Below are 72,089 nucleotides of genomic sequence, written 5' to 3'. Positions count from 1 at the left end.
AAGAAGCATTATTTGCACATGTCACCTTCTTTCCTGCTGGAGCTGCATCCAATGAACAAAACAAATCCTTCCTTGAAGTAATATGCCTGGATGCACCACTATCAAAGTACCAAATCATTTGTGTCTTTTCAACACTGTAAGCAGAAAAATTTGAACATACTACAAAAGCATAAGAATCCTGCACAAAGTTTGCAGACTCTTCTTTAGCTGTAGAAGAATCACCAGAAGCTGAAACAACCAAACTTGACTCTTTCTTCTTTTCTTTAGCAATTCGCTTTTTACACTCACTAATGTAGTGACCAGGTTTCTTGCAGTAGTGACATTTACCTTTCTTCTTGGACTTGTCGGAATCACCTTTAGACTTCTCTGAAGATTGTCCTGCACTAGACTTGGAGTGATGAGCACTCTCTTTACCCCTGTTTTTGTTCTGTACAACAAGAGCATGATCCATACCATCCACCTGTAAAGACTTGTTCTTACGTGATTGATCCTCCTGCAATAGCAAAGCCACTAACTCTTCAAAATGAAGAGGGTCAGGATTAGCTCGCAAAGACAGAGTCAAAGAAGTCTGAAAAGTCAAATAAGATGGTGGTAGTGAATTGAGTGTTTTGGAAACCAAGTCCTTCTCTGGAATCACTTCATCAATGCTAAGCAATTGCTCTTTAAGATCCCTGATTTTTGTAAGATGCTCGACAATATCGTCACCTTCGTCCATCTGTATTTTGTCAAGTTGTTTCTTCAAAAACTCTATTCTGGCAGCGTTTCTTCCTCCAAACATAGCTTGCAGAGTGTTCCAAGCATCCTCAGAAGTTCTGCAAGATCTGATATGTGGTGTGATTGTCCTCTTTATGGTTAAGGCAATCACAGCCATAGCCTGTGCATCTTTAGTATCCCATCTCTTTTGCTCTGGAGTGACTTGTGAGGGTCCTGCACCAACAGCTGCACCACGACCAGGCGTGGCAGGTGCAATGCTACCTGGACGAACTTCATCTCCAGATACATAATCCCACAATCCTTTACCAACCAAAACATTTTTGGCCATAAAAGACCAAAGAGAATAGTTGGTACCATCCAATTTGTCTTCGGATGTAAACGCACCAAAAATCTCTTTCTCCGTAGATTGAGCCATACTGTAGATGCACACAAGAGAGCAAAAGAACCTCCAAGAGATTCACAAATCTCCTCTCCAATCCAAGCAAAACTCTACACAAAATCTCAGCACAAAGCTAAGACAAGCTGCTTCCCAAAAGAACTGTTTACCTGAAGAAAATCTGTCAGAAAGCACACCCTCTTGATCTAAACGCCTCGGAAAAGTAACTTCTGCTACGCTGCTCAGAACGAAATTCTGAGGGCTCGAACGGCTTCGAAAGGGGGGTAAAACCCCAGGTCGCCTGCTCAGAATACTCCCGGAACGTCGAGGATGCTCCCACGAACAAATTTTCCGAAAACTGCCTGAAAACTGCGATTGCGCGCGCGGACGCGAAAACGCAAGTAGAGGCTCTGGAAATCACCTTGCTCTGATACCAATTGTTGAAGATGATGAAACAGGAAACAGAAGGAAGACAGCAACTCAGAGTAGGAAGAAGATGGAGAAGGAGAAGACACAGAGCTTGTGTACGAGATCTCTGTAGTCTCTCTCTTTGTATTGGAATAATAATCGTGTATACAAACTTAGAGCTACAAAGCTTATATGAAACCCTAAGAGATAAGGTGTCCTTTCACACCAGATGTCCAGGGGGAAAAACCCAGTGGGAGAAAAGTGCCCCTGGTGAAGCGCGTATACACACTAACACTACTACATGTCTACACTGTCCATAGCATCTCGGCCACTGCACTCTTATCCAGAACCCTGCTAGGAGACCTGTTGATCAAATGGACTGCTGTAGCCACTGCTTCCGCCCAAAATCCATCAGGCAACTCAGCATTTGACAACATGCTTCTGACCTTCTCTTGTATGGTCCTATTCATACGTTCTGCAACCCCATTCTATGAAGGATTATATGGTGCAGTAAGTTCCCGCTTAATCCCTTTTTCTTGACAAAAGTCTTGAAAAGCTTTGGAAACGTACTCTCCACCATTGTCAGTTCTCAAGCACTTCAGTTTCTGACCACTCTGATTCTCCACCAGCTGCAAGAATGTCTTAAAGACCTTGAGCACCTCATCCTTGTGCTTCAAGAAGTAAACCCATACTTTGCGAGAATAGTCATCTATGAATGTACAAAAGTACGCTGCTCCCCCTAGTGACAAACTAGGCATTGGTCCGCATAGATCACTGTGTACAAGAGCTAACCGTTCGTCCCTACGATTCCTCTTTGATCTGTGCGGTTCCTGTGTTTGCTTACCATAAACACAATGCTCACAAAACTCGAAATCTTGAAATGAAAAGCCAGGCAAATAACCATAATGAGAAAGTATTTCCATTCCTCTTTTTGACATATGTCCCAACCTACGATGCCACAGTGACACACTTGGCTGCTCAATCACATTAATTACATGGTTTTTAACCTCTGAAACATGTAAAGTGTACAGAGTTCCTGACTTGCTGCCATGTGCTACAGTCATCGAACCTTTGGAGATCTTCCAAGCGCTGTTCCCAAAAACTGTCACATAACCCGCATCATCCAACTTCCCTGTACTAATCAAGCTCTTTCGGATTGCTGGAACATGTCTGACATTCTTGAGCCATAAAGAAGAGCCATTCTGAAACTTCAACTGCACATCTCCCACTCCAAGTATGTCACAAACCTGCTCATTGCCAAGTCTGACATAGTCTTTAGTAGCCACATATGATGTAAACCACTCTTTGTGCGGAGAAACATGTAAAGATGCCCCTGAGTCGATAATCCAATCACTCATAGCATGTCCATCCTCTGCAGTCAAGAAAACAGAATCAAGATTGCTTGTAAGGAAGATGTCACCAGCTGCTATACCAGAATCACTGTCTGAACCAGATCCTGTGACATTCACCTCTTCAATCTTCACTGAACTCTTCTTTTCATCTTGCTCAGAACTCTTTGTTTTGCCTTTTTCTTGTTTCCACTTCGTACAGTCTCGCTTCATGTGACCCTTCTTGCCACAATGGTAGCATTCTATGTCATCCTTTGACTTCGAATCACGAGACTTACTTCGGTTTTGTGCCTTCTTACCCTTCTTCTCTTTAAACTGTTGTCTCCCTCGAACGACCAAAGCACTATTGCCTTTGCCTTTGTCAATGTTCTTCCTGTTCACTTCCTCTGTGAGCAAGCTGCCTTCTACATTGGCACTTGTAAGACCTTCTGGCGCGACAGAATTACTTAACGCTGTACGAAAAGTATCCCAACTGTCTGGCAAAGTGATTAAGAGAAACATAGCCTTCACTGAATCTGGAAAGACTATCTCTTGTGCTGTTAACTGGCTGAAAATTGAGTGAAATTCATTCAGATGATTTGACATGGCTGTCCCTTCCTTCATCTTCAAATCCACCAATTTCTTGAGCCAGTAAATCTGAGAAGCAGCACTTTGTTTCTCGTACATATCACATAGCTTTTGCCATACGCCATACGCTGTAGTCTCTTCTGCTACGTTGAAGTAAACATTTTCTGCCAGTGTCAGCATGATTGTGGAACAAGCTAACTCGTCAAGCTCTTCCCACTCATCTTGAGCCATAAATTCTGGTCTCTCCCCTTTGAGCTTCAGTGGCTTCACTTGTTTTTTCTGCACCAAAACCTGCCAAATCTGCTTCTTCCAGAATGGAAAGTTTGTGCCATCCAGCTTCTTTATGTTGTAAAGAGTCTCACTGTGAGAAGATGCCATATCTGCCAAACTGTTTACTCCTGAGAAAAATCCGGCAGAGTTTCCCCTGTAAACTGGCCTCTGTACACAGTAAACAAGCTATAATCAACAAGCTGAACACCTCTCCTCAGGAACTGTCAGTATTTTTGAAAATTTTTGACAGAGTCTCCCCTGTAAACTGAGCTCTGGGAACCAAAAGATAGCTCAAGAAACAATCATAAATAGCTGACCAATGACAAATCTAAAAAATCCCTGTAATATGCTGTCCTGTAAGCATACACTGTCTCCTCTCTGGGCGATGACAGAACCTGTATCTGTCTCAAGACTGAACCCTGAACAATGCCTCAACGGCCTGACGCATAAGATGCAATCCAGTGTCTACACAAAGTCATACATCCTAAGGGATAAAAGTCGCCAAAGAGGATGCGTGTAGAGGGAAACTCCAGCAACCTAATCCACCTCACACTGGGTAACCGAGCCCCCAGTGCTTGGCTTCAAAAAACCTCACACACGACCCTCTCAGATGGCTCAGCAAACTGCCCAGAACTAGCATACATCCTATAATAGACCAATCACTGTCCTATGACCGCTGCGGCGGTCTGTCTGCTAGCGTGACTCACAACTAGCAGACCCACAATCACAGTACATCAATCTGCAATACATGCCAGTGGTGTCAAGCCGTCGTATGGCCACACCTCCCCTGGAACCTGGCAAGCACAAGAAGTAGCAATGCAGACTGCAATATATATATCTGATGATATATATGTGTACCTGGTCTATAGATGATGCTCTGAAGACGAATAAGTGATGTATGTCGATGTCGATATTGATGTCGACCACCTCCTGCTTGCCAATCTACACACGACGGATTTCTTTGCGGCTGAAATCTATCTTCTGCTGTAGTGCTCGACCTGGTGGAAACGCTCCCGGAACGCCGAGTGTGAATCTTCGAACTCCGGATCCAGAATCTGCCGGAAAAGTGCGCGCGCGCGCGATTGCGCAAATCCGCACTGAACCAAGGCTCTGATACCAATTGAAGTCGCGGAGCGGAGCGTGGGTCGACTCTCTCTCTCACACACACACACAGTGAGCTTACACAGTACAGTACGCAGAGAGATGTTAGAAGGGTTATCTCCCAAATCCTTAGTATTCACAAAGAATATGTTAGTATATACAAAGAGTTAGAGGTAAGTGAGTTAGGCGGGCGGCCGGCCATATCCGCATAAGAGGCCACTTGGGCTTTAATCCCAACAGATTGGTCATGTCAATTTTAGAAGACTAACATATGCAATCAAATCAAATTGTACGTGGATTACCAAAGTTTGGCAGATTGAATTTTGATCATGTTTGTGAAGCTTGTCAATTTGGAAAGCAATCTCGTTTACCATTTCCAAAGAGGGGGTGAATTAGCCAAAGTCCTTTGGAAATTGTTCATTCAGATATTTGGGGACCTTGTGATCATGCTACGCCAAATGGCTGTTGATATTTTATCACATTTACGGATGATTACAGCAGAATGACATGGTTTTACTTTCTAAAGGCAAAGTCAGAGGCATTCTTGGAGTTCAAAGTTATGGTTGAGAAAGAGAATGGTTGTCAAATTAAATGCCCACAGATGGAGGGGGAGAGTACATGTCACACAGTTTTGATGATTACTTACGTGAACAAGGCATAAGAAGACAGATTACTTGCAGATACACACCACAACAAAATGGATTTGCTGAGAGAAAGAATAGAGTCATAGCAGAGATTGCAAGAGTCATGATGAATGAGATGAATATGCCATTAACATATTGGGCTAAAGCAGTTCATATAGCAGTACACATTATGAATCGAACACCAACTGCTACCATTCATGAAATTTCACCTTATGAGAGACTTTATGGGATCAAGCCAACAGTTTCCTACATGAAAGTTTTTGGATGTGTACTTTAGCATATGAGTGATCTTGTGCACACTTGCCACGTAATGACTCCAAAAATCCACTCTTTAGTTCCGTGAAAGCAAGGAATTAATATGAGGCATCCGACTTAGTGCATCCGCTACTACATTATATCGCCCCTTGCGATATCGTAGCTTACAATTATAATTTGGAAGGATTTCTGACCATCTAGCTTTACGGCCCTTCAAGTCGGTTTGAGTAGTAAACCATTTGATACTCTCATGGTCAAAAACTACTTCAAACTCGGCACCATATAAATAATGTCGCCAATTTCGTAAAGCGTGAATTATGGCATAGAGCTCTCTTTCATAGACATAATAATACTGTTGAGCTCTATCTAACTTTTTACTTTCAACGGCTATAGGTCTTCCCTCCTCGAGAAGTGCCGCACCAATGGCTTTATCACTAGCATAAGTCTCTATCACAAACGGCTTAAGTGGGTCGACGATTGCTAGGATGGGAGCAGTGGCTATAGCTATCTTCAGTTGTTTGAAACTGCGTTTCTGGGCTTCTTCCCAAGAAAAGGTCTTACCTTTTGCTTTAAGTTGATCCGTCAAAGGAGCAGTGATTTTTGCATAGTCACGGATATACTGTCGATAAAATCCAGCCATGCCTAAAAATATTTGAAGCTCCTCAACCGTGTTGGGATGTGGTCATCGAAGAATGGAAATGACCTTGTCAGTGTCCATCTTGATGCCAGAATAAGAGATCACATGACCGAGGTAATGTATCTCTATTTTAAAGAAATCACACTTGCTTTGCTTAGTATACAACATGTGAGCTCATAGCTGTTCAAACACTAATCGTAAGTGTTCTATGTGTTCATCTTCAGTCTTACTGTAAATGAGAATATCATCAAGGAGAAAAACAACAAATTTTCCAAGATAGGGACGTAAGACACTATCCATGAGTGTCATAAATGTAGCTAGAGCATTGGTTAGACCAAAAGGCATAATCAAAAATTCAAAATGCCCGAACCATGTTCTAAAGGCAGTTTTGGAGATATCTTGCAGTAGGATACGTACCTGGTGGTATCCTGAACGAAGATCTATCTTTGTATAGTATCTTGCCCCGTGGATTTGATCAAACAACTCATCCACTGGAGGTAGAGGATAATTGTTCTTGATGTTTATCGCATTTAATCCGCGATAATCTACACACATGTGCATAGTACCATCTTTCTTTTTAACCAATAGAATTGGTGATGCCCAAGGCAAAGTGCTAGGTCTAATGAAACCACGAGCAAGGTAGTCAGTCAACTGACTCTCAACCTCCTTGGCTTCTTTAGCACTCATACGATAAGGTGGTTAACTCACCGGTTTAGTGCCTAGCAAGACATCTATGCCATGTTGCACATCATATGTAGGGGGTAAACCCGGTGGTAAATCACTTGAGAACACATCACTATACTCCATGAGTAAGTGAGTCATCTTTTGGCGTGCAAAAGGAGAAAGTAAACTAGAGTTATGCTGGGATGGAGAATCTTGTAATTCCTGTAATGTTTGTTTTACAACAGCTGCATGTTGCTCTATAGAATTAAAATTGAGAGCACTTTGCTCATTAGATTTGTTAACACTTTGTTTATCAGTAAAATTCATTGCACTTTGCATACCATTACTAGAATTCATTGCACTTTGCATACCATTACTAGAATTCATTGCATTTTGCATACCCTTACTAGAATTCACCGCACTTTGCTCTTGAGAATTCACAAGACTTAGAGACAAGTAGTAACACAAAAAGACTTCATCTATTAAATTTGCTTTCTGCAAAATAGAAAGCTTGGCTGTACATATAAGAGGTGCAGATGGTATATTTTTCTCACCAAGCAAAAGCACATGTTTACCATAGGCCATAAAGGATAAGGAGTTGTGTTCATAAGTAGTGTGCAATGTGTTTCCTAGACCATGCAGCCACTCCCATCCTAAAACTACATTAGCACGGTCCATGTTCATAACTTGGAAGTGAAGGGTCATCGTATGATCTTGAACAATAATCTCAACCCCTTGAACTACCGTGTCCCATACTTCTTTATCATTCCCAGACATCTGCTCCACCACAGACTTGTGAGAGCAGGGAGTCTATGTAAGCTTCAATTTCTTGACTAGCTTATAGTTCAAGAAGTTATGAGTTGCACCATCATCCACTAAAATACAAACATGTTGTCCGTTAATAGTGCCATGCATGCGAATCAAATCATGGGGGCCAAAGGTGGGCTCCAAATTAAAGTAGGCACACAACACTTGTGATTTCTTCCATATGAAGAACCTCTATAGCACAATATGTAGGAGATGAATCTAATGTGAGGTGTTGCACCGTGTGCATGGCCTTTTCTTTGCCTTGTAAAAGAGGACAATCTTTCTTGTTATGTTGGTCCAAAAGACATCTAAAACAAAAATTGTGTTTCTTTGCACGCTCAAAATCAGCAGTGCTTAGAGACCCACGTGGAGTATCTCGTGATTTCTTAGGCTTCTTAGCCTCTTGTGGGCATGGAGAGGTAGATTATCTCTTGTTCCTCTTGGAACGTGTGGGAGATCTACCTTGCCATTGACTCTTAGCCACATTGCTCTTACAAAAAGTATTCTTAGAGTAGGGAACATTTCCTTTCCTCTCTTGGTCATCATCATATCTTTGTGCATGACTAATGGCTTCTTCCAAAGTTTTTGGATGTTGGGTCTTAACATGAAGACGATAGTCTTTGTCAAGACCCCTATTAAAACCCCGTATCCCAATACTTTGAAAGGTACTGTGTGAGAGAGAGGCCAGACATGCGGCATGCATCCCACGCTAACCAATTCTTATCTTCTTCATTGGAGTCCAAAAACTCTTTGGAGAAAGAAGCTTGAAACGCAGCCCAAGACGGAGGACGAGCATCTATTGGAAATGTCATCCACCACTTATAGGCCTTGCCTTTAAGAGATAGACTTGTTTCCACAATCATCTTTATATCCGGGGTGTGTCTCAATCTATGAATATCACTCCATTTGTGTAAGAACGTATTGACTGCATCCTTGTTGCAATCACGCTCTTCCCCGTGAAACTCAGGAATGGTGATATTCTTAAGTAATGCATTTCTACCTTGTGCATCTTTTGCAGCACTTGTCTCTTGGACTCCTTGAGTGGTGCGAGCTTGGTTCCCTTGAACTGTGCCACTTGTGGCTCCTTGAATTGTCTGTGAATTCATAAATTTCACAAGTAACTCTGTAAGATTGGTAACATTTGCATTGAGTGCAGAGAGTTTTCTTTCAAGTACGCTTTGGCGATGTTCCAAAGTCTTGAAAGAAGCCATATCTACAAGTCCATGATCTCCTAGATCATCATCATCATGCATATTAGTGTCAGCAGCACCCGTGGTGCCCTGATTTTGATCTACGTGCTCAAACTCAAACGTGTGTGTAGGTGGGATATCCTCACTGGCCATGGTAAACACACACTAATGCCAAGAGAGAAAAAGAAACAACAACTTGTACCTTGAGAAATTGAAGTCTTTGTGTTTTGTATGCTCCGCGATTTGCGTTGCATGCGAACCTCGCCTTGCGGAAAGTTGAGCGCTTCACTTGTTGTTCCTTGTAAGAACACTGTTGATGATTCTTCACAAAAACTCGTCGTTTTTGTGAAGGCTTTTCTTCACTTTGAAGCTACCTCCTTGAGGAAAAAAGAATTTTTGGAGGAAAACTTGCCTTCCTCCGAGAAGTGAAAAGGAAAGGTAAAGCTACTTCCTTGAAGTTTGAAGCTTTCCCTTTCCTTCTAGTTTTCCTTTCAACACAAGTAGACTATCTTTCCTTGTTATACACAACAAGGGCCAATAGCTTGATGGTAAAGTGTTAGCCTCTTACCCTCATGGGGTGAATTCAACCCTCCTTCATGCAAGGGCTAAGCGGGCCTTCCTACGCGCACAGCCAACGGAAGTCTTCGGAGCCTCGGTGCCATCGAGTTGTCGATCGCATTTGCCTTGGTCGCCCACCTTAGTCGTGCGCTCTGGAGAGCGTGGATGGGGCAGCCGCGCTTGGTTGTCTTTGTCTGTCCACTCGCTGTCCGCACAGGAAATTGTGTCTGCCTCTTTTTGCTGCACAACGGAGACGTCGCTGTCTGCGGAACACGCACATGCAAGCCGCTTTTAGCCTCCTCCCAAAATAGCTCGGATACCAATGATAGGGTGGTGGTAATGCGTGTGCTAGTCTCCACCCAACCGTGCTATCTTAAAGCCTCCCCCTATTGTACACACTGTCCGGACGTGCCGGTGGCCTTGCCCATAGGACCCATGTCCTTACAGTTTGCTTGTAAATCTCCTTCTCGCCTTGGCTTGCTCAAGCCTCGATAAGCTTCTTGCTCACCAAGAACTAGCTCGAGAGAGAGAGCGAACACCGTTCTCTTTGAGTTTCTTCCAAGATCTTCTTCCGGCTTCACTACTCCTTGCTTGCCGAGAACGAGAGAAAGCTTCCGAGAGAGAGAGAGAGATAGAGAGACCTCGTCCTTGCTTCTTCGCTTAGCTCCCCTCGATGCCGAGAGCAAGAGAGATGGCCAACCCCTCCTTGAGGTCGAGAGCGGCAATCCCTCCCTGAAATCTTCCTTACTTACCTCCTCCCTCCCTTGCTTTCAATCCTCTGCTCTTCTCATTTGCCTCCCCAAACACTTCACTTCCTTTTCTCCAAAAAAAATTACCTAAAAAATATGCCCCCCCCACGCAGTCACAGCGCCGTGACTGACATGGCGTGGGAAGCTATACTTAATGACATGGCAGGTGACTAGATGGAGCAGCGTGAAAACCACTTGGGTTGGGGCCGAAAGGCTACACCATGGTGTACTGAGCAAAGTTCGCTTCTTTCACGTGCTCAAAAGAGTTTTCCCCTGGCCGCCATGAGCACTTCTTCTCCTACTTGCGCTCAGCTCACTGTCTCTCGCCACACGCCATGCTTTTTCTTCCCCTCTTTCACATTCAAAATACCCTTTTAATTACGTGGACACCCCTCTCTAGGTCATGGGGGGGTGTCTTTAGGTTATGGGCTTATGGGCGCCATGCCACATGGCTGCTTTTGGGCGGCCTAGCAATCTTCAAGGGCATCGCATTTCACATTCATAGCGACCAAAGCATTGCCAAGCACAACTTATTTCTCCCAGCAATCCTTGGCTAACAATATCTTCATGAATTTAAAGTCGTAAAAGTCTTGAATAGTGACCAAGCGGATCATACTAGTATGGAACCGGCCCTCGGGAAAACTTAAACGGCCAGTATCTTGGCAACCGGAACTCCGATCGCTTATCTGAAAAGACCGACATGCTCCACAAAGTGGGCACTTCAGGCACGTGCATTCATTTCATTTTTGTCACCTCACCTATAGTTGCCCAATCTAGTACAGACCTGCAATCGACTTAAACTTCAAACTGTCATAACTTCTTCATCGTAGCTCAAATCGACGAGCCGTAAAGAGAAGCCGGTAGAGCACTTCAAGCACTGCACTTCTAGATCATAATCTCTCATTTGTGGTCACTACAAGCATACTCATTTTTGGCATCATTGAGGTATATGTTGGCCCTTTTAAGCCGCATCTGGCATACATTAATGATTAAGCTTGGCCTGTTATCAAGCCCTGATCACTGCTCACTAAATGTGTAGGCTTCAAAGAAGCTTAGCTTGTATTTATCTGATCTTTTCTCTTCATGGCAGTGGATCTGCACGACACTGTGAGGATGAGTATTTATACATATTGCAAGAAGCCCACATGGGTATAGCCGGAGGACGTTTCTTAGGGAAACTAACAGCTAGAAAGGTGTTGCAATCAGGCTATTGGTGGCCTATCTTATTTAAGGATGCGCCACTTTTTGCAAAAGAATGTGATGAATGCCAATGTTACAAAATCACACAACGAAAGGATAAGATGACGTTACATCCTGTTAAAGTGACTCAACCATTTGAAAAATGGGGTTTGGACTTTGTAGGCCCAATTAGTCCGGAAGCTCGTAGCACTCAATCTCAATCTATTATCATTGTCACTGACTATGTAACAAAGTGGTGAAAGCTAGGGTGACACGCAAGGCTTATGCAAGGTCAACTGCCAAGTTTCTCTTTGAGAATATTATTACAAGATTTGGTTGTCCCTTTGAGATTATGAGTGACAATGGCACTCATTTTATAATAGAGTGATAAAAGAACTCACTACCAACTTCATGATAGCTCACCATAAGTCCACACCTTATTATCTGCAAGCAAATGGCCAGTGAAACCACCACAAGAGCAATCTTAATGGCAGGTATATGGTGGCAACACTTTTTGCGAATGCCAAAGAATATGTTCAAAGGTGTGATGCATGTCAATGAGCAAAAATGCCAACTCGTGTAGATAGCATGCCTTTAAAACCAATGATGGACGCTAGAGATTTTGCAAAATGGGGTATATACTTTGTTGTGCCAATACAACCATCTGCTTATACAACCCAAGCTCAATATATTATTGTAGCTAGGGACTATTTGACAAGATGGGCAGAGGCTAAAGCAACCCAAAACAATGATGCGAGAACCACAACCGCATTCTTGTATGAGAATGTGTTCACAAGATATGGACTACCAATAGAAATTTTCAGTGATAGGGGAACTCATTTCCTCAATGAGGTAATTGAGTATCTGCTTAATGAATTTATGGTCATCCATAACAAATCGGCTCCCTCTCACCCACAAGCAAATGGACAAGCTGATCATACAAATAAAATTCTTAGCTCGGTATTGACTAAAGTGGTTAGTTCAGGATGGACAAATTGGGAAATGAATCTCCATGCCGCTCTATGGGCTTATAGAGTTCTATTCGAGACAACTTTAAATGCTACACCCTTTAACCTTGTTTATGGTCTCAATGCCATACTGCCGATATAATTTCTATTGCCAACGCTAAGGGTAGCTAAGGATCTTGAGTGGACTGGACATGAATTTTCAAAGAGGCTTGAAGATTTTAAAAAGCTTGATGAGCAAAGGCTAACAGCTATAGCTTACATCTATGCACAAAAGTGAAAACAAAAACAGTTTTTTGATTCCCATCTAGTCACAAAAATCTTCAAAAAAAGGGGACTTAGTTTTAATCTATTCCCTTAAGCAGCACATTTCCAAGTTTAAGAAAAAGGGAAACGGACTGTTTATCACTGAAGACGTATCTCCAAGTGGAGCAGTTAAGTTGTCTACCCTAAATGGTGAACCAATGGCTAATTGGATTAGTGGATGCCGTTTAAAGAAGTACAATTTTCCACTAACCAATGAATTGGTAGAAAAGATGCATGCAACAAAGCAAAAAAAGATAAAATGACAGTAGGTCATTGATGAATCCCAAGAGGAAGCTCAGCTTTGAGTACTCAAGACGAAAGTTGCTCTCAAAAATCAAGAAATACCTATTTCCATCAACACTTTGGAACTAGATGACCGACTATGGAAATTACAAAAAGATTCAGTATCAACAGATGATGAATGTTTAGATGGAATGGACCTTCGCATCAAATTACAACTGAACAATCATAGCACAAATGCATTGGTCAATACAGGAGCTCGAGTAAATGCAATCAATTATTCCACGTACAAGAAAGCAACGAATTAGTCTTTGACTTCAGGAATATCGACTATTAAAGGATGCAACAAGAACCCAACACCGACATTGGGAGTAGTCAACTTAAATGTGATAATACATGGATGTTCATGCTCTCATCAGTTTGTATGCTTAGCAGATGAGCACATGAATGAAACAATGATTCCTGGAATCTTATGGATATGGATGTACAAGGCAGTATCAGATTAGGATACCAATCATCTCAAGCTATCACCTAAAGGCGGACAACTCATTGTACCAATTTCACCAAGCAAAGAGGAATGGAAAGGAGATTATCAACAGAACAAACCAACAGATTTGCTCTCTGGGAGACAGGAAAAGAAAACCTTGACTTCAGAAACCCTTGAGTTAATTACTGAAGACTCAACTCTTGCACAACATGAAGGTTTGAATTGCATTGATCTTCAAAGCATGGTAGAGCCAACTAAGGCTATGGATAGACACGAGTGTTCAACCCATGCACACAGTGATCCCGAAGTACGCCATCTAGGAGGGTGGAAGGGAACTAAGTAATTAAGGACAATGTTTGAAGAGGGAGGAAAAACTTTAATGTTAACATGGATTTTTTGCAAAATTACCTAATAGTGCCCTTATAACTCATCAACAGGGAAAATTTAATTAAGAACATTCCCTGATGAGTGTAAATAGTGTATATATAATAAGAAAATCAAGAAAAATGATCCTTTTTTGTTATTTTCATCATTTTTTCTTGATATTGGGACTTAAAAATGGAAAAATGCACCAAAAAATAATAAAGCAATGTTTCTAAATGGATTTTATTAATTATTGAATTTTCACTTTGCTTTTTTATTGCATTTTATTATTTTCTTTGATTTTTTTAATAAACAGGTCAAAAATTATTAGTAAATAGCAAATGAGCTCAAACGGAGAAATTGAAGATACGCTGATGATCAAAAGGACAAAACGAACAAGAACAAAAAATTTCAATCGAATTGACAGATGGAAGCAGGAAGCCTAAATTAGGCTGTCGAGGCCTACTTTCGCAAATTCTTGCAGACTGAGCTACCGAAATCCGATTGAAGAAATTTTTGATTCTAACATATATTTCGCGGCTTAGTAGGACTAACGTGGGAATTTGGGGCAAAATAGTTTGGGAATTCCGAGTATAGATATCCAAGGTAGCCCAAAATCACCTCATTTCCACTAGTCACTCTTGGAGGAGAGAGCTCTCGACCTTCTTCGCACGCGATTTCTGAAGTTCACAGTCGGCCTTTTACAGCACCGTCACACACGAGACATGAGGGGTAAGTTCTAAGCTTAAAGTTCTAAGATTATCAATGAACAATTCTATATGGCTGGGTAGCAAGTCTAGGCTCAAGAAAAAATCCTAGAAACCAAACAATGCACGAAGTCCTACGACCCAAAATTGACCATAGCGGCCTGTCAGCTCAACCAAATTCAATGAGACTTGAACTGTAGCATACCCTTATATAATAGAACATTCTATATCACCACATGACCATTTGAGAGGGGTAGAGGGGGGTCCCAAGTAGAAAATCTAGATTTTTGTCAAATGCCAAAATTGGATCGTGACTCCATAGACATCTTATAGACTGGGTCTACACAATGTACATGGATGGTTTCATGAAAAAAGTCAAGGCAAGCTCTTGAAAAGCTGAAAACAAGTTGAAGGCTACAAAGCGTCAAATTTGACATATGAAGTCAAACTGACTCCAAATGGACCAAAACTGGATAGGTAGCATCAAGACTATGTAGCGAACAAGCCCATAGCTTCAAAAGTGACTAACCAACTCCACAGCCATCTAGTCACAAAAATCGGTGATTTCAGAGTCGACAGAAGCACGAAGTGATGCTGACACGACATAACTTAACCAAATAAAATTTAGGACTTGTTTTAGATGTATTGAATATGTATAGACCATCAAATTGTCAAGTCTTGCAAAAAAAATTGATTACTGTAAATAATTATGATTATTTACTTTTGTGCTTGTTTGGCTTGAAAAATGATCACTTCACCTCACCTATCACTTGTACACATCTATTACATGTCACATTTAAAGTATGAACAAAAATGATCAAGAAAAACTTGGAAATTGTCAAAAAACGCACCAAAGTCTTTTCAATCCAATTTTTGAGTTATCTGTCACATTTTTTGATCCAAATCACCCCATATCTCATACACAGAGTCTACATCATGCCTAGAACCAAGTTTCAACAAAAAATGTACATTTTGATGAAAAAGTTAATAATCACGATTATTTACTTTCTTGCCAAAATGGATGAAATTTGTAACTTTGACCTTATGGGACCAAAGAATATAATGTTCCAAGTCCACTGACCAAGTTTAAGCAAGTTGGATCTCAAAAACTCAAAATCTCAGTAAATACTGTTTTAGAGTCTCCTAAATCTGAGATCATTTCCACCCAGTGCACTCAAATGAGCCCACACTTCACTCATAGCACCGAAATGCTATATGTTTCAAGCCATTGATGTCAAAAATTTAAATCTGAGATCATTTCCACCCAATGCACTCAAATGAGCCCACACTTCACTCATAGCACCTAAATGCTATATGTTTCAAGCCATTGATGTCAAAAATTTAAAAAGTTGGAAAAAATCCCCAGCTGTAAATAATCGTGATTATTTACTTTTGTTGCAATTTTTGCCCTGAATTGCATGATTTTGATCTCTACATGTTTTTATGCATCTATGCATGCTCCAAAATTGATTTGAAGCAAAATGGACATCATTTGTTACAGCAATTCAGACTCAAGGAATTTTGGAGCGGAATTAGCAGAATTTTCTAACTTTGGCACTGTATTCACTTAACAGGAGTAATGCAAAGTGCCGAGAAGGCAAAGAAAAGGGTATCCCAGAAAGAAAAGTTGCAAGAGTTACCAACTAGATCCAAGTTCAATGAAGATGGCCAAGGCAACGTACTTATCTAAGGAACAGCTTGAAGAAAACAACACCATGGTTTTCACGGGCAGATTCAAGAGTGAAGAAGGACATTAAGTAGAACTAAAAATGCTACCAAAAGAGATATATGATGTAGCTGCAAATCCAGACACCATAGAAGACAACAGAAGGCTGGGCCTCAGGGACTTCTACGACCAAGAACCATGCGGCATGGATTTCTAGAAGGCATATGAACTACTATCCATGATCAAAGAGGATGGATCAGCCCAAATCACTGATCAACAAGGATAGAAGGTAGAAGTAGTAATCACAAAGGAGATAGTGGCCGAGGCACCGAAGCTGCCGACTGAAGCTATGACGATGCGGGCCAGAGATAGAAAAATAGCAAGCACATTTATCAAAGAGACTACTACTGCCACCTTTTCAGATCTCATCCAAAGGCAAGTGGAAAAACCAACTCACCTGTACCATCAACACTTCCACTTATTATCAAAGAGACCGCCACAGTACACCACCCCAAACCATGTGGTTGCAACCATCTTCACCCAAGTGTTGAAGTCAACAACCAGGCAGGCAATTGATCATGCGTAGTATGTGCTGACAACACTGAAATGCACAAAGAAAGAAGGAAAAATCACATATCTCAGCACCCTTGAAGTGCTAACAAGAATAGCATATCATGCTATTGGAATGGCCGATAATTTTCCGCCAGCCCCAGATCAGAACACCTGGATTGTATCCGTGGAACCTAGTTCAAGAAACACACGTTCATCAAAGAGAGTATATAAGTCAGACAAAGAATTTGTATAAAGCTCCCATGAAGCTCATTACAGTGGGAGCTCGGACAACAAAGAAAGACGGGCAAGAATTGAAGAAATGAAGAAGAAAGCAGTAGCCACACACCAAGAAGAACCTTAGGAAAATAAGGCGAGATCTAAAAGAGAAAAGCAGACTAATGAAAGGAGCCTCCAAGCTGCAGGTAAGGACCCTGAAAGGTGGGTTCCAAGAGATATAAGGGGACCCAAAACCAAGAACCCTGCAAGAAAAGGAGTAGAGAATCCCAAGGATTTTCTTGAACGCATGCATGCAGAGGCAGAAGCCTTAAAGTTGAAAGAAGCTCAAGAAGCTGAAAGGAAAGCAAAAGAGGAAGCTGTTGAACAACAGAGACAAGCAAAGGCTACTGAACAAGATGAGTCACATCACGACCAGGGGGGCATGTCTCCAAAACCCACTTCACCCACTATGGAGCAGGTAGACCATCCCATGCAAATCCCAAACCCCTCACCAACAGCTAAACCCAATAAGGGTGAGGAAGCCAAGGAAAAAGAGCTTGAGCAACAGGTAGCAGCAAGTTTTGAACAGCCAAAAGAAATAGAACAAACTAAAGATGAATCTTCTATGATAACCCAACTAGAAAAAATAGAGGCATCCGCAAAGCCTCAGGCAACAAAAGCAGCCGAGGCAACTGCAACCCCTCAAGGAGGAGAGGACGTAGAACCCCCGCCACAACCACAAGTAGCAACCACAGCACCACCTAAAGAGCCACAAACCAAAAGGGAAAAAACCTCTAGATAGGAGCCTGAAGAATGGCAAACAAATGATGAAGTCATCATGCAGGTCAATCAATGTGCCAAGAAAATGCAGCTGATGATAGAAAAAATGTGAACAGTAGCACTTAGCCATAGTGCTAAGGCCAGGGAGCTTGAGCTAGCCATTGATTCTCTACAAGGACAGCTAGATGACATGATGCACATAATTTCAAATCTCCAAAGACAGATCAAAGATCTAAAAGATGAAGCAGAACAACACCTAGTTGCAAAAGAGAAGCAGTAGAAAGAAAGGGAAGAGCTGGGAGAGCTTCTAACCAAGTTATCCGATTCCTGTAAAATCAAAGATCAACAACTGGCAGAATTAACCAATGAACTTCTAACCACTACTCTCTCAGTCCAAAAGATCCAAGAGTAGCTTGATGTAGCAAATGATTCTCTCTAGTACTCAGAGCAAAGGATCAATGATCAAGCAGCCTTTTTGAGATAGATAAGAGAGAACCCTGTTGTCGCTTCAATCAAAGGAACAGATGAATTCTATAAGACTTTGGAAAAGAGAACCAAGGATTTCGAGCTAGAGCTGAAGCAAGAACAATCACAAAGAGAAGACCTTGCATTGATGCGGGTCCAAAGAGAAGAGCAACTGCTCAAAGAGATAGCCAAAATAAAGAGAGTCAATCAGCTGCTGATAAAGGGACAACCAGAACATCAGGAAGAAGCAGGTACCTCTGAACAACCAGTTGTTGACATACCCTTAGTATCTTTTGATGAGATGGAAACACAGCCGTCAGAAGGACTGGCAAGAGAATTAGACTTTCAAGTACCACTCAATGAAGCTGAGCAAGTACTTATGGTCCAGCTTTCTAAAGCTGAGGAAGATGGACTAAAGGAGCAGAAAAACATATGCTGAATGGAAAGCAACAATGGATTGGTAGTTGAGGGTTCTCCACTTGATAAATGTAACTCAACTCACTCCCAACCAAATCAGTGCTCAATGGCATCAACAATCACTGCCATACCCCTTAATCAAAGTGGAGTTACTACAGGTAAACCAAAGACTATACAAAGATATGCAAGCAGAAGGCTTCGAGGATATCCACCCCAAGTGGAGAAAGAGCTGGTTGAACAAGAATTTGATAATCTAATTTTTTTCACAAGATCACCTACAACGCTACAAAAAGACCCAACATTCTGTCCTGTACCAAGGGTGAGGACTTGGCAGGCATATGAAACACTAAAAAAGAAGAGGCCGCATGGATGAACTATCCATGACTACCAGCTCCAGAGCAGGGACCGGCAATAGAGAAATACATGGTGAAAACCCTAACGGGCACCATGACTTTCTTCAAGAGCCTTCATGACCTCTCATGTGCCATGCTGTACAAGATTTGCAGAATGCTGCTCACCTGCATCCAAGATTTTCATGAGCCATAGCAAGCCGGAGCACCATGGATGTCTTTCCTTGAAGGTAATAAGGGTCTCTGTTATGACTTAAGTGGCCAGCCCTCAGAAGAAGTCCTCTATGGATTCTACGCCCAATGCATGTTTTTGCCCTCTAGCAATATGTTGGCGTTGACACGTTTCTTCACTTGGTGAACAAAGATATTTGGGCCAGTGATAAGTAACCTTACATCGAGATTTGTTGGTTGTTCCGCCAATGAACTTTAAAACAGATTCATCATGCAGTTCTTGCAAGTTCCTGACAAACAACGAAGAATCAAATATGAGAAATCACTACATGCGCTTAAAGACCGCCTCGCCAGCTGTCAACCCAAAGACTACTTTACTCCATGAAGCTGTGTCAAGGGACGACACAGTCAAGGAGGGGGGAAATGTTAGCAGCAAGCTAACTCAGATACTTGGATAAATTATTTTGGAGCTTTTATTGTAAAAACACTTATTATTTTGATGAATTGGGAATATTGTAACTCCTACTTTTCAGATAAATAGTGTAATTGATGATCCGGGGTTACAAGCTTCCAGATTGTATCAACCTGTCTTTAATTAGAGCCCCCAGATTATTAGTTTTGACCACAAAAACCTTGGCTAAGATATAAAAGCCAATGTTTGTAAGTATTTTATAAGTTTTTGGATAATAGAAACACAACGTGAGCTAACGATTCTCACTTCTCTCCTTCTCGTGCTTCCTACTCCCTTCCCGGTTGTCACATTACAGTGTCGTCTGTTGCGTTGCAACCACCGGTAAGAGCTCTATGCATTAACGTAAGCATTTCATGGTAATCAGTATCTTTTGACGTCGCTGACCCACAACTTAATTTCATCATAAGTAGGATCTCAAGCTTCAAAATCGTAAAATAAGTATAGGCAGGGTATTGGGCATCATTGCTAAGCATTTAGATGCATTCTGGTTCAAAAACGGCTAGCACAAAAACTCACTACTGTTAATAATCGCGATTTTTGCACTTGACCTAAAGTGAGATTTGAGACCATAAGCATGTGTGCTTAGATCTTATAAATATGTCCTAGAAGCTCCTTAATGTTTGGATGTTGTTTGATGTTGTAACCACTGTGATTCGTTTGTCGATGAGCGACTAGCTTTTGGTGATTTCTGTCATTTGAGTGTAGCTTGAGTTAGATGCAAGTTGTTTGTTGTTTTCCAAGATATTGACAACATCTTGTAGCCTCTATGTACTAGTCGTGTCAACTTCGTCCTATGGATTGACAATTATATTCGTGGTTCTCGCTATATCTGCAACAATAAGATAGGAGTGAGGTTAGACACCCATCCCACATGGACCCAACACATTGTTTTGGCCGGAATACTAGAACCCAACACATTGTTTTGGTCAAAATCTTCTTAACGCATTTCCACCACTCTAGATGTATGTGAACATTCCATGTGATTGAGTCAACGCACACGCCAAGCACTTACTGGTTGTTTTCTTTCACCTGCAATAACAAATATGCTAGATTAGATAACAATTTGATTTTAATTTTTATATTTTTTGATAAATCTAAGGTGAGTCCTACCCATAAGCTTAAGTAGGCCTTTTGTAGCTTCAATATGTATTCTTTAGTTGCAACTCTGCTAATGACATGACCACGACCATACCCCAAGCTAGTAGCATAAGCAATAGCATGTTGATCACTCAAATTTTTTGTTTTGTGAGACAATTTTAACAAGTTTAGTTGGTTTGAAGATAATAGTGGCACACCAAACTTGGGTGCCAACATAGTTGGATCCTTGCTTAAGGAGTTTACTACTTTCTTGAACATAACTTAACTTGTTATTGCACAATGGTAGGTGTGAAGATGCACAAGATGAGCTTTCCACTTCGACTGAATTGTTGTCAAGTTCTTCCCTTAGAACTTGGGCATTGACATGCCCCATTATTCCATTATGTCTTGAAACTTTGTAAATGGTTCATGAGCCTCTGTGATTGGAGACTATCCTAGCTGATTGAGTGAAATAACAGATCGAATGTCATCTATATTATTTAAATTTAAAAGGTAGTGTAGAAGCTCATTGCAAAGAAGATAGTCAGGCCTCCCTTGAAACCTTTCAGGATATAGCAGTTATCTTTTGGGTTAATACATCCCTTGAAGGGCTATCATCAATGAGAAATGTATTCTTTGTACTGCATAAATTCCTGCACTAATACCAAGCCCTCAACAAAGGCTTAAACATAGCCTCAACATTAGGCTTATTTGGTCTATACACTTTTTGGAGATTATGGATGTAGCAATCTTCTTGTCCCCATAACCATAAAGAAATGATATTCTTTATGTGCATGATTTTCAAGAGTGTTCACATAAGTGCAAACATTATTTTGTAGCATGGTGGACCAAATACCAACATGAAAGTACTGACATATCTCATCCAAAAATTCAAAACAACCCGAGCAAACAACAACTGTGGTGTGACCAAGGTCAATTTTGACACAATCTGTACATGGATGCCTCTTGTCTAAAATCCATTAAGATCAAGAATGAGTGCACTTTTCTTCATGCTGATTGCATGAGCAATATTTGCTGACTACGATACAAAAGAATGATAACAATTCAAGGTTTTGCACTTATAAATCTCAGAACAAGGGACCATATATTTGCAGCACACAATTGAAAATTGCACACATTTATTTATGTCTCATACTCCCACACTTATCTATAATGATGACTCCTAAAAGTGATTGCATTTCTCTATTGATGTGGGAATATTGAAAGACTAATTTATCTCCATCTCTCCCAAAAGAATATAAGCTTCCAAGTGGCCTACGTTTTCATGCATCAGAACGTAACTCCTCAACGTTGATGTCTACTTGTGGCACAGTGGATCCTTGATTTTGAATGTCAATTTCACTTGCAAAGACAAAATAATAGAATTTTGTATTATCTTCCAAAAAGGGCCATATCTATACTAATCACATTGGAAAAATAAGTATCTTTTTTTTTCTCACCACCTTCAATCCCTTGCTTCCTTTCTTGAATGCTTTGAACTTTGTTTGTATTTTGTGTAGATTTTCCTATCCCTTTGTCAACTTTTTCTTGTACGTCCTTGGTTGCAAGAGTATCTTGGAGCTCTTCATTGGCTTCACCCTTCTTCTCACTACCCTCTACATACTCATCTTTGAGGCATGTTGTTAGTGTCGTGTGAAGGTTTTTGAGAATTTTGCACAACAAAATCACTTTGATGCTCTACCACCACCATTTCCTCTTCACTATTCCTAAAGTTGCTTTCATGAATTTGGGTCTCTCTAGTGGTAGGTAGCATGTTCTCGCTCCCTTTAGTCATGTCATTTGTCATAAATACACATTTTTGAGGATTTAAACAAATCCTATATAGGCGGCATTTCTCAAAGACACACCGTAAATGTCCAAAATGACTCTCTCTCTTTGTAGAATACACACAAAGATCATGCATGTATAAGTTCTAGGAAATTCTACAGATATTTCTTTAAAGCATGGCTCATTAGTTGTTGGAATGTTTCTGGTGCATTGGTCTGTTCAAATGGCATAACCCTGTAAGAAAAAATTTCCCATTTAGTGACAAAAGCCTTTTTATGTTGGGATCTATATCCAATTGGTTGTAACCAAAGAATATGTCCAACAAACTATAAGTCTCTTTTCTAGCTACCCATTCTAGAACATGATCCGTGATTGAATGAGGATAATTATCTTGCATGGTGTGACTGCATTTAGCTTCTTGAGGTTTACATACAATTTGAGTTTGCCATTCTTTTTTGGCACCACCATAAAATGTGATACCCAATCAATGTGTTCTATTTTGTAGATGCACTTAGGTTCCTTAATCTTCTCCATCTCTTCCTTGATCTTCTTAGCGAATTTCTCATTGTAGTGATATAACTTTTTTTGCTATCCATATTTGCCATAGTGAGCCACCTCACCCAAGAAAAATTACCTTAACATTATCGCTATCCTCACTTTTTAGTATATATAGGCGTGTGTGAGCTAGAGGCCTTTCCTATATTTTCTTGAGCTAGCTAGTCACTAGGCTAGTTGAGCCAAAAAAATAAACAAAAATAATGAAAAAATCTTATGGACCACCCTTTGCGTGTAGATATTTCCTCATACCTTGGGCCTAGCTATATTGTGAATTTGATTACTCCACTATCTGGGAGTTATATACATACTATATTTAGGTGTCCATTTTTACTAGGCCTAAGTAAGCCACTTCACATTTTTACCATCCATAATATTTTGTAATGTGATCCATGTATACATATCATGCATTCAATATCCTCACTCAAGATTCCACTAAGCTAGATCTTCTTCATAGATGAAATAATTGCAGATTTCTACATGTGGATCTTGTGTAGGTCCTTAAAGAAATATATTCTCTTCCAGGGTGATAGAAGCAATAGAAACCTTGGTCTATTGTCTAGTTTTGTGATAAACTTTTGGAAACACATTCTGATAGTAGTTTGAGTCATGGCTGTGAGATCAACTTGGATAAAACCCCTATATATGAATCATATAGGGAATATGACCCCCCTTTCTACACTTATACGACAATCAAGGAAGAAAATTGTCTTACCCCTATCTTACATGTAAAATTTAGGTCTCACATTATCTAACTGAGTAAAACTAGTCAAAGAGTGTGCAACATAGTGACTGGCAATGTACTAAGGAACCCATTAGGAAGAGAATGGGGTGTAGGAGGGCCTCTTTATTTTCCATGAGCTTATGGAGGTGATTAACATTTTGACGAATAGATGTATGCCATGTGTGCAAGAATGGTGGGTGTGTAAGAGATGTGTAAGAGTGGTCAAAGGATGCACTTTTTCCCCCAAAAAGGAGGTGGACAATTATACAATTTTTGGCCTTCCATAACTCCTACATTAATCTCCAATTTGAGTGGAGATCATAGATCTGGAATCTATGCGTCGAGCTCTTTCCATAGATATGCTACATGATATGGTTTTAGCTGCTAGATTGTAAATTCCATTTTGTGGGGAGACTTTGAATTCAAATAAACTAGCCGTTTGGCCTGTTTGAATTCAAAATATTTCCTTTGATTACTTTCTTAATACTAAAGGTTTGACTTCCTTAAACTGCCAAATAAAGAGGCCCTCCTAGACGCCATTCTCTTCCTAATGCACTTCTGTTAATAACTAGATGTATGGTACTACCCTCAATGTGTCTTAGTTTGACTTTCAAACTATGTGCCCAATCAGCCTGCACTCTGGCTAGTCGTCCAATTCTGACCCATCTAAAGCTGTCTAAATCAACCCTTGACGTCCTCCAAATCAGCCCATATTCATGACCGGCAAGATACAAAATTAATCTGTGACCTAAAAAAAAATTCCTCTAAATTCATCTAAGTTCTAGTGCACACCGGTGACCAATCATTACAAGTAATCAACCCGGGTCAGGTCGCCCCCCCATAAATATGATACCCTCCTCCCATATTTTTAATCTCGGGAGATAAATTTATTTGGGGCCTACCCCTAACTTATATGCTTATGTAACTTGTAGAAAAACCCCCCTCCCTTGCACTTATGTGGTGTGGTAAGTTTTCCATGGTGAGCCCTTTGCCTAGCACTTGTACTACATAACCATTGCACTACTCACCGCTTCTAGCTTTGACAACCTTTGCACGTACCAACGTTGTGAGATGCTTTCATGTCCTTTAAAGCAATAACATTTTTCTGCAAAGAGTACACTTTTGAATATATGCTTAGGATCAAGAAGATGAGTGATCTTCAAATCCTTCCAATACTCCAAACAAAACCATAAAAAGATAGAGGGTGTAAGAGCGGGTTGTCCTTGACAATCGTCTCTCTTACTTGCAAGCTCTAATTCTATATCAATGATGGGTCCTTTTGTCCACTTCTTGTACATATATCCATGGGAATTCGGGAATATGGATGATAGTAGACAGGTTCAGTAAACAAGCTCATTTTATACCTATCAAGAAGACAATCAAAGCCCATCAAATGGCAACCCTTTTCATTTCACAAATCTTCAAGTACCATGGCTTGCCAATGTCCATAGTGTCGGATAGAGATCCTAGAATGACCACAAATTTCTAGAAGGGTCTCTTTGAAAATTTAGGGACAATGCTAAATTTCTCTTTAGCCTATCACCCACAGACAGATGGCCAAAGTGAAATAGCTAACCTAATAATTCTTTTCTACTAAAATCCTATGTAATGAAAGTAGATCAAAGGTCCCAATGGGAAAAGTACTTACCCTTAGTGGAGTATGCCTAGAATAACACTGGACATACTTCCACGGAAAAAGAACCTTTTGAGATAATTGAGGGAAGATAAAAAAGTCCCCTGCTACTTAAGGTACAAGGGAAGATCTTCATTTTTCAGATGAGTATAGCCAAGACCTACAATAATCTTTCCAAAAGATTAAGGATGCTATCTCTATCTCACAGCAAAGGCAAAAGGCTGTTGGTGATAAGCACAGAAGAGACCAATCCTTTAAAGAAAATGATTGGGTCTTCCTTAAATTTCCCAAGGCTCGATTAAGGCACACGACGGGCAAGAACCCTACGGGGCACCAAAAGTACTATGCTAGGTTAGCAAAAAGGTACTATGGTCCCTTCCATATTATTAGGCCAATCTATGAGATGGCCTATCAACTCAAGTTTCCCAGCCATTGGCTCATACACAATGCTTTTAGTGAGCTTACTAAAGCCTTACAAACGGGAGCCACCTCAAGAACCAACTATTGAAGACCCACTAGAGATCGAGGACCAAGAAGAGGCGTTGCAGCCCGAGTCTATTCTCCGACATGAAGACAAGGTATTAAGAGGCGGTAAGACTATCAGACGATATCTTATTAAGTTCAAGAATTATCCTTTTGAAGATGCTAGATGGATGCAAGGAATACAATTAAAGGATAACCTAAACCTTGTCAATGCTTACAATGTTTCCCTAGAGTAAGCAAATGTACAAATGTTTAAAATGAGAAAAGTTTTTGTCTTATAAGACTCTCTTTTTCTTTATTGTGCACAAATGTAAAGTACTATGCATGCTTAGAAGAATCAAGTTTGTGGAGACGACGTCTCCCAAACACCAAGTAGAGCTTGTCACTCTACTATGGATAATTGATAGGACTAATGTGCAAGACATGCTTGCGGTAGCTTAGGCTCTCAAGCGCCCAATGGACTAGTCATCCATTCTGCAAAGATGTTGTAGGGTAAAATAGGGATCCTCTACCCCCTAGAAAAGGACTTATGAAAATAGGTTTTATCTTCTCTATCCCATAGTCGAGGACGACTATGATTTCAAGAGAGAGGTAATGTCATAATAACTAAGATCTAATTCTCCTAAATGATTTTCTCATGTTAAACTGGTCATTTAATATGGGGAAGTGCCAGAGGAGAAAAAGCTAAAATATTGGTTAAGCTGGCAGACCGGCCACATTAGGGATCCAAAGGAGGGAAAATAGGGATATGAAAGGGGGGCCATCTGTAAAAGAGCAAGGTGCAACAATGGGCTTTAAAGACCCTAAAGTTCAGCCCATTAAGACTTCCAAAATGCTAAGGCTCCAAAAATTCAACGGTTGAGTCCAAAGGCCAAAGCTTAGGAAAATTGGATGCTTTGTCTGTGTACAAAAAGTCTTCATGAGTCCTACATAGCAGAGGAAGAGCCCTAGAAGTAGGGGATGAGAGAGAAACACAAACACACATTGCAAGCTTCCTTTACACAAAGGGAATGAGAGACACATGTCAGCTCCCTAGCCCAGATGCCCACAAGGTGTACTCAAATCCTCTTGGATGGCCATGGAGGTGGACCAATGAGAATTAGGCTAGAGTAAATCTAGTTTAATAAATTTAAAAAACTTAATAAAAAACCCAATAAGAACTAAGCTCTCCAAAAGACTATTGGACAGTCTCCCAAGGTGTCCAATGAGCATTCAGCAGCCCAATTGCTTACCTGATTCCTGTTGGCCAGGAGACAAAGGGGTCCAATGAGAATTTACTTGCATATAAATAATTACCTAAAGCTCTTACATCAGGGGAAAGGGGGACACATGTCATAAGGCTATCACTTATGCTCCTGAAATCCTATTGGCTACTAAGCATGGAGAGGTTTAATGGGGTGTGAGCAAGAGGAAATAGCATGAGGGGTCGACCAAGAGAGAGGGGGGGCTGAATTTCTCAAGGCATTATTCCACACACACTTACACTAGCTCATGGGTGAATCAAGAAGACTCTCTCTCTTCTTCTCAATCTTTAATGGAAAGCTTATTACCTACTCCAAGCTTGTGAGAAGGGACGCCTACACCAACAACTCTTGGCTTTGTGATGCAAATCCAACCAAGATCCAAGCTTCAATGCATGCTCATCTCCTCTACCATGCTAATTACTAAGCTATCCTATGATAATATGAGTGATTATGTGAGGAGATGTACATCTTTCTCGTAAGACTACTCCTTCCTCTCTATCTACTCTCATACCCTGCTAGCTCTCACCATCTTCGAAGGTGTGTGAGGTCTTGAATCTAAGACCGTGAGGGAATTGATGTTGTGTTTTATAAGTGTTTGCTAAGTGCTTGAAGCTTCCATATTCATTGCACTAGCTAGTGTTTGGAGGAACACAAAGAATTGTATTGTGAAATGTCTCCCTTGATGGGGGAAACCTATAATACAAAGCCTTTTGGAGGGGGGACCAGCTCTAAATCCGGTCCTAAATTGTTGTCAATAGCTTAATTTCTCTCTCTTTGAAGTAGTGTTCATGCTATCTAGCTAGGTGTTATGGTTTGTGTTCCTCTCTCCACCCAAGCACTCTTCTTAGCTCATTAGGAATCTATCCTAATGAAATGCTCACTATGTTCATGCTCTTTTCCGCTACACACAAGTTACTAGGCCATTAAATGTTACATCTTTGTCTCTCCTCTTAAAGCACAAGGATGTAATCCTAGGGGCACCATGATTTGAGTGCATGATTGACAATGTTAAATTCCTTGAAAGGAAATTTACTTTGGGTTCAGGAGAAAAGATATGTACATAGATGCTAAGGAGTTGGGTAGCACCATGCCCATTGTACATACGCAAGATTTCAATAAGTCAATAAAGAGCTGTATTTCCGTGTACATAATTTTTGTTAAAGATTCTCAAAATGAATCTAATGCTTTAGCAAAATAAAATCTAAACAATTACAAAGAATTAGAGTTATCCTATTTTATCAATGGATTTCAAGATGCTTTTATTGACGACATCCCTCGTGAACTACCTCCTAAACGAGGCAATGATGACCATGCAATTGGACTTCTTTCGGGAATTTCACCGCCTAATAAACCTCCTTATAGAGTTTGTCAAGCTCAACAAGAGGAGATTATGCGGCAAGTGCATGAGTTAGTTGAGAAGGGCATGGTTAGGCCAAGCTCATCTCCATTTTGTTCATGTGTGCTATTAGTGCAAAAAGATGGCACATATCGTATGTGTGTCGAATATAGAGCACTAAATAGGATAACTATCAAAAATAGGTGTCCCGTTCCACGGGTAGAAGACCTATTTAATAAGCTGCAAGGGTCGACCTACTTCAGTAGAATTGACCTAAAAAGTGGCTACCATCAAATAAGGATAGTTAATCAAGACATTGTAAAGACCACATTTTGCACTACATTTGGTCTTTACAAATACATTGTTATGCCTTTTGGCTTGACCAATGCACCAACCACATTCAACCGCTTGATGAAGAAGCTATTCAGGCCTCACCCAACCTTTACCAGAGTGTTCTTTGATGATATAATCATCTACTCTAATTCACTAGACAAACACAAGCAACACCTCCAGGTACTATATTTCAAGTCTTATGAGAGAATAAAATTTATATTAATTGAAAGAAAAGTGAGTTTTTCTTACAAGAGATTTAGTATTTAGGTCAAATTATCTCTCAAGGTGGAATCCAAATGTACCCATCAAAGCTAGAGGTGATAAAAGGATGGCCTAATCCAAGGAATCTTCATGAACTAAGAAGCTTTATAGGTATGTGTGCATACTATAGATGCTATATAGAAAAGTTCTCACTAATAGTAGGACCATTACATGACCTAACAAAGAAAAACGTTAGGTATACATGGTCTGCCAAGGAGAAAAATTCTTTCAAAAAGCTTAAATAAAAGCTTATCTCTCAATCTATGCTTACACTGCCAGATCTCTCAAAGCCATTTGAGGTCCAATGTGACGCTTGTGGTGATTGCCTTGGAGCTGTTTTGCTCCAAGAAGGTCACACCATAGCCTATGAAAGTCAAAGGCTTGACCCTATTGAGCAAGCTCTACTCATATATAAAAAGGAGCTCCTTGCAGTTCTACATGCCTTAGACTCGTCAAAGCAACTTGTTGGGGACTCCTTATATTTAGCGGACGCATCACCAAAGCCTTAAGTACTTCATGACACAGACCAAGCTCTTTGATAAACAAATGAGGTGGGAAAATTTCCTTTTGCAATTTCATTTTCATATTGCTCACATTGTTGGCAAGCATAATCAAGTAGCAAATGCACTCTCAAGACGGCATGGACATATATGTAGAAAGAAAGGGGAGCACCTAGGGGTGTAGAAATGGAGGATGAAGGCTATGCAGGTGTGAGAGAAGTGGCAATGGTGAAGAGGGTGAATTAGGACATGGGAGTTGCAGGTTTGGGAGTGGGAAGGAGAGGGAGGAGTGTGTAAGAGTGAGTAGGTGTGTGGAACGGTGAGAGAAATAGGAAGATTTTTTGGGTGTATGAGGTGGCAGTTTTGAAGTCGGCCATAAATTTTATTTTAAATTGCCCTTGACTTAAAAATTTTTGAAAAAATTATGGAAAATACTTCAGCTCACTAGCAACGTTTTGTCTTTTGGAAGTATCCTCAAATTCGGATCATAAGAAGGTGTCAAAATTCGAGCAAAAAGTTGTCCCTGCAGCACCTAATAAAGCTTGAAGTGGGCCACTATTTGATTCTTTTTCCTTTGTAGTCTTCCAAGTGAGCCCCCCATACATCAACCATGACCTAATATTGCCAAGGAGCTTGCACACATGTATGGTATAGGATAAGTATCAAATATAATATATACTTGTGGGGTAAGAAGATAGGCTAGCTAGTCATGAAAAATGGACAAATGGGATGCATGGTGGCAAAAAATATATAAAATAAAAGGAGAAAAATCATGAGGGAAGGGACCCTCAGTTATTCTCTACTTTGAGTACTTCATGGAATTTATTTGAAGATAAAATCTATGTACTTGTGAATATTTAACTGGGAGGGATGGAAAATAAATAAATATGACGGAGCCGATAAGGTTATTGGTGAATTTTTACAATGAAGTCACATAAGGGTTTTTTAAGGCTTGTGTGAGTAGAGCTTAAGGGATAGAATGATAGTAAAATATGTATAAGGAATGACACGAAATGGAAGCTAGCATACTTAGGCCTCATAACGCACACCTAGGAATATGTATTTATAAATACAAAATTTTTGAAAAAAACCCTTTATACTTAGGTCCTTTATTTGATAGAAAATATTTACATATAAAGAGGACCGTAATATTATAAATTTATTTTTTGGTCTCCTAGCCCAATGAATCGCTCAATGATTTGAAATATAAAAAAATATGATAAAAACCTAAACGCATGCACACTATTTATAATGAAAAAGCGAGCCTAGTCATTGTGCTAGGGTTTTTTTGTGGGGTGAAGTGGCTTCTTAAAATTATTTTATGAGAGCCGAAAAACGGCTATCACTGTTACGAACCTACTTGTAGGGTTCAATTTGGCACATGTTGTCACATGGGATACAACATGGTCTAGGAACTCAAGGAGTTCGGTTTAGCCAGTGTGGAGCAAGATAATGAGGGTCTCTCTCACTCTTGTCGCGGAGTGTTTTGTAGTTCCTCCACACACAAGTACATCTTGTACTTGATGGATGTCGCTTTTTCGGCCATCCTTCTTTGAGACATATTCCACATGTGGTGAATATGAGTCTCTGGGACTGACACTGGTGCCTAATTCTTAATGATGTGTCGCAACGAAGTCCCTACGTGCTGATCGCATCCGTTTATTAGACCATTTGGAGCACACCGTATCAGGAACAATTTCAGTGGCCAGAAATTGTCGGGTACTCAGTACAAATTTGTGGCAATGATAAGTGCTATGAAACCACCTTAACGGAGGGTCGTTTCTACATATAGCCAAGTATGCTAAGTTACTAAGAATGTCTCGTGGTTGGTACCTAGGTGTGACTGATCTTTCACATTCTGTTATGGTCCAACTCTTGTTGAAAGGCTTTCACTTACGTACCGTGGAAAGTCTCGTCATGGAATTGCGGTTTGGATAAATTTGTGATAAATGAATGCACACTAGGTGTTATGGGCCCTAGTGTTTAACACTGATTTATTTGGAGCGACATGTCAATTCATGGACTTTTATTCTCTCATCACCTTTTTGCATTGTATGTGCAATCTCTCCTGCACATTTATTATGAGTTTACACCCTGCCATACAAGGCACTGGCTCAGGATGGGTGTTTATGGGTTGGATGGTCTAAACTCTAGGAGCTTACTCCAATCCACCCGCTTTCAACCTAGTTGGTTTTCTTCACTCCATATAAATTATATGGCTGCATACTCAATGATTGAGTCCTAGTTTATCCACAGTCAGGGAAGAACTGTCTGTAAGTGGTTGGGGAACAACACCTCACTCTTACTGCTACTATTCATCTCGTGTTGGATGGTCAACTTACAAATATTTCTTTTGCTAAAGGATCTGCTAAGAGCATACGTTAGCACAACGCATTTTTGAATAGATGATTTTCTCCCTATTCTAGAATTTTCTTAAGTACGGTTTTCAACTTTGAACACCTGTTGTGGTGGGGTTGGAGATTTTTTCAATAGTTTCATACGTGAAGGACTTACCAGGTGTGCTGACAAAGTATGTTGGCAAGTAACCTTCATTAGGGATGAACATGTAGTTCTTTGTGTTCCAAACTATTCATAATTCTAACAAGAGGACACTCCCTATCTATGAACTTTTCAAGATACTCACACAAGTAGGAAATCTGGCTCACAACTGCATGGAAAGTTACACCAAGGTTTCCTTGCATTATTCCAGTACCTTCACAAGATCTGAAAACTGGTTATAGCAACACTTTCCCTCAAGCTCACTACCGTCTCAAGCTAAGGCAGTGAGCTTGAGGGAGAGTGTTGCTATATCAAGCTCAACATGTACTACTCCTAAATAACTATCATCGACAGTAATCATCATTGGTGTACCTTGGTGAATATGCATATTTTCCCCAATGATACTACAACTGAACTACACCGACTTGGTCTACCTACTGAAGTGATGGCACAGTTATCCATCTAGCTCACTAACTAGCGGTTCACACTAGACCAATGTACTAGTTTCCCCTTCTATTGTATTTTCTCTTTTATGGATGGTAGGCTTCCTATATTGAGTTAGTGAAGAAGAAGTTTCATGCCTCCATCTGTGTGTGTGTGTGTGTGTGTGTGTGTGTGTGTGTGTGTGTGTGTGTGTGTGTGTGTGTGTGTGTGTGTGTGTGTGTGTGTGTGTGTGTGTGTGTGTGTGTGTGTGTGTGTGTGTGTGTGTGTGTGTGTGTGTTTCCCATCATGAGAGAACCATATAATAGACTGTACATCTTACATTATATAAGTCACTACAAAAACCACAAAATGATAAGCTGTAATTACTCAATACTAGAACAGTTACAAAATACAATTTGAATTAGGAGATGTAGGCAAATTCCCTGCTAGATGAAGGAGAGGTTGATACATGGCACCATCAAAACATTAGAGCATAATAGAATAGGATACAATGATTTGAACAGATAGATACCCTAGCCACTTATTATCCTTGTCACTCCCACACCTGAAGAAATCCCCACTATCCTGAATATTAATAGGATACAATATTGAGTGCTTTACAAGATTTTGGTTTTCTAGGTAAGACAGCCCTACATCTATATAGATTCCCCCTGGAATATTTGAGTTTAGCGTTTATAGTTCTAAGTTTCATGGGATCACTTATGACCCCAATCCTTGCTGACTTCTTTACCTTGATAGTTTCTTGTTGCAAACAAGAAACTATCAAGGTATTGGGTGAGTATTTGCAATTATTATTTAAAAATTTAAATGGCAGAGTTTTGTTTATTTTTTTGTTTAAATTTCAAAAGTTCAACAATATATCCATCTCTACAAGATCCCACATGAGACCAACAGGCTGAGATACATAACAACCAACCTTTCATTGTTCCCATGAGTATGTCTAGCATATGTTATTAACAACAAATAGCAGCACTTTACTGGTTAAACTTTCATGAATAAAAAGAGTAGCACATCATCTTGCACTTACCAGAATTTCACTTTCTTGTTAGTTCAATTTACATATTATGGAACAGAATAAAACTCAATTACTAGGTCAAATTGTCCCATTAATGATTCTCAATAAGTGTTTCATGTACTTCTGTCCATACAATAGATCCACCCATTTTAATGTATATATAAATTTTATAAGATGATTAGGTCACTATGGGACATCATTACCAATACTATCACCCAGTATTCCAAGGTTGCCAGGCTAGTTCCCCAATTTCAACATTTTCCTAGGATTTTTCATAATCAGCCAGAAGGCCCAACACTGGTGACGTGATTCATTATGCATTTCAACAGATAATTATCTTATGGAGAGAAGACCAGTAACCCAATATTCCCCAACCCAGTCAGGAAAAGCCAAACGATCACAAATAAGTGATAGCATACCATATCCAACCAAGTATTCATTGTTGGAAATACCCATATTTCGCCCCTAGGGCTCGAACAATTAAGAACCCTTTGAAATGCTTAAGATCCCAGCCAGATTTCTAGTACTGTAACTACCAAGACCACACCTTCTTGTGTAGGTGGAAAACCAAACCAATATATTGAGACAATTCCCCCAATTTATAGACAGTTTAGCAGTAGCATTAAGCCCATGACCCAATTGAACTATAACTATTAAATAACCAAAAGCATCCAAGAAGAATAAAATGTAGTCCATGCAATCAAAGCCAAAATACTCAACAGATAAAACACGTTGATCGACCTGGTTCAAAGATGCCATGTCGAAGTCGAATGGATGCCAATCTAAGTAGCATTATTTGTTATCTGGGAGACAAATAATACGCTAAAAATGGGCGTATTATTTGTAGACCTAACTTATTCGGCCGTTTTATATGGTGCCACGTCAACGAATTCGGCCTCCCATAAAATTTCTTATTTTTTTGATCGAAGAAGACTTTGCTCGAAGACATCATCGATCGAAGAGATGTTTGATCGAGAAAAAAACTATATAAAGCGGCAATGCGCCCTTACAACCTCATTTGCCATCACAAAAGGTAATCCATGCGAGAAATACGTAAAGCAAAGTAAAAATTTAAAAAAATATATGATTTGAAATTTATTATCTTTAAAATAGTTTGAAAATAAATTGTTTAAAAATAATTTAAGTTGTTGATCAAAATTTGAGTGAAATCGATTTTTAGGTCAAATAGTATAAGCATTCTATTGTGTGTAGAGTCAGACTCTCACTCATTGTACGGTATTTATTTTATAGGAGTCACTTGCTATGTGCTGAGTTTATTGACACATGGAAGTGAATTAGTGTAATAATTTAGAGGTTACTGTTGTGTGCAGAGTCTACTCTCACATGAGGTAATCAATTTGCAAAATATAATATAAGAGGTCGGTTTTATTTAGTTCAGTGTTTGATTTTGACATGCAGAGATTTTCTCACCTCAAAGTGAACATAGGTAGAATTTCTTTTGTCCTGTGTAGAGCTATCACATTATGCTCTCACTAGAATTAAAATTTAGGAATATCATGTCCAAATATAATGAAATTTAATTATCTTTATTTGGATTGCTAGATCTATCATAGTGGGTGATCGTACATGTGCGGCAACTACAAATAGATAAGCACTCAAAGATCTATCGTGGAGTGTGAACATGCTATATTTGCACTTCAGATAGATATGGCAATTGTCAAGGTCTGAAATTTATTATCATGCTGTAATGAGAATCAATTCCAAGGCTTGTTTAATATTTTCGATTATCGTAATGTGTGAAAGCCATAAGCTTGCACTTTAGATATGCTGGTGAGTGCCATCTGCACTGTACTCTTTTATCCACTACTTTACATGGCCACCATTCCAAAAACGTGAATTGAGCATTGGACGCTCCACGTGACGAACCATGGCTAGTGGATAAATAATTCCACGATGAGCGATGTCCAAAACTATGGCTTTGTCTTTAACCTGTTGATCCACTGTTGGTCCATGCAAGTGGACTTTGAAGATCTTCACAACATACAATGGATCTTTAAATGCAGGATGGGTGACACCTACACGCTTCACGTTGATGGAGAAAAAGACACTGTGTGCACACTCAAACACCCAGAAAACTCAACACAACATGATTAATTTACTTAAATTCCACCTTACACACCACCACTCAAATGCTCAATGAAAATTCTCTTCACAATCCCTATTCAAACTTCACACACCTCGACCTACAAGCCCTTGTCTGTTGCTCGCAAAGGTGAGTCGAGTTGATCAACACTTGAAATCACACTTAATGGTGACCAAAATATGCAAGAAAAACCATCAAAAACTCAAAAACTCGAGCCACAAAAGGCCTCTCTCAAACCATTGCAAAACTTTCACCAAACTCCACTCTGTTGGACTCTTTGGAGTAGCTCCAACCCTAATGGCATTGATACAGGGTCACATAGTCTTGCAGAAAGGCGCACCTTCTTCCCTCAATTCCTCGCACACACACATCGATGCAAACCTCAAGTCTTCCATAGACTCTCCCAATTTCAAAAGTGAAAGTAAAAGGCATACACCCTCAACAGGGAAAAACATAGAGAACAACTCTCAAAACAGCATGCGTAAAGATTGAGTGAGAGCAAGAAGAGAGAGAGAGAGAGAGAGAGAGAGAGAGAGAGAGAGAGAGAGAATGCATAAAATTGATTTTTATATAGAGTCGTTCATCAAACTTCTCAACAATATTACAATTTATAGTTTTAACCTACGGTCTAACAGAATCTGACTAAGCAAGATCTGATTGAACAACATCTATTTAACCAACATCCGACCTAGCAAAAATCCGACTCAGTAACATCCGACTCGACATAATTCTGACTGAGCAACATCTGAATGACTAAGCATAATCCCGACTATAGGGTTAACAAATATCTAACTCAGCAGTATATCCAGTCAACAACACATGGCATGTCCCGGTGGTGGATTTCATAGAAATTCAACACGGATTCACACATCCTTGATCACAGGCAAATGCCTTATCACATAGCTTACAAATATTTGAGAATGAAACTCTGTATACATAGCAATCTAGGACCCCTTCTAGCTAGAACTTAAATTCTCCCCTTAAAGGGCATCCGCTTAATCCCCTTCAATAGAAGAGCTTAAACTCTAAATCCCTATATGATGGGGCCCTTCACGAGGCGCTTGGCCTCCCCTGGTAAAATATAGGGGTAGAAATGTTTCCCCAAATGGGGAGCCTAGCTCATTTATGTGACACATCATTACTGGCGTGTGTGCACTCTTCACGTCCCACTCCCTGCCTTGCTCTTAAGAAGCTCTCTCTCTGTTATACATGCACATCGACTGAGTGTAGTCCTCCTCCTCTCTCCCATTGAGGTTACCATGGCGATTGTCGCTTATATCATAATACCTCGAGATTCTTGCATGTTGATGAACAAGCATGGAAGGGATTCTCCTTGCTAGCTCTATTGAGTGAATCCATAGAAGGTGCTCCACTATTTAAACAAGGTGAGGGATTCTCTATGCCCCTCACTTAGCCTTGTCCTTTGCGTACCGTGTGTGTATGTGAGAGGGAGTTTTTTTTAGGGCTTCCTTTGCTAGACTGACTGTTGTATGGCTATGGAATTGGTGGAACATTGGGACACTTCTCAGGTCAGTGGCTTACTAGAAACTTCTCGTTTTTTATTTCAAGAATAGGACCTACTCTCGCTTGGGTGGTGATGTGATTGAGTTGGGCTCTCTTTTTTACACTGCATTTTCTGGTTTTATATGGTGGATGTCAATATACCTTGGTTTGCATGAACCCATATTTTACCTATGCAATTATGGTTGGGATTGTTTGGCATGGGGTTTTATTGGCTACGAACAGTAGACCAGCCTGTTCAACTCACATTATTTTCATTCTCTCTGGCTTTTTATTGTATTAAAAGACTTTGTTATATTGAGTTGTACGCTAGACAATGGGCTTTAATATTTAGGTGGGTTAAAAATTTGTGGTTGGCTTTCGAGGCTCTTGCAGAATTACTACCTTAAAACTATGTAAATAATCCGTTTTTAGACAAATATTGGCTTGATATGGTAAGTGGTTACGACATAGAATTTGGGTTGGGTTAAAAAAACATGCTGCCTGAGTTGGTAAGGGAAGAGTGTGTGGTTAGACCCTTGTTGTTTTCAAGCTTAAACTACTGTATAGGTATCTTTGAATACTCTCGCCCCAAAAGGCACCAATCACATCTAGTTTGGGGTTCTTGAGTGTAGGGAATCGGCGTACTATTTGTGTCATTTTCTTGCTATGGGTGGCTATTTTTGCATCAGATATTGGGATGTGCTGCTAATGTAATGATTATGCCACCTTTGGGGTGTTGTACTACTCACTAGGGTTTCAATTATACTACAGGTTTTTATGGTTTTTTCAAAATTACGCCCGTGGGTGTACGCTTGTTGATACATTCTCTATTTTTTAATTCAATCTAGTCTGAGTGATTTATTTTGGCTTGATATGCTTAACTGAACTTGATACCCAAACCAAACAAAAGACATATATGGTTCATCTTAGGGACGAATCTAATGATGAAGTATAGGCTACTATGGCCTACCTTATGGCGTTTTGAATAAAGACGGTAAGTGGGATATCATGTACCCTTGGCTGAGCTAGAAGTGGTTTTTAAGTTGCTTTTGCTACATCAAGAAAGAGAAGAACAACCTTGCAAAAAGTTTATGGTGTTACATGGCTGAGATATAGGTACAAAAAATATCCTTGGGCTTATAAATGGTATTAGGACACTTGGATTAGAAGGGGTGGTGGCCTTCCGATCAGAATGATATGTATGTTAATATCTATTTAAGGTCTAATAAAAATACGATGTGAGCGAGATGCAAACACACACAATGCCTCTATAATCACCTGATACACACTCTTGGGTTAATACACACACACACTATGGGGCACCACTCGGCTTACACAATCCACCTAGCCAAGACAGGGAACACACCGATGGAGTGAGAGGAGAGAGACTATCCATTTGCCCACTCAACACAAAGACACACACACACACACACACACACACACACACACACAAAAAAACTCAGCTCAAAAGAGGATGATTTCTGATGTCTATATCAATTGAGCTTGGGCCAACACCAATGGGGAAAATAGCTCACACAATATAGATGAAATATGCCAGATACAATCACAAATTTGAGTTAAGGCTTCGCTTATAGGAGAAACTTACACAATCAAAACAGTAGAAAAATAGTGAGGAATTTGGAAAAATGGACAAAACCATTGTGTTTGAAATGGCCCAAAATCCCAGTCTACAATATCAAAGTGCTCAAATCTGATCTCGGATGAGCAATTTATGGCTCCAAAAACAGCAAAAACTCAGTTGCGGTTGTTCCTCCTCTTTTCTCCAAATTTTTTCTAGTATTATCTCAGGTCTTTCAATATCCACATTTTAATTTATCCCTTGGGCACCTTTGGCCTTTTGATTGACCTCAAACGGACCCCGAACAGGCCAAAAAATGACCCTACAGTGCGTTTTTGTTACCCTTCTACATCCATCCGCACACCTGGCACTCAACTTTTTCCAATAATGCATCCCTCAATCATGTGAAGTGGCCCCAAATTATAGTTCTCATGATGGACTTCTTGCATAATTCATCACAAAAAACACCCATGTTTTGTCCGTACTTATCCACGTGCAAGTCTTGATTCCATTCGTCCTGTTGACGCCATTGGATGTCACTTGACGCACCTGCTTACCTCATGGCATCGGCCCACGGATAGCTTCCTCAAGAATTTTTATGCTCCACCAACTCCTCATTATTATAGAGAAAATACACTGATACTGGTGACGATGAAAATCGATGTACTATGTACAAATTCTCCTACCTGTACACATGTGGGCCCCACGTAACCACCTGGCTCTAGAAAATGGGCAATCCTTTATTTGATGCACCATGCATGTGTATGTACATATGCACAATCACTTCTTCCAAAAAAACTCCTAACATAATTTTTCCATCCCCTAGCCTACTAGATCATTCATGATCAGCAACAGCAAAAAGAGATATGGGACTCGCCGCGTCACAGGTCTCCTCATCCCTCACATACATTACTCGTTCTACATATAGCTCATATTTCTCCACCATCATTAATATAGCATTATATGATTTAAGACGCAATCCATGTACCCTTGACTTATGTAGAATCCCATCCAGGTTAGCTAGTTGATATGTACCATTTGGAAAACACTCAACTACCTTGAAAGGGCCTTCCCACTTAATTTGAAACTTCTTTTGGAATGTCTTATCCAGCTTAATGTTGCAGCGCAAAACCAAGTCATGTTTCTTGATACTCTTACTTTTGACCTTTTCATTTATCTTTTCTAAAGCCTTATCTTGCATCTGCCCATAATGTTCCAATGCGCTCATCCTATCCAACTGAACCTCTTGTAATTGTAAGAGCCTCTCTTTGAATGCATCACTGGACTTCCCAAGCAACTTCTCTACCATCTTGACCGCAAGAAACTCTACTTCTAGAGGAAATAGTGCTTCCTTTCCATATACCAAATGAAATGGAGTAAACCATGTACCTGTTTTTACCGAAGTACGGTAAGCCCATAATGCACTAGGCAATTCCAAATCCCAATTCTTTCCTTGGTGCTCTGTCACTTTCGAAAGAATTTGTACCAACTTAGCATTGAATTTTTCATTTAATCCATTACATTGTGGATAATAAGAAGTGGTATGCTGGTGCCTAATCTTCATCTTTGCACATAAAAGATCTAATAGTTTAGCTCTAAATCCTGGCCCCTTGTCCGAAAGTAACTCCAGTGGCACCCCAAACTTGCAACATATTTCATTATACACAATTTTTTCCACATCCTTTGCAATGATTTGTTTTACTACTATAGCCTCTGCCCATCTAGAGAGATAGTCCACTACAGTCAAAGTATAGCTCTTACCCCTGCTTATGATAGGTAACGGGCCTATTGCATCAATCTCCCACTTTTCAAACACGTCAAATGCCATAATGGTTTTTTGTAGCTCTGGCTTCAACACTTTCTTCCCAAATGCTTGATACCTATTGCAAGACCTACACCAATGGTGAACATCCTTGTGCAAACTAGGCCATACATACACCTCTTGCAAGATCTTATGCAAGGAGATCTTTAGAGCAAAATGTCTGCCACCTACGCCTTCATGATTCTCTTACAACACTCTATAAAGCTCCTCCCTCCAAGGTGCACGTCTCAACACGAGATCATCCCCTTTCATGTGTAAGACATCACCAATCAATTTGTACTTGGATGCTCTACACACAAAACCATACTTCTTAGACGTTTGAATGTCCTTCGGAATGATTTCTATTAGCAAAAACTCCTCTTCTTGAGCCAAACTTTCCCAGCCATGATAAAGAGGTAAATTGGTCCTCAACGCAAATAGCTCCCCAATTATGCTTTGAGCTACTTCATGTGCCTCTCCATTTAGAGCACGTTCAATGTGTCTGATGCTCCATGCTTCAAGATTTTTTAACATGCCTTTAATTCTGAAACACATTTCCTTTAGTGAGGTGTTCTTGCTCTTCCACACACCCAACACTTGCTTTACAACTAACAAGGCATCACCTTTTATGCTCAACCTTCTAATCCCATGCTTCAAACAAAAGTGTAATCCGGCTTCCACGTAGCATATTTAGCCTCATTGTTACTATGCACATCCAATTTGAACCCTCTCTTGCATACTAGCTTCCCCTCTAGATCATACAGTGTTATACCCCCTGAAGCCGCATCTTGGCTTTTTCTGTATGAGCCATCAAAGAACAACACATGTGCATTGTTGATCTATGGCACTTCTTCAACTACCCTTCTCACCACCTCTTCCTTAACAAGGAGAGGATTCTCCTTGTAAGTCAACAAATTAGCTAGGGTAGCTCTTGTATTGTCTTCCACTAAAAAAGAGAACTCAAACTCTTGCAGCTCAATTACCAATTTCTTGACCACATATGACATGTTAGTGCCATTAAATAACTGTGGCAAAAAGGTGTAACTCATTCAGAAAACAAAAGGTCGTGGTAGCAAGTAATGACGAAATCGTCGACAAGCAAATATTACACTGGCCATCACTAGATCTACTTCCAAGAATTTCTCTCTGCTACCAACTTCACTCGGCTTGCACAATACACTGGCCTCATATAATGGCTGCCCTTCCCCTTTTGCAATAGCATGGCCCCAATAACATCATCCCCTACTGATGGATTTACATAAAACGCTTGCTTCCAATCAGGAGCCTGCATGGCTGACAGCCCCCCTAACACCTCTTTCACCTCTTGAAACACTTCTTCACACTTGTCATCCCATTGCAATGGATCATGATTTTCCACCACTTGTTGTAATGGATAAAGGAGCTGTGAAGACAATGGGATAAACCACGCCATGTGCTTCACTTTGTGTATAAAGGTTGACAATTTATTTGTACTCTTAGGTGATGGAAGAAGAATAATAGACTTAACCTTGTCTGGATCAACCTCAATGCCATTTTTTGACACCATATGGCCCAATAACTTCACCCTTGGCTATGCTAGATGACATTTCTTTGGATTTAGTTGTCCTCTACATTCATCATATCGGGCCAATACCATCTGCAGCTTCTCATGGTGTTCAGCCCTACTGATGTAGACACAAAAGTCATCCATAAAATCTTTAACACAACTACCAATGAATGGTGCCAATACCCAATTTTCTCTCTCTCTCAATAGAAGGATGGTCCATTTGTTAACCAAAATGGCAATACCGTGTAGCAATAACAATGCCATGGCGTAATGAAAGTTGTCTTTGTTCGGCCTTTAAGAGCAATCTTCAACTGAAAATAGCCTAAAAACCATCACACACACTGTACCTCTCATATCCTGCCACTGAATCCAAGATCTCATTGATAAATGGAAGAGGATATAGGTTCTTCTTAGTGGCTGCATTTAAGGGTTTAAAATATACACAAATCCTCCACTTCCCATCCTTCTTTGAACTGATTACTACTGGACTCACCCATTATGTGGTCTCCACTAGGACTATGAACCATGCCTTCAATAACTTGTCCACCTCTTCCTGCAAGGCTTCCATCTGCTCTTGACCCATCCTTCTTAGCCTTTGCCGCACTGGCTTAGCACCTTCCTTCATCTCTATATGCATCTCTTCTCCTTTGAACCCTCTAATCTCTTCATATGAAGTAATGAACAAATCAGGAAAACTAGCCAGCATGTGCAAATATATCTCCTTCTCCATAGCTGAGAGGTCTCCATTGATCATTCGTGTCATCAATTACTGCTTCTTTGACAACTCAACCTTGGTTTGCATCAGCCCTTCAATCACTTCATAAGGCCCTTCACCTTCATCTTCAATCTCATTTGCAAATGCAACTAAACCACACTCCTGGATTTCTTTGTCCATCAGAAGAAATGCAACATCAACATCCTCATCACTGCTGGTAGTACTATCATTGTCCTCGTCAAACACTGTGGAATAGTCTTCATTCATCACTAGACTCATCCTCATCTTCATAAATCTCTTCCAATACTTTTGTTGTGTGCATATTATATAGCTTCTTGGCACATGTCTTTCCATAGAGGTTAATCATACTATGTCACCAATCTTGAATAGCTCTCACTGCAAGCATGGTCTACCCAGTATAATAGGATATGCTCCCGACCCTGCTGGCATCACATGAAAATCAACCACTGCCTTTGCATCATACACCTCCACTTCTAAGCTCTTTACAACACCCAAACATTTTACCTTTTGATGGTTTTCCAATTTGACCTAAAAGCCTGACACCCAAGTCACTGTAAGACCCATATTCTCACCAAGCAAACCTAACACATCTGACCCGCCCTCCCATCCATGTAAAGCTAGATCCTCGTCCAGCAGATCCTGTACCTGCTTATCAGCACACTGCATAGCTATCTTTATCACCATTCCTTTCAACCACCACTCACAGACCTCCTTACAAAGCTTGGACACCACCTTAGAATCCGCATCACCTGTCATAGAGGGCACCAACTTCATAGGAAGCACCTCTAACTTTGACTCCGCTTTGCCCTTCTCACCCGTCATGAACTCAATTCCAGCATCATCGAGCTCCTCCTCATCAACTGGCCCTTCAAGGTCAATAAGCACCACCTGCTTGTCTGTTTGAACCACCTGCTCTTGTACTACTGCATCATCAATCTCTACCAAGGAAGAGAGAAACTCGTTCTCTATCACATTCTCCTCATTCTCTTCCATAGGTACAACTGCTTCACACCTTTTAGCACAACTTTGCACCTGCTGCACCACTATGGCATACTCTACTACTACCTTCACCATCATGGCCATTAGCATGGCACTGCACACCAGCTTTACCTGTTATCCACCACACGTAGGGCTAAATTTCTCCACTCGGTCTTCACTAAGCACTTCAGCTTGCACTTCATGCTTCTCCTCGCACATATTCACTGCCTCTCCACTCACATGTAAAAGGTCGAACTCCTCCTACCTGTATTGGGATGACTCGGTCTCCCAACTTGTATCTGCGTCCATAGAGCTACTGTCACTCGACCCCGTCTCCACTTCGGTTTCAAGCTTAGGAACTTCCTCTAGCTTCACCGTTTCAACCTCGTATGCAAACCGTACTCCTTGCTCTTTACCACAATTTAATGGAGCTTCAACAGCTTCACTCGAATTTGGTAGCACTTCCTTTGTCCACTCTGGAACCACCTGCACATCCTCCACCATTTGAACTACTCTAGCCGGCATCTTCGGCATAGGAACCATCCTGTCTCTTTGTAGCCAAAGAACCCTTGGTTCTTCTCGCACCTGCACTTCTCTTTGCATCACCTTTGGCTCGGCTATCATCGCATCACACTGCTTTGGCATCATTGCACCTTGCAAACACCGCCTAGCCTCACGCCTCTTTAAAATCTTTTTGGTTCGCCCTCTCGCTAGAGCTACCGCTTCTTCATACGACGTTGGTCCATCTAACTCCACCTTATCTCGCACTTCCTCATGTAGGCAATCCATGAACTTACATAATTTCGAAAAACTGGCATTTTTTGCAGCAGTTACCTTGATTAACTTCCCCCATAGGGCTTCGAACTCCCACTTGAACGCTTGAAAATCTCCCACCAAGCTCTGCTTCAAACCATCTAGCTTCCGCTTTACTTCATCTAGCTGTGCATCCGCTACAAATCTGCTTCGAAAAGCCGCCTCTAGGGCTTCGCAATCTGCTTTTTCTTCTTCACCCAGGCCATCGAACCATAGCTTTTCTTTACCACGAACCAGGAGCGGGAACACCTGTACCGCACCATCTTCTCTCGATAAACCGCTTTCCAACACGAACAATCCGTAGTCTTGAAGCCAAGTTTCCGCATCTTCAACCCCAGTGAAAATGGGAAATCCTGCCCAAGCCATCACTAGCAGCACCTGCTCTTCAAAGGCCGCACCTTTGACATCACAAAAATCACCGCTTCAACTTCAACTAGGAGCATTAGCATACTCCTCCATGGGGGCAACAGAAGATGGAGAGGGGGAATGGGGGAACACACCCAGCACAAACACAAGGGCCTCTCTGTAGCTCAGGGCATTCACAGCACCCCTATCCTCTAGGAAAACACCTTCAAACACACAACTCACACTAGCAGGCCACCGCCTGCTCGATTGCCACTGCTCACACACTTCACCAAACCAACACACGACGCACACCCGTTGCCATGGCCTGTCTCCACCCTTACACACACTCACAACAACTCAATCTCACTCTCTCACTCAAAACACCGTCGGTCCGGGGGGGGCACACACTTCCACACATCCCGCACCAAGGGAAAACACCAGAGCAGGAGAAAGAGAAGGGGGGAAGGGGAAACCACAGCAAGAATGGGCAACAACCGCTCAATTGCACTCCACAAAACACTTATACAAACTCACACTGCCATCACCATGGCCATTTACACAAGGAAAATGCAAAGGGCTTGACAGGCACACTCCTCTGTCCAAAAGCTCCCCTTTGCAAGCTTCCAACGGGCTCCACAAGCCAAGAAAAAATTAAGAAGCAGCTCCTAGTTTGATCATTTTTTGACTTTTATAGGGTGGGGGGTTCAATTTGGGAAATTGCCCTCTAATTGGTCCATGTGGCACCTTTTTTTGGTATCTCTTGGGAAGGGGGCACCGCCTTTTTCCATCTGCTCTCTTTGCTCTTTGGGGGGGGGGGCATTAGCGACGTCGCTATTGCCCCTTGGTATTTTTATTTTTTATTTTTTATCCTTCAATTTTCACCCTCTTTGGGCTTAGCCTTACTTTGCCTTTTGGTTTGATTTTTTTTTTTAATCCGACACCCTCCAATCCTCTCTTCTTTCTCCCCTCTTCTTTCACCATTTTGGTCCATGCCTTTGCCCGGTTTTGATTTGTCCACTTGGCCCACTTGGCGTCCTCGAGCTCCGACTCTCTCTCTGACCCTTGCCCGTTGTTGTGGGACCTTCCCCTTACCTGAGGGGGGGAGGCAATAGCGATATCGCTATTGCCCTCTCCCTCCTTCTCAAAACTTTGTGGCCCCTAGGGCCATGTTAACTGCCGCATGCCACGTCATACTCCGACAGCACATCCACACAGGCGCCACATCATCGTCACTGTCAACTGCCTCATGCGCGGGCGCGCCACCTATGCCGCCCCGCTTCACCAAAGTCCTCCGCAGAGCGCCTCCACAGCAGCGCCGGGCAGGTCCGCCATAGCCACACACAACGGGAGCTCCTCACACTCCCCTCTTCTTTCACTAAAGGGCACACGGCCCAGCTTAAATAGCCCGAGTTCATGTCCAGCGCGCCCGCATGTGGGCTCACTCTCAAGCCACGTGGCAGCTGCCAATGCCCTTGCCTTCAAACTCCATGACATACTTCTCATAAAAATATAAAAAACACTCAAATATTTTGGCCTCCTTCTACAGGCTTCTCTTTGTTGCTCCCGGACCCGATTACCAAGCAGAAGAAGCCAACGGAAACTCCACATTCCCGGCCCCGTCTACACCTGTCATCTTTGCATTTCGATCCCTCGGCGCCCTCAAACTAAGGCCTCCAAAACAAAAAAAAAAACATCTGGCAACTGTTCACCGCCCAAATGCTCCCAACTTCATTTCGTTGTGTCTAACCAACCGAGCATCCGATGGACGTGCAGTCGATTCTAACTAGCTCCACATGGTAAACACTCCCACCGAGAACCTTGGCGAGGCCGCAAAACTGTCAAATGGCACCTCCTCCAATGCGGTCAAGTGGGCTCAGAGCCGGCCCCCGAAAAATCTTCTAATGGCCCTATCTTGCTATCCAGAGCTCCGATTTGCAATCCGAAAAGACAGACATGCTCCACAACTCGATCACTACACACATATACACTGACATCAGCCCGGGCCACTGTCCCCAGCTGCCCTGTTCGTCCGGGCTCTTCTACACTCTTCAACTTTAAACTGCAATATCTTGAGCATCAGGGCTCCGTTTGACGAGCCGTCTGGACCGGCTTGGAAAGCACACTGAACACTACATTCTCACACATAAAACGCACATCTCAGGCACAATAGTCTACCATCTTGCTTGGCTCTTTGCAGCACACCTTTGGCCTAAAAAACCACTTCGAACATACACCTCTGCTATCCTTGGGCTGCCTAGAGCTTTGGTACCTGCCCTAGCCTTCTGCACTGCACTCACATGCTGCCTCTGCCTGGCATTGACCATCTCCTAGCTTGGACCAACTTTAGCTGCACCAACGATGTCCTACATGTACACATGTGAGCCTCACGTAACCACCTGGCTCTGAAAAATGGGCAATCCTTTATTTGATGCACCATGCATCTGTATGTACATATGCGCAATCACTTCTTCCAAAGAACTCCTAACAACAGCTATATAAAAACCTTACATATAACTACTGCCATAATTCAAAAGGATAATGACTTTCTTACAAGCATTAAGATGAACTTAGAAAAAACACACACCTTGTACTTTACAAAATTGGATTACATATACACTTTGAACATTTGTTTTAAGTTAAAAAGGTTGTAAGTTGGACATACATAACAACTGATATAGTTCGTTGACAGCTGTAAAAAACATTCAAGGCTAACATGCTTGTTTTCTTGTTTGGATGGATGTAGGTGAGGACTCTATCCTTTCTTGGAATTTTTTGGCTTAAAGCAAATGTATGTCCTTGACATACTGGGCTCTTGTTATTTCATGGAACATACATTATACTTCTACACTAGGATGAGACCTTATTCTTATAGTAATGTACAAAAATACTTCTAAGACTGATTTATTTTTGTACTAATCATTGTCACTTGTCTAAAGCCAGTTGTCTTTTGAGCTAAAATGTTCATTTATGTTGTATTATTTAAGTAAAAAAACTACACACACACAGAGTGGTGTCAAAGGACTAGCCGTGACATTGATTGTTGCTTCATCAAGGGCCTTCACATTCCCCATCTATTTGATCCTTTGTGTGCAATTTCAATTGTCCTCTACATTGCTATCTTTGATGCACGCATGTCCTAACACACCCATTGATTGGCTTGTTACCCCTAACACATAGTTTGTATATATTTTGACTACTACCCTTAATGTAATAGTAGTTGATTACCCAGGTTCTCGAGTTACCATTACTCCCTATCCTCTACATGTTGCCTAATCTAGAGCATAACTGCCTCTAACTACTGAAAGTTGCACATCTTCTATGAGATGTCTATTGGCTTTTTGGGTTGCATTTGTTCATCTGTTTCAAAAAATATATGTGTATAAAATGCCATTATATGCCGTATCCTTGAATAATGACCGTCTACCCATTTTTTTTCCTTCTGATCAAAAAAGACTTTGATCGAAGTCTATTTTGATTGGATAAGACTTCGATCAAAGAAAGAACTGTTACCGTATACATGTGGTAGTGATGTGTGTGAACACACTTAGGACCGCCACGGCATTTTTTCCCTTGCTTGGAGGTTTTTTCCCATGTGCATTGTATATACGCCCATCACTCTAGGGCTATCTTATCTTTCCATTGCATACTAAGTAATACACTCTCTATTGTGTGTCTTGAGCTTCCTTCATCTTCTCCAAGCTGTGTGTGTATTTTTGAAACCCTAGTTTTGACAATTCGTATGAGAGCAGATTGCATCCTGTCGAGCTTAGTTGTCAGCACCTTCGACACAATCCTGATCACTTTCTTTGATTTCTTTGAGCTTTGGCAAGCATTCACAGGTCGACAAATATTATGGGCAAGCTCAAAGATCTTGGTCTCCTCAGAGTTTTGATTTGGGCTCATTTTGGCCTCCGTTTCCACTACAGCTAAGTCTGCACAGGCAATTTTGTCATTTTATGCATAATTTTTATTAGTGTCATTTTTTGCATAACAAGTTCCGTACAGTCTTCTGTAGTTTGTGCTATATAGCCCGTGTTGGTCTCACTTAGTTTCTCCTCTTTTCATGCTGTTTTTACATCAGGTGCAACATTCGCCATGGCTGACAACAACACGGGTGTATTCAAGATGTTTGCTGCTGAGGATAGGTTGGATGGGGACAATTACTCTATGTGGGCTTACATGATGCAACAGGTCCTTGTGTCAAAGGGAGTTTGGAACATTATGCAGGGCATTGATGTACGTCCTGGTTCTGAGGATGTAGGTAATGTTGAGGATGTTGTAGGTCTTGCTACAAGGATTGCTATTGTTAGAGTTGTTTTGCCTACAGCCGAGCAAGCTCCTTGGGATGTAAAAGATGCATACACTCATGCATTGATTGTGTTGTTTTTGAAGTGCACTATTACTCTCCACATTTGTTCAATGAAATTTGCAAAACAGGCTTGGGATATTCTGGCTGGTCTTTATGCAAGTTGCAATGAGGCAAAAATTGCATTGCTGTGCAAAGAGCTGGAGTTGAAGATTACACATGAGGAAGATGACATGGAACTTTCCTTGCTAGTTTCAACGATACCAATGAGCAACTAATTTCTACAAGAGGAGTTATTTTTGACAATTCACTTGTGCAAACTGTTCTTGATGCTTTGCCAGATTCTTACCAGATTTTTGCTAGTACTTGGAGACTTATGACCCAAGGAAATCCTAAAGTTGTCAAGTTTGATGCATTATGCATATTGTTGTTGCAAGGGTCACTTTCAAGGAAAAACAAGACTAGACAGCATGGAGCTGAACATGCCTTTATTGCTACTCAAAGAAAAGGTAGTAACCACAATGTATCCACTTCTCATGGTCCTTTTGCGAGTGGTAAATCACTTGTTTCTAATGCTTCTGCTGGAAGCAATTTGTCTGGGAATTCTAGTGATAAGGGTTAAAAGAAGATACGTTGCCATTATTACAAAGCTAATGATCACTTGATCAAGCACTGTCATAAGTTGAAGGCCAAAGAGTCTAAGAAGAAAGAGGATGGTTCCATTGCAAATGCTGGTTCCACTACAAATGTAGCTATTGTTGAGTCTTTTGTGAAAGGAGATTGTGATGCTGATGTTGATGCAGAATGGGCTTTTACTGTAGAGTGCACTTATGATCCTAATATCCATGATGCATGTTTGTCAGTTGCTACAGATACTCAAGTGTGGTACTTTGATAGTGGTGCTACAAAGCACATTACCTCTCATTGTGACTTGTTTACCTCTCTCAAGGATGTCCCTCATGTGGGAATTCAATCACTTGTGCCAACAATGCCTCTTATCCGAAGGGACTTGAAAAGATTGTGCTTATTGCTGCAAATGATAGTTCTTTCACACTTGTTGATGCATTGTATGTACATGGGATCATAAGAATCTTTTGTCTGTATCTGCACTTGCTAGACTTGGTCTTTTAGTCAAATTTGTGGATAACAGATGTATAGTACATGATATGAGTTTTGGTGATGAAATTGTTTCATTAGGAATTTTATGCCGTGGGCTGTATAAGCTCACTTTTCCTACTTTATATGACAAGTGTGGGTGGATTTTTTCAAATACAATTGTAGATTCTAAGGCTATTTCAGATGCAAACTTTGGCATGCACATTTTAGACATTTAAATTTTGCCAGTTTGCTACGTTTGCCACCTCTTGAAGCACATATCAAACATGTTTGTGAAGGCTGTATTTTGGGTAAGATGCAACATTCTAAGTTTCCAAAGGATTGCAGATGCATAGCGATGTTTGTGAGCCCATGCAAACTCCATCCTTGGGAAATTACCTTTACTTTGTGACTTTCATTGATGATTACTCCACGCATACATGGGTATATCTACTTAAAGAGAAGTCCAAAGTATTTATGTGCTTCAAACAATTTCTGGCTATGGCTGAAAATGTCTCAAAATGTACTATGGGCACCCTCCGTTCTGATCGACTGGGGGAGTATATGTCTCATGAATTTAATGCATTCCTGGCTAGTTGTGGGATAAAACACCAATGTCCAATGACATATATGCCTCATAAAAATGGTGTTGCTGAGAGGAAAAATAGGTCACTGAAGAAAATGGCATGATGTACGGTCAAAAGTCAAGCTTTTCCACATTCATTTTGGCTTGAGGCCATCATGTGTGCCACTTATGTACTTAACAAGTGTCGTACAAAAGCTTTGCAGTCTATCACTCCATATGAAGCATGGCATGATAGAAAGCCTTTTATTGAGCACGTGCGTGTTTTTGGTTGTTTGGCATATGCTTTGGTGCCACAAACACAACGCAAAAAATTGGATGATAAGGCTGTCAAATAGATTTTTTTTTGTTACACTGCTGAAAGCAAAGGTTACGTGTTGGATCATTCGCAAACAAAGCGTATACTGGTTTCACGGGATGTTGTGTTTGTGGAAGATTCTATTCAGCCCTTGTTGTCATGTACTAGAGCCCGGGGGATCCACTCTATATACAAAACAGGACACAGAACCCCTATATATGACTCATATTAGGGAATATGACCCTCCTTTCTACGCTTATACAACGACAATCAATGCAAAAAACTATCATACCCCTATCTTACATATGAAATTTAGGTCTCCATGATCTAAATGAATAAAACTAGTCAAAGAGCATATAGCATAGTGACTTGGCAACATACTAAGAAGCCAATTATGTTGATAACTAGATGTACCCTCAATGTGTCTTAATTTGACTTTCAAACTATGTGCCCATTCAGCCTACACTCTAGCTACTCGTCCAATTCTGACCCATCTAAATTACTCAAAAAACATAGTTATAAAGTTTTGTGACGTTCTCCGTGTAAATTTGCATCTATATAAACTCTTTATAGCTTTCATACCTCAACAACTTTACTATAATCATAAAACAGCATTTGATACAAAGCAATGTTAGTTCTTGCATGTATCTTTGTAGCTATTGACTCACAAGTTCAAGGGTAGAATCTTTTGGGAAGCCATGATTTTGAAACACAAAAACTTACTCTCATGTTTTCCTTTTCTCACTTCTCCCCACCCACCCCTCCCCCCCACCCCCCTAAATATGATACCCCCTCCCTTATTTTTAAACTTGGGAGATAAATTATTGGGGGCCTACCCCTAACTTATATGCTTATGTAGCTTGTAAAAAAACCCATCCCTTGCACTTACATGGTGCAATAAGTTATCCATGGTGAATTCCTTGGGTACTAGAGATAGTAATGTAAGCTCACATGGAATTTATGACATTTGTTGCCTTGTTTCAGTGGTGGAAGTTTGAATGTAAATTCCAATGAGGCAAATGTATAGCCTATGGGTGTTTCTAAAAATATTACAGATCAGCCTATTATTACTGATGTAGATGTACATGTACTTGATGAGGAAAGGGTTGAGAATGAGCAGGCTAGAGGTGCACTTATAAGTTGAAACGCAAGCTGAATAGTGAGATTTATCACTATAAGGCTCGACTTGTTGCAAAAGATTATGCAAACAAAGGAGGCCTAGATTATGAGGAGATTTTTTCTCCACTTGTCGTATGACTACTATGCGTTTTCTATGTGCATTGGTAACTCATTTTGGTTGGGATGTACATCAATCAGACATTGTTACTGCTTTTGCGAATGGTGACATATTTGAGAAAGTTTATGTAACAGAGCCTCACGGTTCTTTCATTAAAGCGTAGGAAGATAAAGTGTGCAAATGTGAGAAAGCTTTGTATGGGTTGAAGCAATCTTCTCGTTCTTGGTATGATAAGGGTGACACTCAATTGGTCAAACAAGGATTTTGTAATAACTAAGCATACCTCACACAAGTTGGGTTGTTCACATGTACACTCCTTTGACTGACTATATGTATTATCTAACTCTCTTTTGGCATGCACACCTCTCTCTCTCTCTCTCTCTCTCTCTCTCTCTCTCTCTCTCTCTCTCTCTCTCTCTCTCTCTCTCTCTCTCTCTTTGTGTGTGCTTTGTTTTTCCTTAAACTTTCAATCATTTATTGTATAGTGTGTAATTTGCAATCATAACATAGTATCCGATTATCCTATTGTTTATGGTTCACAATCATGATATGATTCTGATATTTGTCATTTATATCATAATGTTTAAGCTTTAAAATTATATCTCATAGATATGGAGGACACCAAGCTGGAAAAAAATTAGTGAAAGTTTATCTTTGAGGTTGTAATATGTCACTTTTATCACATGTCAGAGGCCAAGCTTTGTTGTTGCCTCAACCCTTCAACTCTGGAGCATTACTACCAATTTACAGAGACTTTAACAAAGTTTGTATTTGAGCAGCTCCAGCTCGTATTTGCACCCACTCCTTTTGGTATATCTCTAATGACATCAAGTTCATGAACATGGTTAACGAATTTATTGGGCAGACCTCAAGGAATTTTTAGGAGATTAAAAAATCCTAAAATTACCATTTTGCTAGGCATAGATACTCACATACAACTTGTGCAGCAGTTGTATACTTAGTCCAAGAGCAAGGAGAAGATGAAAAAATCATCAAAACATACGAGAGTGGAAGCCAGCTCTTCTAGTGTTGCCAAAGATTCAAGAGTCAATGTTAGAGTGGATGTAAGGTCTCTGACCCCAACCAAAAAGAGCACCATTGTACCATGAAAAGATCATAATGAAAAAAATTATTGTTTTTAGCAGTTTTCCAAATTCTGTCAATGCCATGATGTTTAGAATGTTATAAAGCTTCAAAATGTGAATTAAAATAATTTTTGTGAACATTTCTAAAAATAGTAATTTTTTGGTCACCCGACCCATCTAGTTTTGACCGTCTCGAAAAACTGCACCCGTACCCCGAATTTGAAAAATATGCATTTTCGGACCCCGGGGGCTACTAAATATAGCAGGTACTCGGACCAGTACGCCTTAGTTAGAGCTTAGTATAGCAATTTACGGCATTAAATTCCGACTTGTATGGGTCGTTTTAGCCTAAAACCAATTTTTCCTAAAGTTGTGCGGGGAGGCATCGGGGCTCAAGGCTCTGTGGGAGCAGGTTCCATGCCACTCTCAGCCAGCTTTAGCAGCTAGGGGGCACCCTCTTGTCTTGTGGGAGTTGTGGGAGAGTTTCCAAGCTAGAGAGTGGGTGTGAGAGCCACTTAGACTAGCTAACTGGACACTTGGTGGGAAGGTAACTAGACTTGCCAATGCATGAAGTGAGTGCTCACTCAGATGCTTATAGCAGCTAGGTTCGATTTTCATCTTGGAGGATCCTATTTAAAGGTGTGCTCTCTCTCTCTCTCACACACACACACACACACCCAGTACACACACACACCTTGGGGAGGTGCTGCCGGCACACACAGTCTTTGAAGGAGAAGCAAAGGAGGGAAGTGCTGCCGGATTCTCGTCTTGAGAATTCATTTGGATCAGAAAATCGAGAGGATTTTCAGCCCTAATCACGGTAATCATGATTTAATTTATGCTCGTCTATAAACCTCTTCATCATTCTCTTAATTCCTTGTCTACTATGCTTAATCCTACCTATAATTCCCAATAGTTGTACTCTAAATCTCCATAGCTATACTCCATTACATAATCATCATCCAATAGCTAATTATGCAGCCATTCATCACTCTTAATCAATGATTAATACATGGTTAGAAGAGATTTCTCTCTCTAGGCAGCATAGTAATTAATTGTCAAGCCGGTCATGATGTAGATTTGATGAAATTCCTTCTTTTACCACTCAATATTGTCGTAACTAGGTTAGATTCAATTTTCTCACACATTAAGATTTGATTAAGGCAAAATTAATCTATCATTAAGCCACTAAAGAAGAGAAATTTCTCTCACCTATGCATGCGGTAATTCTACATCTTTCTAATTGCATTAGGAAAGTGATTGAGATTGCTTAATTCATCTCTCCTGTAATTTAATTAGTAAAATTCTGAAATGATTAATCATCTAAGCCAAGTGATTAACTTTAGAGCCGGTTCCCATAGGATAAGTAAAATATTAACCATAAAATTACTATGTCTCGAAGGAAAAATCTAACCCTCATGCATAAGGGGGATTGTTCAATGATTCTAATCTATCATTTGGATTGTTATGATGCTCTTGGATGTTACCTCTTTTCTCCAAGTTTTTCATTTAAAGTAGTGAGTATAAAATGGCTCCGGTTAAGAGACCTCGCTTCGGTGGTGCCCACAACCGCGAGGGAGGAACGAGCAATGTGAATGGAAAAGGAAAAGCTCCCATGGACGAACAAGCACCGGCCATCTCACAAGCGAAGAAACAGAAGAGGTAGGTCACAATTTTATTCAAGTTGTTTAATTTAACAATGCACACGTTTAGCTAGGAAAGAACATATCCCCAAACATGTTGGAGAAATCCTACGGAAACCTCAGCATTTGAATTCATTTGTACATTAAAGTCTAAAGTAGGAAAGAAATTATTGATGGATATACTGTTTGCAATAGGAAAGAATGTCTGCTAGGGAAAATTTAGCTCGACATGTTCATTCTATTTCCAATGTTGAATTAGTCCTGAACCCCCTCCTGATCACAGGGGGCAGAGTTTCTGGTTAAGGCTCTTGAATCCACATCTGCTAGTTAAGCGGTGGATACCCACGTCTGCTGGTTAAGCGGTGGGAATGTCCATGTCGTGCTTTCTATGCGGTGGACATACCTAGTTGTATGGGCAGCTAGGCGACAACGGGAGGAGTAAACTCTCGCTGGAGGGGGGATGTTGTACCTCTAGAACATTGGAATTTTAATGAATAAGTTTGAGTAGAGTTTTTACTAGAGTACTATCTTGGTGCCGCTTTGCAATACTGATTGAAGGGCTGTCTTAACGAACATTGTGATTCGGAATCTAATTCAAGGAACATTTATGTTGAACAACCATTGTGGTAATAATTAGGACACACAAGGAAGTGTGAGTGTGGGAGTGGAAAGTTGGGGCTTGGCTCAGGTTGCCAATGCCTATGAGAAGGGTGGTACCGATTGTCGGGAACTCTCTGTCCCCATAGTGTTTAAATCGATACTAGTAATACTCATTGCCCCTAGAGCGGAGAAGCCTCAAGTGTACGTGCCTCTGAAACATGGGGAAAAAGGCACTCGAGACTTCTCTTCTCTTGGAAGGTGGGTTTTAGGACCAATAATTGATTGGACACGCTTCCCCTGCGAGGTGGAGCTAGATCTCATTGCTAGTAGGCTCGAACTTGACTCACTTTGTGATGAGAGATCGTCCGCTAGCTGAACCCTGAAGCACTTTGTTTGCTTCCGCTATAGATCTAGTGGCCACCAGGTCACCACCACATCCCGTTTGATACGGTGGGGTGGGGACCTCACACCTAGTATCAGAGCTATAGGTTTACGAACTGAAAAATGATGTTGTTTGAAGTTTTAAAAAAAATAATGGATAGTAGGATAGCTCGTACTCAAATCTTGAGCATGATGTTTCTCAGAATAATGACATTGGATTTTTCTATTGGATTATCTCCTGAGTGATGTTAAAGATTTTTACTCGTTGAGCTTGTTGGGATTCAGTGGGTTCCACATGATGTTTTTTGAGAAGTCGTTGGTGCGACTAGTTCTGTGGGCAGGTAGCCTGTTGATGCACATAAAGTTATAAGTATGGATCAAAGCTCTCGAGTAAAGTTTTTACCATTATTTATCGGACAATTTTTGATGTATTCAATGGAATTTAAACTAATGGTGGAATGGTTAAATCCTTTGTGATAGATGTATAGATTAAGTAGGCTAGTTAAGCCCAAAAGTTAAATTGAGTATGGAAAAGCCTAGGTTCATTTGAAAAGAGTGCTATAGTAATGAGTTTTATACCATTGGATAGGCACCGCCTGCTGCTCTCTACTCGACAGCGCAAGAGAAGAAGCTCCTCCTTAAACAAGCCCAGCCTCCACTCTTTCAGGGCGAGGGGGAAAATGTGGAGAGAGATGCGGAAGTATGGATGGAAGCAATGGACGATTACTTCGAAGCTGCAGGAACCCAACCCGTGAATCAAACCATGCTTGCGATGTTCCGCTTGTCTGGCGATGCCAAGATATGGTGGAAGCAACATTGCAGGGACTTGGATATTAAGGGATCTTCCCAATCCTAGGAAGACATCAAAGCTGCAATAATGGGACACTATTTACCACCCACCTATAAAACCTTAAAGATGAACGAGTTCTTTTCACTTCGGTAGCTGACTTCATCTGTCGAAGAATATTATGCAAAGTTTGTCACTCTTCGGAGATATGCTCCTAAGATGACCTTGGAACAACAGGTGGGGAGGTTCTGCCAAGGGCTAATCGACCCTTTAAATACACGGTTGGAAGCTCTCAGGCCGACAACACTACAGGATGCCTTGCTAAGGGCCAAACCATTAGCTAAAGAGATTCAGAGGACTACCCAAGATAGTCAATACTATTTGTCAAAGAGGGCCAGGACAGACAACTGGAGTAACAGACCAATCAACCCTGTATATGACCATTGTCCGGTAGTAGCTACTACGGCAGCTACGGAGTTTCCCAATATAAGATGCTTTGAGTGCCAGGAGTATGGACATTACAAAAGCCGATGTCCAAAAAGGATTTCCCAAACATCCGATGCTAATAATGTACCTCTGAACGTGAATGGGTGAGGTCAACCAAACGGAAGAGGAGGCCGAGGAAGAGAAAACATAGGACAAGGAAGCGGAGCTTTCGCTATTACCGCAGTGAGACAACCAACTGTGTGTGGGGTAGAATTTAAGTAAAATTCCTTGTGTTGTGTTGAGTTGTCTGGGTGTGTGAGTGCATGCACGTCATCTTTTGCTCTATCATCCTTTGGCAATCTTGATGAGACAATTTCCGGTTGTGCACTCAGAAGTTGAAGCTCTAGTAGTGATGTATCCAAATTTTGGGTGTTGAAGGGAATTTCAAGATGGTGGTGCCATTCCAACCATCAATTTTCATAGGTTGTGAGGATGCAGACCATTGGCTTGCATCATACGAGTTTGACTTGACATGTTTATGCCGTGTAGTTCCAAGTGAGGCACAAAAGCTTGCAGGTATCAATTTGGTGGTCAAAAGATGAGAAGGGCAATTGGGACATGCTTAAGAGATGCCTTTTGAAGCGGTTCAAGAAGGTGATTTCACAGGTCACGAGTTTGTTTATGCAAGAGCATGAATCTGTTGTAGAATTTTGGTCAAGATTGGATGATGCTTGGAGAGTTTGGACTATTGCATGTGGAAGCCATGTCTAAAGAGGAATTTTAATCCGCTTTTACAAATAACCAAAGAATACAGGTATTCACAAGTCTATTGCGGATGGGTACTTAAGATGAAATTGAAAGAGAAAGAGCCCAATTCCATGTGTGAAGCATTGACAATAGTGCTACAAAAAGAGAGAAAGGTGTGCATCTCTATAGGCATAAAGTTCCCTTTGTCAATACCTAGTATGGATAATGTGGATGAAATTTATGTGCACAAAGTTGCAATCAAAGATGATCATGTTGGTAAGGATAGCAGTTTGGGTACATTTGCAAATGACCGTATGCTTTGAGAAAGTGCAAATGACGCATGTAAAGAAGTTGTGGAAACCGTACAAATGCCTTAGTATGGTGAAAAATTGCAAGGATGCAGTAGATGAATGTGAGAGTTTGAGTACTAGCATAGAAATCGGAGATGAGGAGAGTGAAAATGACGAGGATGAGGCAGCCTATGATGGGGATGCATCTGATGCTCATGAGAGTTGGTGTAGTTATGTATGCAATGATGACATAGAGTTGCTAGATCCATTGAAGGATATGGTAGCCTTGCACAAAGAGAAATGTATGTTTTGGGAAGATGCTTTACAACAACATGCTTGTAATGAGGATGAAATGATGGGCTATGGTCATGGAGTTTTCACATTAAGTGAAGATGATGAAGGATAAAGTGGTGCCATGCTCGCTAATTTAACCTTGGGTACACGTGTTTTACTAGAGGTGGGGGTTGGGCAACCTTCTAATGGTTATGATGCAAAGGTGTTGGGTGATGAAGGTGATAGGGATGAGTTATATGTGTGCAAGGATTTGATGCTAGTGCCATCTCCAAGGGATGTTCATGTAGATATGTGCCTTGTGGTCGTTAAGTATAAACTTCTTGAGGATGGGATAGGCAAGGAGGTTTGAGTGAAATTTTGCTTGCACAATGATCTGACAGATGTATTTCGCATGGTTTAATGTACGTTTGATACATACCCTCTTATCTGTGAAGATCTTGATTGGCATTTAATAAGTCTTGGTTTAGATTTGCATGATGAGGACTTGGTTATGATGTGTTGGGTGGCTTTGTATGCATGTTTCCAGCTTTTCATGTGGCAAATGCTTTATGTGGAAGAAGAAGATGCTAGTGATAGTGTTTCTAAGGTGCCTTTTCAATTTTGGAATGGAGCTGTTAGTGGCTGGAGTGATGCTCTATCTTACATAGGGAGTGAAGAGAAATTGATGCGTCATGAAGATGATGTGAGATAAATGGTTGTCAATTGAATGGGCTATAATTATGAGATGCATTAAATTGAGGTATTTGCGGGTTTGGCTAGAACAAAGTATGGTAGAGATTGCAGGTGGCAACGATATAGAAGATACTTATCCTGCTTGGGATCCAGGTGGGTGGTAGCATTTTGGCAAGAGAGTAGATGCTTTCCCCTTTCATGTGAGTGGTACATTTGGGAATGTAGGTGGTTCTATGCAAGATGATGAGTTTCCATATGATTTGAGAGGAAGTATGCAACCACTTTTGTAGGTTTATGTCACTTTTTGATGCAAGTGTTGAACATAAATGCTCAACTTGGGGTTGGGCAATGATGATAACCACTTTTGGTATGTACATAGTAGCGGTTATATGCATGGAAATGTGTGTATAAAGAGGTGATTACATGCATTTAAAAGGTTTTATAATGTGATATTTGGTTTCAAGCGAACGATGTATATATGGAAAATAGTCATGTCGTGTGCCGACAGTCAGGCACACGCACATGCCTGGACAGGGTATCAAAGCCTTGGGTGTGGTCCCGAGTGGCTTCTTTTGGCTCTAGGAAGAATTTTTTAGCTTTTTATAATGGAAATAATTCAAGAGAAAGGTGTGGGCACTCTCATCCAGCCCGAGAAGTTTGGCACATGTGGTAACTATCTATTTGTGGCACTCTCATCCCACACTGTGCATCGCCCTAGAAGTGGTCAAAAGTGGAAATTGGGTATGTGGAAATGTGGTTTGGGTATCAAGGACCAAGCCTATTAAATTTGGTGGATTTTATAGTCCATTTCATATTTTTCCCGTGAAAATGCCCATACGGGGTCAAAATTGGCCAAAATTAGGACTAAAAGGTCAAAAAATGGTCAAAAATGGTGTGAAAAGTATTTCAATTGTTGACTAGATATACTTCTAAGTCAAATATGTGATAATCCTATAGTCAAAATTATGCTTAGTCAGTCAGATGTTGCTCAATCAGAATTATGCTGAGTCGGATTTCTGCTGAGTCTGCTGGGTCGGATATTGATTAAATAGATGTTGGTCAATCAGACCTTGCTTAGTCAGATTCTGTTAGGCCGTAGGTTAAAGCTATAAATTTTAATATTTTTGAGCAGTTTGATGAACGACTCTATACACAATCAATTTTACGAGTTCTCTCTCTCTCTCTCTCTCTCTCTCTCTCTCTCTCTCTCTCTCTCTCTCTCTCTCTCTCTCTCTCTCTCTCTCTCTCTCTCTCTCTCTCTCTCTCTCTCTCTCTCTCTCTCTCTCTCTCTCTCTCTCTCTCTCTCTCTCTCTCCATCTTTATGCATGCTATTTTGAGAGTCGTTCTTTGTGTTTTTCCCTGTTGAGGATGTATGCCCTCAACAGTTTGGCGATCACGGTGTTTTAGTGATGGAGACTCACCATTTCATGTACTATTGAGATATCTGTAAGTGTGCTTAAACAAAGAGAGTTTGTGATAGTTATCCTTACCTTTCAAGGTACATCAGTGGTGACCATGAATTCATAGGGATGCCAAGGCTTTGGTTAAAACATTGGCCTCTGAATATGATAGAACAATTGTCAAGAATCCAAGTAATGCAATATACCAGTTTTTCCTCATTAAAGTGGTAGTTGTGAGATGAGTGGGGTTTCTTAATCCATCTTGGTTTATTAGTGAGGGAGATGTAAAAAAATCATTTTTCCTTAGCGTGCGTAAATGCTATCCCGATTATCTTTATTAGAATATACTTCAACCTCGATTCCTTATTTAGGGGTATATTTTCATAGCATTGAATGATATCTGCAGTAAAGAGATGAGATATTTGAGAGTCACTTTAGTGAAGTTTTTTACTGGCCAAAAGGGGTTATAATCTATCTTGAGGAGGTTAGAACAAATTTTTTTCTTAGTTGCACACACTTATTCAAACTTGGAAAGTATAAGGTCAAGGCAAAGGGTGATATTTTTAGCAATGTCAGTGAATATTCCATTTGAGGCATCAGATATCCATCTAAATTTATGTTTATGATGTTTATATGTGGGAAATAGAACAGGGAGCTTGATTGTCTTAAGATAATATCCAATATTATTAATGTGCTTAGTGATCCTATCAGTAATCATACTAGGGGAATGTCTAAACAGCAGTAATTTACTTTAGATATTCAAAAATGCGTTGCTTTCCAAGCCAAGTTTTTGCACATAAGAGTAGGACAATTGGCACTTTTATCAAGCTCTACAATGAACCAATTATGTGTGGATTTTTGAAATTGAAGTCCAAGGTGCGGTGTGATTCAAGTACTATTAGCGGACATCCATTTACACGATAGAAAAGAGATCTTCTGAAGAAAACATTGTTGAACTAATTTAGGTAAGTCCAATAGGATTGTCTTCTCCAGTCAGAGAGAACTGACAAGGTCAATTAGGCAGCTGAGTAAAGCTGATAGGGCAAGATATGGGTTTTTCAGAAAACTAGAGATGTGATTCAATCCTTTAGCAAGGATTTTCCAGATCGTGGTGTCATCAATTATATTAAGATCACAAGTGCAGACATGTTTGCGCAAATCACCAAAATCTTTATGAAAAGTGTTATTCACAAGCGCATTCTGGGATAGTGTTGTGACGTAGAAAATCTTTACTATAGACAAGATTCTTGATAGGATGTTGATACCTCCAGGCAATAAGGACATTATCAAGCATCTTATGGTTGCCAAAAATTAAGTCAAAGCACTCACAAAATATTGTTTTGGGAGGAAAACAATCCAAAATCTCATTTTGGAAAAGACAATGTTAATAAATATATTCCGAAGTAGCGGTCTTCTTAGTGAGATGCATCCTTCCACATGGGCCAAAAGAAACATTACATTATAGATGATCATAAGTCAAGGAGGTGTCAGAGTATTTCTACCTCTTCCTCTAGTAAATCTATGAGATTTTCCCCTATTACAGCTGGAGGAAGTACTAGGGGTTAAAAAATATGTGAAAGAGTTATTGGGGGCTGGTTAAAGAGTTAGGTTTTTTTAGTGAGGGAGAATCATCATCCTCAATGTAGGGCTTGAGTAAACTAGTGATGATATTGACACCTTTATAGTTGGCATAAGTAGTTAGATAAGTCCTTGGTTCATCAGATTTGAGCTCTTTAAGGATATCCAACATTAGCCCACGAAAGATGTTGAAAGCAATTTGAGAAACCACCAGTTGTTTGGCCTGTCCTCCTAGCCAAGAGCAGATGAGGGGTAAATAAAAGTCCACTAGTTTCTCAGGGAAGATTTGATCAAGGTGGTTGAGGATATACCAGATAGCATGGTCAAACCACGTGATGTTGGACTCACAAGAGGTTTCTGGGTCAAGACATTTGCTTTACGTTTGTGTAGTTGGTTTACTTAAATAATACAACATAAATGAACATTTCAGTCCAAAAGATAGCTGGCTTTACAGAAGTGACAATGATTATTACAAAAATAATTCAGTCTTAGAACTATTTTTGTACATTACTATAAGAATGAGGTCTCATCCTAGTGTAGAAGTACAGTGTATGTTCCTTGAAATGACAAGAGCCTGGTATGTGAAGGACAGACATTTGCTTTAAGCCAAAAAAATTCCAAGAAAGGATAGAGTCCTCACATGCATCCATCCAAACATGACAACAAGCATGTTAGCCTTGAATGCATTTTACAAGTGTCAACGGACTATATCATATGTTATCCATGTCCAACTTACAACTTTTTTAACTTAAAACAAACACTTTCAAAGTGTATATGTGATCCAGTTTTGTAAAGTACAAGCTGTCTGTTTTTTTAAGTTCATTTTAATGCCTATAAAAGGTCATTATCCTTTTGAATTATGGCAGAAGTTATATGTAAGGTTTTTATATAGCCCTATTTTTATTAAACCTTAAATAGAAATTAACATACATATCATTCTCATCGGAAGGCCACCACCCCTTCTGATCCAAGTGTCCTAATATTGTTTATAATCCCAAAGATACTTTGTATCTATATCTCAGCCATATAACACCATAAACTTTTTGCAAGGTTGTCCTGCTCTTTCTTGATGCAATAAAATCAACTTAAACAACACTTCTAGCTCAACCAAGTGTACACGATATCCCACTTACCGCCTCTATTCAAAATTCCATCAGACGGGCCATAGTAGCCTATACTTCATCATTAGATGTGTCCCTAAGACGAACCATATATGTCTTTTTTTTTTTGGGGTATCAAGCTCAGTTAAGCATATCAAGCCAAAATAAATCACCCAGACTAGATTGAATAAAAAAACAGAGATTGTATCAACAAGCGTACACCCACATGCCTAATTTTGAATAAAACCATAAAAACCTGTAGTATGATCGAAACCCTAGTGAGCAATACAATACCCCAAATGCGGCCTCATCATTACGTTAGCAGCACATCCCGGTATCAGATACAACAACCACCCATAGTAGCACATCCCGGTATCAGATGCAACAGCCACCCATAGCAAGAAAATGATACATATAGTACGCCAATTCCCTACACTCAGAAAACCCAAAATACATTTGACTGGCACCTTTTGGGTCGGGAATATCCAAAGATACCTATATAGTAGTTTAAGCTTGCACAAACAACAAGGGTCTAACCACCCGCTCTTCCCTTACCAACTTAGGTAGCATGTCTTTTTAACGCAAGCCAAATTCTATGTCATAACCACTTATCATATCGAGTCAATACCTGTCTAAATACGGCTTATTTACGAAGTTTTAAGATATTAATTTTGCAAGATCCTCAAAAGCCAACCAGAGGTTTTTTAACCCACCTAAATATTCAAGCCCATTGTCTGGCCTACAACTCAGCATAGCTAAGTCATTTAATACATTAAAAAGCCAAAGATAATGAAAATAACGTGAGTTGAACGGGCTGGTCTACTATTTGTAGCCAATAAAACCCCATACCAAACAATCCCAACCATAATTGCATAGGTAAAAGATGGGTTCTTGCAAACCAAGGTATATTAACATCCACCATATAAAACCAGACAGTGCAACATAAATTGTTACCATATACATGTGGTAGTGATGTGTGTGAACACACTAGGACCGTCGAGGCATTTTTTCCCTCTTTAGGAGGTTTTTTCCCCCATGCATTGTATATATGCCCATCACTCTGGGGCTATCTATCTTTCCATTTCACACTAAGTAATACACTCTATGTTGTGTGCCTTGAGCTTCCTTTGTCTTCTCCAAGCTGTGTGCATTTCCCTACAACCCTAATTCCAACAATCAGTATCAGAGTAGGTCACATCCTCCCAAGCTTAGTCGCCAGCGTTGTCAAAACACACCGCTGCTTGTTTTCCCAGATTTCAACAAGCTTGGTCTGCTCAAAATTTCATTTTAAGCTCATTTCAATCTCCGTTTTCACTACAGCTAGGTCTGCACATGCAATTTTATCATTTTGTACAAAATTTCTATCCGTGCTAATTACTGCATAACAGGTCCCATACACTCTACTACGGGTTGTCTATATATTATGTGTTGGTCTCACTCAGTTTCTCCTCATTTTGGGCAGTTTTCACATTAATTGTAGGCATTTTCCATGGCTGACAACAACACAAATGTGTTCAAGATGTTTGCTATTGAGGACAGATTGGATAGGGACAATTACTCTATGTGGGCACATGACGCAACATGTACTTGTATCAAAGTGAGTTTGGAACATTGTGCAAGGCATTGATGTACGCCCTGGTACTGTGGATGCAGACGATGTTGAGGATGCCTCAGGTTTTGCTGCCAGGGTTGTTGTTGTCAGAGCTATTTTGCCTACGGCTAAGCAGGCTCATTTGGGATGTAAGAGATGTGTAGGCTCATGCATTGATTGCATTGTCTGTGAAGTGCAGTATCACTCCTCACATCCGTTCAGCAAAATATGCAAAACAAGCTTGGGATATTCTAGCAGGTCTTTATGCAAGATGCAATGAGGCTAAAATTGCTTTGCTGCGTAAAGAGATGGAATCAAATATTATGCACGAGAAAGATGAAATGGACACTTTCCTTATTGTTTTCAAGGATGTTAATGAGCAACTAACTTTTGCAAGAGAAGTCATTTCTGACAGTTCACTTGCGCAGACTGTTCTTGATGCTTTGCCAAATTCTTACTAGATTTTTGCTAGTACTTGGAGACTTATGGCCCAAGGCAATCATGAAGTTGTCAATTTTGGTGCATTATGCACATTGTTGTTACAAGAGTCACTTTCCAAAAAAAATAGGACTAGGTAGCGTGCAATTGAATAGGCTTTTATTGCAACTCAAAGAAAAGGTGGGAACAGCAATGTAACCACTTCCTATGGTTCTGTTGCAAGTGGTAAAACTTCTGCTCCTAATTCTTCTGCTGGCAGCACTTCGTCTGGAAATTCTGGTGATAAGGGAAAAAAGAAGATGTGTTGCCATTATTGTAAAGCTAATGATCACTTGATCAAGCAGTGTCCAAAATTGAAGGCAAAAGATGCTAAGAAGAAAGAGGTTGGATCCACTACACGGTCCAATACAAGTGCAATGATTGTAGAGTCTTCTGTCAAAGGAGATTGTGATGCTGATGTTGATTGAGAATGGGCATTTAGTGTAGAGTTCACTTATGATCCTATTTTCCCTGATGCATGTATGTCAGTTGCTACAGATTCACTGGTGTGGTATTCTGATAGTGGTGCTACAAAGCACATTACATCACATCATGATTTGTTTACCTCTATTGAGTCTGTCCCTCAAGGGAATACGGTGACTTGTGCCAACAATGCCTCTTATCATGTTCAAGGAGTTGGAAAGATTTTGCTTATTGCTACAAATGGAAGTTCTTTCATACTTGTTGATGCATTGTATGTACATGGGATCAAAAAGAACCTTTTGTCTATATTTGCACTTGCTAGACTTGGTCTCGTAGTCAAATTTGTGGTGACAGATGTACAGTTCATGATCTTAGTTTTGGTGATGAAATTGTTGCATCTGGCCTTCTATGTCGTGGGTTGTATAAGCTACTTTGTATGACAAGTGTGGACAAAATTTTGCAAATGCGGTTGTAGATTCAAGGGCTGTTTCATATCCAAAACTGTGGCATGCACATTTTGGGCATCTAAATTTTTCCAATTTTCTCATTTACAAAAATTTAATATGGTTGCTTCTTACCGCCTCTTGAAGCACCTGTCAAACATGTTTGTGAAGGTTGTATTTTGGGTAAAATGCAATGTGCTAAGTTTCCAAAGGATGGGTCAGTTCGTGCTACATGCAGATTGCAACTTGTGCATAGTGATTTTTGTGGGCCTATGCAAACTCCGTCTTTGGGAAATTACTTGTACTTCGTGACTTTCATTGATGACTACTCCAGACATGCATGGGTATATCCGTTTAAAGCTAAGTCCGAAGTGTTTATGTGCTTCAAGAAATTTCTAGCTATGGCTGAAAATGTCTCAAAATGTACTATGGGCACCCTCCGTTCCGATCGAGGGGAGGAGTATGTGTCACATGAATTTAATGCATTCCTGGCTAGTCATGGGATAAAACACCAATGTACAGTGTCATGTACACCTCAGCAAAATGGTGTTGCTGAGAGGGAAAATAGGTCTTTTACGAAAATGGCACGATGTATGGTCAAGAGTAGGCCTAACCACATTTGTTTTGGGTCGAGGTTTTCATGTATGCCACTTATGTACTCAACAAGTGTCCTATGAAAGCGTTGCATTCTATGACTCCATATGAAGCATGGCATGATAGAAAGCTGTCTATTGAGCACATGCGTGTTTTTGGTTGTTTGGCTTATGGTTTAGTACCACAAGCACAGCGCTGAAAATTGGATGATAAGTCTATCAAATGTATTTTTGTTGGTTATAGTGCTGAAAGCAAAGGTTGCAGGTTGTACCATCCGCAAACAAAGCGTATTTTGGTCTCATGTGATGTTGAGATTTTGTTCAGCCTTTGTTGTCATGTACTAGAGATAGTAATGTAAGCTCACAGGACATTATGATAGTTTATTGCCCCTTTTCAATGGTGGAAGTTCAATTGTAAATTCAAATGAGGCAAATGTACAGCCTATGGGGGTTTCTGAAAATGTTACAGATCAGCCTATTACTTATGCAGATGTACATGATGTACTTGATGAGGAAAGAGCTGAAAATGAGCAGATTAGAGGTATGCCAAAATGGTTGGTGCACACTTTGTGTGATAGTAAATTGGATGCACCTTTGTCTAGTCGTACTCGTTCAGGTTCTTGCCATGCCTCTTATGCATCAGATTGTTATGCTTTGGTTGTGTTTAGCTTATGTGATATAGAGGAACCCCTATCTTTTGATGAAGCACAGAATGCAAAAAATTGGATGTTCACCATGCAATCAAAATATGATGCACTTATAGAAAATGACACATGGACTTTATGTGATTTACCTCCTGGCAAAAAGGCCATTGGTACAAAGTGGGTTTACAAGTTGAAACGCAATCCAGATGGTGAGGTTGATCGCCATAAGGCTCGACTTGTTGCAAAAGGCTATGTGCAGAAAAAATGCATAGATTATGAAGAAACTTTTGCTCCCACTTGTTGTATGACTACTAATCATTTTCTATGTGCATTGGCAGCTGTCATTCTGGTTGGGATGTACATCAATCCGATATTGTTACTACTTTCTTGAATGGTGACATTCTTGAGGAAGTCTATGTAACACAGCCTTGCGGTTTTGTCAAGAAAGGACAAGAGGACAAAGTGTGCAGATGTAAGAAGGCTTTGTATGGGTTGAAGCAATCTCCTCGTGCTTGGTATGAGAAAGATGACACTCATTTGGTCAAACAAGGCTTTCATAATAGTCCAACAGAAAGCACATTGTATGTCAAGCGTGAGGGCAATGTACTTCTCATTGTTGTTCTTTACGTGGATGATTTTTTTATCACTGGTCCCAATGAGGCACATATTGCTGAATTTAAGGCTGATTTGAATGCTACTTTTAAGATGAAAGATTTGGGGCTATTGCATCATTGCTTGGGGATACAGTTTAAGCAGTGTGATGGTGGTATTTCCTTGTGTCAAAAAGGTTACATAGAGATATTGCTATGTAAGTTTGTACTTGAGGATTGCAAACCTATTGCCACTCCCATGGAAACAGGTTTGAAGTTGAGTCTACATGATGTCGACGATCCTGCTGATGTCACTCTTTACCAAATTGTTGTTGGCTGCCTCATTTATGTATGCAACACAAGGCCGAATATTCAGTTTGTAGTCTCATATATCAGTAGATTTATGCATAGCCCAGGGTCTAAGCATTGCAGGCAGTCAAGAGGATTTTTGGCTACTTGAGTGGCACTTTGCATCTTGGCTTGTTTTATCCCAAGGGGAGATCATTGCCTCTAGATTTACATGCTTTTTCATACCGAGATTGGGCTTGTTGTTATGACACGCGAGTGTCCACAAGTGGTTTTTGTTTCATGCTTGGCAGTTCATGTATTTCATGGTTGAGCAAGAAGAAACCTACTGTGGGCACTTCCAGTTGTGAGGCTGAGTACAGGGTAGTCTTCAGAGCTACGATTGAGTGTGTATGGCCCACACACCTTATGCTGATTTGGGTGTTGGAACAAGACATTGCCAACTTCATCTACACTGACAATCAGAGTGCATTGGCAGTTTCCAGGAACCCAATTTTTCATGCTCGCACAAAGCACATTGAGGTGCATTACCACTATTTCACGGAGAGCCTTCTTAGCAGGAGAAATCAGCTTGGCTTATGTGCCAACATAGGACAACCTTGCAGATCTTTTCACAAAGGCATCGTCTTGTGATAAGTTCAAAGCTTTTCACAAAGCTTTGTGCTTGCTCTCGTTTGTGGACTAGTCCTGTCCTCAAGGCATGGAAATTCCCTTTACTCTTCATGCCAGCCCTCATTCACTGCATCACTCACAGAGGGGATTTGTTACCATATACATGTGCTTATACCATTCAAAGTGTTTCTTTAGCGAAACATTGTATGAAAAAGGTTTTTTATATAGTTTTTTCCAAGCTCAGTGAGCAAGCCCAAAGTACAATTATCCAGTTTTAAGCCATAATTGGCCCGAAGAAATCCAACCTATTTTGTGCTGAAGCCAAATTTCAATATTTTATTTTTGTTAAACCATAGGACCAAGTGAGCAGATCTACGTAGATCATATTTTCTCAGATTTTTCAAGTAAAACTTCCAACTACTCAGTGCACCAAAACCAGGTAGTACAATACCACCAAAAAAACCCAAGTAAGCTAGCTGCTGTAAAACAATTTTGGGACTAAGCTAGACATTCAAAAAGGACAACCAGTAATCAGCAATCAAGGTGTAGGTAAATCAAAGAAACAAGTACCCCCACGTCAATATTGTATTTTTCTCAGTATTGTATTTCCCCACTCTTAAAATATGCCTCGAGGTCGAGACCTTCAAGGCTAGAATCAACTAGGGTTATCATTCGACCAATTTTTAAGCCAGATATCAATAACTTGAAGTCAGTAACTCATCCAATATTATGCAGCAGGTTATGCAGCAGGTTATGCATATTTTCCAGCATTATACTACACTCCATAAAGAGTTCCTTTTGAAACAAAAGCAAAAGCTAAACCATCAGCTCAGAGAAGTACCAGCCAAAGCCAGAGAAGTATCAGCCAAAGCCAGAGTAGCACTATACCCATCTCGGTCAGAATCTTAGTTTATGATAAATCTCAAATAATAAAGCATAAAGAACCAGAATATATATGTATATAAAAGGTTTTTATGGCAGCATCATCACCAAGAACTAGATGTAGTGTATATACGAAAAAGACCAGATCTAAGCCAGGCGTCCAGGTAACAAGCAAAAGGTTCCATTTATTGTAAGTCAAAGCAAACAGTAGAAACCACAATATATTTTATGGTAGTATCATCACTAGATGTAGTGGGATATGTATGTAAAAAACCAGATCTAAGCCAGATATCCAAGCAACTGGTGAAGGTTAGATGTTTTGTAAGTCAGAACCAGAGCCAGAATTCGGCTACCTCCAACCACACCCAAGTTCAAGAGAGTAAGGTTTAGTCAGAGAAAGATCAAGACTATGCCAGAAATCCATGACAAAAAGAGGCCAGCTAGTAACCAGTAAGCAGGCAGTAGGTTTATAAGACTAGTAATTGATTAATTTGAAGAGATTAAATCTGTAACCGGTCAAAGAAATATTCCATGGAAGAAAAAGTTATCTTACAAGTATCATCAAGTATTAGATTCATTTTTTTCAGATTTTTTGCAAATTGAATGTATCGTACCCAGATAAACAACTGCAACTATTCAAATTAAAATTTTGGCAACATAACCAGCATTGCCATCAATCTCAGCATAAGTATCAAATTTAAATTCAAAACAACATCAATTTTTCAAAAGTTTCCATGAATTTCCTCATAACCCACCAGAATATGAACCATCACATAATATTTCAAAGTATCAACTAGTGATCAGCATAGTTAGATCAGTTTCCCCATATTACCATAGTATATACCACATTTAGGTAACAACCTGATCAGTAACCATAGAATTGATGCCACTTTTTTGTCAAGCAACAAAAAACTAGAGTGAGTAAGTATGTAAATAGTACCAGGCAGGAAGCAAAAAGAAACAATTTGTTGATGTGTAATTAACAGTGCCAGGTTTATCAAACCTTGATTAGTGGTAAAAAGTGAGTGAAGTAAACAAGCAAGGTACATATTAAGGACAGTGAAAAAACCTTTGAAGTGGAAGACATCCTAATCATTAACACAGAAAAGGTGGACAACAACTAAGCCAAAAAAAAATTCAAGAAAGGATAGAGTTCTCACCTGCATCCATTCAAACAAGACAAGAGATACATTAGCCTTGAATGCGTATTACAGGTTTCAATGGACTTTATCAGTTGTTATACATGTCCAACTTGAAAAAAAAAACTTAAAACTATTGTCCAAAGTGATCATGTCATTTGATTCCTTAGTTTTTTTACAAATGTTTTGCTCAAAAAAGTTTATTATCCTGATAATAGAAGTAATTATATATATGGTTTTTATATAGCCCCAAAAACATATATATCATTTTAATCAGAAGGCCACCACCCCTTCTTATCCAAGTGTCTTGATTCCCCATATTAGCCCATAGGTCAATACTATGTTTTCATATTGTCAGATGTTACAACCTCATTCATAAGTTACATAATACCATAAATTAACCCAATCATCACTTGAGATATCTCGGATCAATTGTTAGGTGAAGACCTCAAAACCTCACTTTTGTTGTCAAGCCAAACCAAAAACCTCATAGGCCCACTAGTGTACACAGTATCCATCACAGCACATCTGCTTTGTTCTGCTAAAAAAACTTTTCGAATCAAGTCATCTAGCTTTAAACTTATCAAAAAAATGTCATCACTTACTATGTTGTTAGCATGTTTAAGTATACGTATCTAATGGGATTAGATATTTCCCCAAACAATAAGCAAACCAATACCACCCCCATATCTGGTTTAATAATAACCACTTTATAGGCAACTATGCTCAACACATCAATACCCCTCTTAGAGTCAAGGGAAAATAGATTTTAAGCAAAATATTATTTAGACAAAGTCATACGGCAGTGAGCACAAAATGCTTATTGTTATAGCCAGAGTACGGGAATCATTTATGCAGGGGTTATTTGATGCCCAAGGTATAGTATATCAAGGTTTAAAAAAAACCAGGTTTGCCACTTTTGGACCATTCTCAGAAAAACTTGCCT

The sequence above is a fragment of the Adiantum capillus-veneris genome, chromosome 22 (genome assembly GCF_014529385.1).
Source record: "Adiantum capillus-veneris isolate H3 chromosome 22, ASM1452938v2, whole genome shotgun sequence".
Classification (NCBI taxonomy): Eukaryota; Viridiplantae; Streptophyta; class Polypodiopsida; order Polypodiales; family Pteridaceae; genus Adiantum; species Adiantum capillus-veneris.
The sequence above is the reverse complement of the archived record's forward strand: the minus strand, read 5'-3'. Positions refer to the sequence as shown.